The 72,089-nt window shown below is 32.6% G+C and overlaps 1 long non-coding RNA gene and 1 pseudogene across 2 annotated transcripts; one reads left to right on the top strand and one right to left on the bottom strand.

The window, feature by feature from the left end:
• Window positions 1–54,566: 54,566 nt before the first annotated feature.
• Window positions 54,567–56,442, bottom strand: LOC145052082 (uncharacterized). The gene is made up of 3 exons (XR_013683967.1): window positions 56,156–56,442; window positions 55,554–55,618; window positions 54,567–55,003 (listed from the first exon to the last, which is right to left on the bottom strand). It is a non-coding gene; the product is annotated as an uncharacterized LOC145052082 (long non-coding RNA).
• Window positions 56,443–57,410: 968 nt separating this feature from the next.
• LOC145055463 (chaperone protein dnaJ 20, chloroplastic pseudogene) lies at window positions 57,411–58,371 on the top strand (annotated as a pseudogene). Its single transcript, XR_013685190.1, has one exon. The product of XR_013685190.1 is annotated as a chaperone protein dnaJ 20, chloroplastic pseudogene (transcript).
• Window positions 58,372–72,089: the final 13,718 nt, after the last annotated feature.

Here is a 72,089-nt window from a genome sequence, read left to right as displayed (position 1 = left end):
CACTCGAAGAGTGTAGGTGATTTACATGTTTTGATCATATCATGATGTTTCTGAAAGGGTACTCTCTCTATTCTTTAATTTCTATTCTTACCTCATCTAATTTATTTTAAAATGAAGTTTTAATTAAATTATATTACATTAACAACGTCACTACTTCATCGATAAATGTTTTCTACAAAGTTGTTATAAATGATGCATTTTTAAATCTTTTATTATTGAGTCTTAATCCCCAATATGTCTAGTTAATAAGAAATGTACAAATCTAGTTCATAGATGTTACATAGGACCATAGCGAGGAGGGTTCGAATTCTTGATTCTTCGAACCATAAAAAATTTAGATAAATGACATAACTCCAATAGATAATCGAAATGATCATCCAAATCCAATGAAATACGGCTTTTAATGAGCACATAACATTTAATGGAGACAACTTGATAAAGCAAAAACAATAGTAGTTGAGATTAATTTGAAAAAAAAACACATTTTATGTCTAAACTGGAAAAAAAATACAAAATGTAGGGTCTTTTATGAAAAAATTAGTTAGTTTACCTGTTGGTGACCTGTTAGGGTCCGAAATAACCAGTTTTCAGTAAACTTTGGGTCTTTTTCGAAAAAACTAAAAGTTTTAGGTTTAAAAAGAAAAAAAAATCAAAATATAAGGTTTTTTTATGGAAAAAACCCTTTAGAGTATTCAAAATAGGGGTTTAATAAAAGTTGAACAAACGATACTAGGATTAAATAGAAGTTTAATAGAGTGTGAGTGATTACATGGAGAAATGAGAGTTGAATGACAGAATTGTATGATCATTGAGTGATTCAATAAATTAAATTTTTTTTTCAATTAAATTTCAAACGAAATATAGAAATCCATTAAACTTTGTAGAGTTTAACGGAGTGTTGATGTTAAAGAATATAATTGAATAGAAAGTGAAATGTTGATGTAACAATAATGTGGTAATTCATTGAACGAATAGAGTTCAATGGATTGTGGATGTCACAATGAGAAGAGACCACAAAGAAGCGATAAAAGAGAAGAAGTTTAAGAGCAAAATTAAGTCGAAGATAATCACTTACGCCGTGTTCCCGAGTTTTTATTAAATTCAATAAAGGAAAGGGAAGAAAAATTTTGACAGAAAGAAAGGGAGGGGAAGGAAAATATTCGTTATTCCGTGTTTCCGAGTTCGAAGGAAATAAAAGGGAATTTTAAGTTTTTATGTTCCTGAATCAGGAGAAAAAATAAAATAAAACTTTAAAATTTCTTTCCCCTCACTTTCTTTCCAAATCCACCCAATTTGGGAGGAAATTTTGGAAGGAAAATATGGCTCCAAAATCTTTTTCCTTTCATCACATTCCTTCCATTAATGAAACTCGGAAACACAATTTTCCTTCGACGCCCCACACTTTATCTCCGTATCTTTTCATTTTCCTCCTTAAATAGAACTCGGGAACAAGACGTTAAGTCAAAGAAAAGATTAGGATTAAATCACATAAGAAGATAAATCATAAAAATATAAGCAAAAGTTATTATATGTTGTTGTCATCTCTTCATCATAATTAAACTATATCATTAAAAAAATACTCATTACTTTACTTTGTTATATCACTTTTATTTTTTCGTTTATTTAATAAACAAATATATATTTTATTTAATTGAAAGGAAGACAGAGATAGAAGGATATTGGACATCTAATTGTCTTGTTTTTTTTCCCGGAACCGATGGAATAAACTGAAACTAAATTTCAACCCTTATGACTTACAATTTTGATTAATTGGCTTCTCGCTTAAAATGTGTCGTCGGCTCTGTAGTTGGGGGAGGAACAAACCGTTTTTGTTATTTTAGAAAAACCTTCTCATATCATTTTTGTGTTGTGCGGCACAACATACACACAACACTCGCAACAGTTTGTTTTTTTGGAAGATTTCAGACTACAGAACTTCTGTGTGGGTTCTGCGCGGCGCAACACGTGACTTTCTCTTCAAACCTCTTTAGCTTTCATTTTTTTTCCAATTGATTTTTTTTAGAAATTTTGTATTAATTGATTTTTTTTTTAAACTTTGATTTATAGATTTGATACAATTTCTTTTTTATTGTTTTCACAATGTTTTATAACTTGATTTTTTTTAAAAAAAAACTTGATTTTTTTTACCATTTCTTTTAATAATATTTTCAGTTTCGGTTGCATCTTTTTTAATATGTGTGACTCTTTTATGAATTTTCTAGATATTGTTTGTAATATTATCTTAATTTTCTTTTTATAGTTTTTTTATGTTCTTTAAAGTTAGTTTTTTTAGAAAAAAAACCGATAGCCTCTTTTACATTTTTTTGAGATTTTTTTAAAAAAATTATATATATTTTTTTTACATGTTCTTTCAATGTTTTAAGAGCAGAATTATTAAAATTTCGGTGTTGAGAATTATTTCCGGTTTGTAAAATCAGTTTATTTAAATTTCAGTTTATTGCAGCAGCCTTCAGATGTTAAAAAACAAAACAAACTTCTTATTAAAGGTTGCAGCCGTTTGGTCCTCTTCTGCTGCAGAGGTGGTCCGCAGACTTCACTAATTGACTTCCCGCTTAAAATGTGTCATCGACTTTGTAGTTGGGGAAGAACAAATCGTTTTCATTGCTAGCAGGAATATACTTGACCCTCCCCTCATGATCAATGAAATGATATACTAGCTTAAAAAATGAAAAAAAGATGTGTTACTATTCAAAGTGGGCTTTAATAAAGCTTTTGATTCATTAAATTGGTATTTTCTTGTCTATGTAATGGAGCAACTTGGCTTTCCTACCCGTTAGAGTCAATGGATTCTAGGTTGTCTACAATCTTCACATACCTTTGTATTGTTTAACAGTTCACTTACAAATAAATTCTCGATGGGTAAGGGGTTAAGGAAAGGTGATCCAATGTCATCTTTTCTCTTTGTACTCGCTATGGAAGCCCTCAATGTCGTCATGTCTAAAGCATGTACTCTAGGGATCTTCAATGACATCCATGCTCCAAATGCAGGACCACTCCTAAGTCCTATCTCACATGTTTGCTGACAACATGTTGTTTGACGGTGATGGTCACAAATAACCTCCTAAACCTTGCTAGAATATTAATTTTTTTCAATTAGGTTCGGGACTTATGGTTAATTTCTCAAAAAAAAATCTTTGGGTTGGGTATGGATGCTCCTGAAGTTGAAAATTTTGCTCAGATTTGAAGTTGTCAAGCAACTACTCTACCTTTCACATATCTTGGCATGTCCGTTAAGGCAAACAATATTGATATGGGTGTCTAATGTCATAACTATATTGGTATAACTTTGAGAATAATAAAAAGTCCTTTTTTGGGTTGCCATCAAGAGCTAAATTGATTTATTACATGTTAATAAATTAATTAGAAACTAAATAGAATTGATTAATAGTTAATTATAGTTAATCTATAATTAATTGGAATTAATTAGAATTAATCAGGATGAGAATAAATGTGCAATGACTAAATGTCAATTGTTTAAAATTTGAACAAGATGAGCATTCTAGAACACCTAAAGAGGGTAAAGATTTTGGGGTTTCTAGGAGGCTCCTATAATCATTCCATGTAATAGATAAGGAAAAGATTTGAATTTTGATTAAATCTAATTATTTAATTGATTCGCAATTGATTTGCTTGCAAGTTACATCAACTATAAATAGACCCTTAGGCCTTCATTAGTTTCGTTCCTAACCTTCCCATACTTAGAGAATCCGATTTCTATAGTATCATCTCTCCTAAATATTCTAGGGTTTTAGTCTTTTAGGTGTGAGCCATTATAAACATTCTACTTTGGGTGCTTGTCTTCGAAGTGGTTGCAAGGAGTTTGAGATCTTCAAGTGGAACAAGTATATACGATTATACTTAAGAGGTTCGTAATTGTATCCCTTTTTATTGATCAAATTTTTAGTTTTAAAAGTATGTTGTTATAATAGTAAAACTTAGATCCTAGGGTGCATGTACACTTAAGATTCTTTTTGAATGGTTTCGTTGCCTTAAGCTAGTATATAGTTGCATAGAAAACCCAACAGTAGTATTAGAGACTTAGGTTTTTATTATATGCACAATATTTAAAACTGTAAAATTTTCTCAAAAGATACCTGCTGTCGTAAGATCCGACACGCTTTAGCCTTGGCACGACGCACCCTGCCGAGTTAGTTAAAGATAACTTGTAACACTCCAGAAATCATAAAAAAAATTAAAATTTTAAAATCAACCATAACCATCATTGTTTACAAAAAAGTCATTTTTTCAAAAGTAAAGTCATAGTAGAGTGTCCTAAAAATCCATATCATGAAAATAGGAAGATGTGCACGATCAGGCCTTCGCTTTTCCACGATCCTCAGAAGTACCTGAAACAAAACTAAAATGGTAAGACAAAGCTTAGTGAGCTCCACCAAAGCACCAACACACTACATAACAAAATAAGCATACAAATATGAGCCTTTAGCCTAACTGGACCGCCTTGTAGGGCCTACAGCCTATCTGGACCGCTCTGCGAGCCTTCGGCTTGACTGGACCGCCTCGTAGGGCCTACTGCCTATCCCAACCTCCCCGGGTGTCTTGCCTTTAGAATAAAGCATGACCGCCTCAACCCAACCTCAGTATGTCGACATATGTAACAAACAAACATAAACACAAAACCATCAAATACAGATAACCATACAGATCTACTACTCAATCACATACTAGGATAACGCTATCCTATAACCAGGATAAGTAATCTAGTAGGCCTACATTGGTGCTTTCAACCCACGAGTACAATGAGGAAAACTCACCTCTCAGTCTAAGAAGATAACTGACAGAACATAGCTCTAAATAACAACTCAACTGGTCACCTAAACACCAAATAATGACCGATCTCAAATACCACTCAACTTACCTAAAATACCCTTAGGTTAGACTTGATCGAAGGCCAAAGTCAACAAACTAGTCGAGTCAACCCAACCGAGTAGGTTGAGCGTACTCATCTGTACATGTGACATACCTCGCTTGACCCAGAAGTCGGGACTTTGACTGAGTATGTGCACCGTACCATTTGGTAAGCCCAACATATGCACCTGGTCAGCCCCATCTCTTATTATAGCTTAATACTGATTTGTTTTATACATAAGAACATCCTATGTGCTCATACAAACCCTAATGTTTGGATCTAGGTTTCTCTATTGTACATGCAATTTATCCAAGACTATAAACCCTAGATCTAGCATATGATAATTAATATAACATATATTTAGGGTTTAGATCATACCTTGATTGTTATGTAGCAATAACAATCTCATATCCTCCTTGTAATGACTTTAGAAAGCTTAGAGTCACAAATGTCACTCCTCTAATGGTTCACAAACACCAAGAGCAAGAGGATGAAGAAGAGAAGAGAAGGAGGCTGCCTAAAACGTGTGGAAACCCTAGAAGGAAGCTTGTCCACGTTTTTGGGGCATAATGGCTCTTTAAATAGTGAGGCTATTAGGATTATCTAACAAGGAAACCCTAATTTGGATGCTTAAGCCCTAAGCAACCCATGGACTCCTTTACTTAAAGTCCTTGGACGATTTCTAATGGGTTTCCCCATAGAATTCGTCCAACCTTATAATATAAGGCAATCCATAGCCCAATTGCAATTATCTTATAATTACAATTCCAATCCCTTAAGTTTAATTAATCTCTTTTAGTCACAAACTTAATTCTTATTAATTCTTGACTAATATTAATTAAACAATATGATTTCTCCTTTAATATATTATTCCCATAATATATTAATAAATCATATTTAATCCTTTCTCTCCATAATTCATCCTATCAAGTTGCTTTGGTGAAGGCAACCCAAAAGGACCATGCACCATCGGGTCAAGTACATACCAAAATAGTTATGGACTTAGACACTAATCCAACAAATACATCAAGTCCTTACTTCCAAAGTTAGATCCAAGCCCCAAATGTCACCTTTGACCATAAAGTTTCCAAATTTATGGTCTTGCATGGCCAATAAGCGCTCAACACTAAAAACCTTAACTACTTAACCCATTAAGACCTTGTAACTTATGCATGGAAGGGAATAAATGATCAAGAGCAAATTTTTATGCTTCTAAACACCTCAAAAAGTCTGAAAGGACAACTTAAATGGATTGGAGTAGCTCATACTCAAAATACCCAACCAATAGGACCAAAAGGACACAAACTTCATGGCTAACGTAGATCTATTCATAGCTTCATCAAGTTCAAAGCTTTTTTTTACCTCCAAGTGATGCCAAATGGCGAAGAGATTTTGGATCCAAAGAGTCCTACTCCTCCAAGATGCTCTTCTCTTATTAATTTCCCCTTCAAGGTAAACAAAACACACACACACAGCTCAAGAGTGCTCAAAAGTGGATTAGGGTTTGTTTGGGGATGAAGGTGAGTTGGAGGCTGATGAAAAAAGATAGGTTGGGGACTTAAGGATGTTTAAATATGGTCCAAACCCTAAAAACTAGGGTTTAGGAATCATACACATGCGCCCTGCGTATGCTAGGTACACCCAATATACGTGAGCTCGGGCCAATTATAAGAAAAATGCCACTATGGGCCATTTTGCAACATTTCTCAAACACAAGGGCTAAATACAATAAATCTTCATACTTAGGGCTTTAATTTAGAAATACATCATCATTGGGATGTTACATAATTAGATTTGATCATATAATTTTAATAGTTTAACATTCACCCCTCATTAATTATAAAAATTTATAATAGAACCCCCATATATATATATATATATATATATATATATATATATATATATATATATATATATATATATATATATATATATATAATACCTTACTATATGTAAAATAAAATTACAACATGTGCTTTGACATGTTTAATTAATGATCGTTAGTCGAATTAAGACTAGGTCTCCTTCATGAAGCCATGATATTAAATAGGTATAAAATAACGACATTTAAAATGACCGTTGAATGAGTGTCTTTTTCACTCACAGTTTCTTTGTGTGGTGGATTATCGTTAGCCGAAAGGGTTCAATATGACAATTTTCATTAAAATATAACAAATATAAGTACTAAAAACAAAATTTTGGTTCTTAGGTATTTTTAAAAAATGCGAATAGTTGCTAATCCATGATTAACACACATTATTCGTTACGAGCCTATTTATGGAGCGTGTGTGGATAATTGGTACATAAATTTGAGATGTAAAAGGAAAATGATGTGGGCTTGTGGTTGTGGCTTATTGATGGAGCATGTGTGGTTAACCATCACATCAATTTGAGAGCCATGAAGTAATCAAGGGTCACATGTTCTTGCATCGTTGGTTCACCATCAAATTTGTAAGACCACAATATCTCTAACACAAATAGAGGATGTGCAAATTTGAGATTAACATGTAATTAAATAGTTTTAATGAATCTTTAAAGATCTAGGGTTTCATAGTGATTGGAATTGGTAAAATGCATTACCTACCTAAATAACTTTGTTTTGTGTTTATGGAAAGGTATGTCATTCAACACATGGAGCTTGAAGTCTTGAACCCTTAAGAGCTTAGTGCCCCATGTGTTGCACCTCAAATGGTTCACACAACACCAAAAACCCTTGGAATAACTTGAGAAGAAGAATACTTAAGTTCATTCTTATGAACTCGGATTTGATCTCTTGTGTACTATACACTAGTGCCCATTTCATGAACTAGAGACCTCTTTATATAGTGTGAAGGATTAGGGTTACATTCATGTAAACCCTAATACCCATGAACTTTCATTTCCATAGGATCCATGGGTTAAAAACTCCATGGACTATCCATAAAAGCTTAGCCCAACCTATATATATATATATATATATATATATATATATATATATATATATATATAAGAGTCCATATTTAATTAGTTCATTTTTTATCACTAGATTAATTCTAGATTAATTCTTGATCAATCCTAATTAAATAATATGGTTTCATATTAATATATTAGAACTTATAATATATTAATATAAATCATAAGTATCCTTTTTCTCATTTTGTCAATCCAATTGTTCCGATGCCATGTAACCCAAATGGACCATGCCAAATCGGGTCAAGTACATACCAATTATAGTTATGGACTTAGACACTAATCCAATAGTATCCCACTTGGATTAAGTCTAAAACTATTATTGCGTATGACTCCAAAACCCGACTAGCAATCATAACTCTTAAAGTCGTTGTCGAACTCTGACCTAGTCAATGACTTGTTCATTAGATAAGGGATCATATATTCCTCCATTCTAGATATCATATGGACTGAGACATGGATTATAGTCATTCTCTTTGTCCATTTGTTGTTTCCCGATTTCCAATTTATGACGACTGACTAATTGAACAAATCGAATCAGTCCAAGCTTGGCCAAGCACTTAGGGGTGTCATCCCTAAATCATCGAGGGGCCCACATATATCGCTTTTATCCCTCCAAGGGTAAAATGAATGGATAATCTTCGACTCATATGCTTGTTCTACTATTTGTTGAATCATACACAAAGGCACGTTTTATACCATCAAGTTACCAATGCGTTTTCGTACAATTAATGTATAACCAACTCATAGTCAACAAATCATATCTCTAGGTTTGAATAATATAAGATATTATCGTCTCATGATTCACTCGTGATAAAATCCATGAAGTGATTCAAATGAGTGTAGGTTGAAACCAATACTCAAATCTCATTCCAGGAGCACTCATGAACATTGCAGCCACTTTGTCCCAGACAAACTACAGACCCTTCATGATAGTCTTGCCTCAATACCTACTTCCAAAGTATGATCGACTGTGGATAGTTTGAATAACCTAGTTATTCGGGAAGTTAAAACATGCAAAGTGAAACACAAGAATAATCGAATCCAATATGGTCTCAGAACTTATGAATATAAATAAAACACCTTTTACTTATTACCATATTGATTACACATTGTTCATTGCATAATGTTTCAAATAATCAACTTAATACTTGAATTAACACAATAGTCGTGCCATGCTCCAAGCATGCACACTATGTTTGTCCAAACAATAGTTATGTCATACACCAAGTATGCACACTATGTTTGTCTATGATCCTTACTTTGTGGAATATATCAATTGAACATAATTCCAATGACTCTCATTTCACAATCCCAAAACCTTACCGTAAATGTAAGAATTCCAAATTCCTGCCATTTACCAAAATCTGTTAGATTCTAAACTTATATGCACTGATCCTCTTGTAATGATTATGCAAAAAGTCACAAAAACTTGTCAACAGACATTACAGAGTATTCCAATGGAGATCCATTCCATGGAAACGAAGTCTCATATTCAAAGTACATTCCTTTAAACATCTTTATTACATTAAGTTTTCTAATCTTTCACAAATTGAATAACTTCCACCTATGGAGACATTTCCACATTCCCATTTTGACTATCACTTCTGAACAAGAGTTGTCTCCTTTTAGAATATGTTAATATGGTCCTTTACAAAAATCTACACCATACTTCCAACTGTCCATGAGCAACCAATATTTGGTAAACCTCAGATTTTCCTCAACAATTGATTAATCAATTTTAGTCATATCCAATTCCAAACCTTTTCCCCTCTTAATTCCCTAGGCATTTGGAAAATTTAGAAAGGATAAATATTATAGCACATGTAATCGATCCTATACCCAAAGCATATGGGACACGATTCATGATGTCTCACATAAAGACATGAAGAGGGATGCGTAATCATAATCGAATTTGAGAACGCAATATATATAGAATTTCCTCATGTTGAACCATTCCAACACAAAATTCATATATATATCCTTGACTAAAGATGATTAAAATCTCAATTTAAACTTTTAGAAATTGAAATGAAGTATAATTTCCTCTCCCTTAATAATAGCAAAACAACTTTTCCCAATTGAAACTTTTGTTTTCTATAATTAACATTGCTAACTTGTAACACATATCATAATTATCATGCTCCCACTAACACGATAATTATTAGCATAACACTTATGCTCCCACTAGATTTGACATGTACTCAGAAATCTGTTGGACTTCTAGAAATCAATAGTTTATTGACTTTTTTACCAAAGTTCAGATTTCTGATACGAGATGCTTTGGTAAAACTTTATCAAAATCATACACCTTTCTTTAGATAGCTCACATGTGTGTCTAAACAATTTTCAGAACTATGAAAAGGGATGTCGTAATCATAGTCTCCATTGTTTAGACGTTTGCCATTTCTCACAAGTCCATGTTAGTGTGCTGGTTAACCACACACGTTCCACTAACGACTTTGAGAATGCAAATATCATAATTGCTATCTACTTAAAACATACTTTGAAAGCGTTTCCTCACCATCATTTTCATGAATCGGAGAGTAACCTTATGACACTTAGATTTTATGGTTTATGTGTTCCTATCCATGTGAATTTGTCATAACCATAATCACAAGACAAGGTTAGTGACAAATCTAAACTCATATGGATTGAACTTGTGCAATCTTAACTTCTTGCCACTTGGCAGCACAAGGGCCTACCATTGCTTCCAAGTAGTTATGCAAACAACTGAGAACTCATAGAACTCACATGCATAGTCAACTTTAACTGGAATCGGCACAGAAACAAGAATATGTCAACACAATAGGTTACAAACCTCAAGTCGTCTGTTAGTGATAAACAACATGTTTTATTATGGATTAGTTCTTGAAACTCAAGATCTTTAAGACTCCCACTGACCTCTTGACATATAAGATTCTCTTGTCAAGAACCATTCCATTACAAAGCAAATATTCAAGAGTTAGTGTGGATTCTTATAAAGACAAACACTTCACATAATTGGCCTTAGTTGGTCTCTGTTTTATCCAAAACATCACAACTTACCAATTTCAAATGTACAAGAGTAGAACACATTTTACTCTTACATTTGACAAGTGTTATAAACATTCTTTAAGATATGTCACTCAAGTTACAATCTTGGAGTTTGACTCTAAAAATTGTTTTTGGAACGAAGTATGACTCATCTTCTTGATTTAAGCATTTCAACAATTCAAGATTCCTCTTCTTAGCCATAGGAATGCACTAAGATGTCCTTAGAGGACTAATAGTGATATGGTTTCTTAATCATTAAGTTGATCTCAAAACATGATACTAAAGTACTCTCCCATCTTTTCAGATTTGAAAAACTTTTATTTTTCTACCTAATTTGATTCTTCTCATTCGTTCTGCCATACATCAAAACTTTTCCAATGTTTTAGAATTATACTTAAACTTGTAAGTATAACCATATTTACTAAAATTTAGTAAATCATGACGAATAGTCTTATCGATCTTTGTGGTGGACCTGACCAGCACACAACCAAGTGTACCCGGTCCCTTTGTCCTTCACTTGACTCACATATACATGTGAACACAGAATTAGTCTTAATTTTCCAAAGATGAAAATTCTCATTAATCATACAATACAACTTGCATGATTCCAAGTTTCAGTCCAATTGAAACTTGGGTGATGAGAATCTTTCCTTATTTGGTAAATTTGTCTGCACAAATGAAAGAATAAATTTCATATTTCCATTATTGCTAGAAAGATACAAACATCAATTTTCCATAAATGCCATTGCAAGGAGATATAAAATAAAGCAAAACAAAATTTTATTTATTTATTAAAATACAGAAACAAAAACTTTTTCGTTACAATGCAACTTTAAATGAAAACTATGCTATTACATACTTCCTAGCAATATATCATAACTCCTAAGTAGTAGCTCAAGAATCCGATCTTCGAACCATGTGATTGAAATCAATATTCGCGATCTGATTCAGCATACTCTTCATTTAAGTTTCCTTCCTTTTGCTTGATCCTGCCATACATCAAATTGTAACCTAATCACATCATGTATTAAGAATCAACAATTATAAACTTAATAAAGTTAGATAGTGGACTTACCTGAAGCAGAGTCAAACTTTTTGATTCTTCCTTCTCTCATATCCTTTAGGTAGTTAGGGCAGCTTCGCTTCCAATGTCCCTTCTCTTAACAGTAAAGACATACAGCTTCTATGGGAATGGTACATGGGACTGTCACAGACTTAGCCTTTCTCTTTACCATTTGGTCAACCGGGTTGACCATGGCCAATTCCTTTCCAGTGGGAAGAGAGAGCTTTTTTGGACTTCCAATGTTTCCATTGTCAATGCCCATGGAAGTTTGAGAAATAGACCTTCCACCCAAATTTGCTTGACCATTGCGCCAAATCATTTTTGATTCAACCGCAACAAGAAAATAAGAAAGATCTATTAGGGTCATGTCGTGATCTGTCACATAGTAGTCTTTAATGAACTCACTATATGACTCAGGAAGTTACTTCAACTTATTTAAACTATATAAATAAAAAGGTGTTTTTAAGCTACCTAAATTTTTTTATACTTTTATTTCCAAAATACATGTTTATATATATATATATATATATATATATATATATATATATATATATATATATATATATATAAAAGATCCAACAGGCTTAGGACCAGTGTATCCACCTTATCTCATGTTCCTTGTCTGGTTGTAGACTAGGGTTTGAACCATTTGTCCGACTGCCTGATCGATCTCATATATATATATATATATATATATATATATATATATATATATATATATATATATATATATATATATTGGACATGAAACTTATTTAAATAAAGCTTTAACCCCTTTTGTAAACATGTCGAGCAAAATGTATCTTTCTCAAATTATTTCATTATGTTAATATAAACTGTTAAATTACTAAGATTTTCATTGCATACAGAATACATGTAAACTATAATAGGTATAGTTTAGGGAGCACTAATACTATTTTACTAAGTCGTGGATATCATACTAAAAGGATTATTTAAATTATAATTATTGTACACTACTAGTAGAATGTAATTAATACATTTTCAAGTACAAAAGAACATTAGTATTCTCTTTGTGTCTAGTTATACAGGGTTGTGAGGTACTACTTGGTTGTACCCATCCGGGTACAGGCTTCTAAGTCTTATAATTTATAACCAGAGCGTGAGTTTGAGTATAGATCTATACGGGACTGACAATCCTACACCTTGTTGTTAGCTACAGTGGGACCTGCAGGTCTACGGGTGACAAACGTCATATCTTTTTTGACGCCTACATAACGTCGTGTTTTTACTGGCCCAATTAAGTATGGTTATATGAAACTCATAATTGTATCAACTAAGGCGTTTAGATTACGGGATTTCGTAACTTCAAGTAGTTTTACTAAACAATAGAACTACACCACACAACTTTTCTAGTAACATGAACATACAGTTTAGAAGGGACCTATAATGCTAACTTGATGATTCCTTGTTTATACATCTAGATTATATATCAATAGGATCCGATAGGCATTAGACTGTGTGCTTTCTGCTTCATTTTCTGTTCCTTGTTTGGTTGTGGGCTTAGAGCAAATTCACACAGTCTACTATCTATTCGATCTTGGTTTTATATATATATATATATATATATATATATATATATATATATATATATATATATATATATATATATATATAACACGTATACACTAAGAAATCATAGGGGGAAACAGGTATGGGTCAGGTCATAACATGCAAGTACATCATACTATTTTCTAGTACAAAAACATACTTTCGGATAGAACGTTTAACTAAGTACATACATATACAATGGATTTCATCCAACACAACAATATTACATTACTTTCAAAGTACAATGTAGATGTCACTCAAAAAGGACCAACACTGTTAACTCTGTAATTACCTAGTGTATACGCCAGGGTTACATACAATGTAGATCCGACAAACAGTGGAATGTGTGGATTCCGCCTCATTTCTTGTTCCTTGTTTGGTTGTGGGCTTATGGCAGAACCACACAATCGACTGTCTGTTCGATCTGTATTGTATATAACTTGTATCTACTAGGTGATTGTAGAAGGAATTTAAAGGTCACATTTTTCTTACATTACATTACTCTAGAAAATATTGGATTTTTTGGAGGAACATACTATGGTTTTCAAGGAACAAAGAACATGCTTTCTAAAACAAAATACTTATGAAATCACCAACTTAAATGTTGATACACTTTAAAAATCACTTGTATTCTCAGGAAACTAGTAGACAGGTACACGCACATGGATTCAGAACATGGAACATAGTAGCTTCATGTCTTTGTTTCCCTATTTACATTTGGAGTCAATCATATGTGATTTGAATACAATTTAAACACTTTAATATTAATGCAATGGATTTTGTTGCTTGTTTTACTATTCTACATTTGTTGTGATAGTGAGCATGATGTTGTCTGCCCTCGGACGTTTCTGTCGTTCTGGTGCTTTATAGACATGCATGTCCAATGTATGTCTTGAAGCCATAATGAGTCAAAATGAGAGTTTTTCCATGGAAATATAATGCATGGCTCAAAACCCAACTAGAATCCAGATCCAAACCAATATTAATTTCGAATGTCCCATAGATTCATAAAGTTGCAAACTTTATGAGATCCTATCACTCCAACCCACAAAAAATGAAGATTAAGGGAAAAACATAAGATCTATCAACCTATCTTGATAATAATCAAGTTTTGCACACTTACAAAGGTCTGGAAAAGTGCCAAGACGAAGGATGAGGACTAGCTTGCTAAATCCTAGCTCACATCTTCTTCTTTCTTCCTTCAAAGGCTTCAAAGATTACCAAAATGGCTCAAAATATGAGCAGAAAGGATTTAGTGTTTCTCAAATATCAAGGAGGTTGATGGAGGTTGAGGGTAAGAAAACCCTAGCCTCCTTATTCCTTTAAATAAGGAGCAAAACCCAAAAAATAAGCTATGTCACTTGCCAGCTGCTACGCCATGGCCTATACTACCACGTCGTGGTGGCTTAAATGAAATACGCGGACTGATCTTTGACTTGCCATGTCATGTTGCCTCTCCACCACGTCACGAAAAACCTTAAAATGCGAAAACTAAAAAAATATAAAGTACCTTGGGATCCGATTGTTACAACTCTCCTCTATTAGAATCAGACTCGGTCCTTAAAGTCCATCTCTGCAAATAACTCAGGGTAATGCTCTCTCATCTCATCTTCCAGCTCCTACAACCACTTAGAACCCCTCCTGTGCTGCCACCCTACCTTCACCAGGTTCACCACTTTTTCGGGCAGAGACTTTGTATTTATGTCGAGAATCGCAATCGGCCTCTCTACATAATTCAGGCGCTCATCGACCTCAATGCCATCCAAGGGAATCACTACAAAATCATCAGCTAAACACTTCTGTAGCTGAGAGACATGGAAATTGGTGTGTATCTGACTAAGCTCATTAGGCAACTCCAATCGGTATGTAACCTTGCCCACCCGGGAGATAATCCTAAAAGAACCGATAAACTGGGGACCTAGATTCCTGTAACGCCCGTAGATCCGGGCTAGTCAAATTAGAGGCAATAGGGGTCGAAAACGACTTTTCGACAAAAGATTATTTAGAATAAATGATCTTAATCAAGTTGTAGAGTATGTCACAAGGTTTTCGTACATATAAAGAACGCCGAAATCCAAGTTATAACGAAGAAGTTATGACCCGTTGAAGTTTCGCGACGAAACCGGCACGATACCGGGAAGCGTAAATAGTGAATTTACGATAGAGCGAGATTTAGCCTTAGCGATCTAAACAAAAGTCGTAGAATATGTTAAACTAAGAACATCGATAAAAAGAACGCCCAAATCTGACTTCGTATGAAGAAGTTATGATATTTCGAAGTTTCGGACTAGCAGTGTACAGCCCGAAATTCGAATATTAAGTCGAGCGATTTTTTTAGCCAACATGACCTAAACAAGAATCAAAGATCTCGTTGAGAGTAGCATAACGAGAAAAAGATGGGCGAAAACGGATGTCGGATGAAGAAGTTATGAGGATTTAACGGACCAATCGTGTCCCGGTCCGTTAATAATATAAAATTTAAAATCGAGCCAAAATTAGCCGACGGAGTCTAAACGAAAGTTGTAGAGTACGTTCCCGCCTTCGCGTGGATATAAAGAACGTCGAAAACGAAGGTCGTACGCGAAAGTTATGAATTTTTGAAGTAGTAACTCGAATTTGCGAAGCTGGTGTAATAGGTGATGACGTGGCTCGATCAGGGCCGTAGCTTGCGGATCACGGCCTGGTCTTCGGATTCAGACACGTAGCCCTCGCATACGCCCCGCATACGTAGCTCGGAACGCCCAACGTTCTCCTCTCTTGTGCGGTCCGAAGAACGCCCACGTCGCCCCACCCGAAGCGAGACACCTGCCCCTACGCGCAGCGTACCACCGAGGGTACGCCCAGCGTTCCAAGGAGGCTCGCGCCTATAATAACCCTGCGAGGCCATCCGTTTTCTCACACCAAAAATAACTTCTCTCTCTAGTTTCTTTCTCTCTCTAGAGTTCCAAACCCCCCCTAAACCCTAGAAAACCCCTTAGCACCCTAGGGAAGCCTCGAGGCTCCCGGAGTCCCGAGAAAAAGGAGTTTTTCGGTTTCGAAACGCTGCTCCAATTAAGTTCCGGTTTTCGATAAAATTCGTTGTAAGTGTGCTACGCTTACGCAATTTTTTATATAGCTTTCAAATAATTATAGGAATGTTATTAGGTCCTTAAAATAATTATTTGGGCTATTATTATGAGTTATATCGAGTATTATTAACGCTTAATAATACTCGGACTAATTAATTTGTCGCGGTTATCGTTAAACTAAACCCTAGTGGTATCGATACTAGGTTTTATCGAAGGAATATCGTTTTGAGAGTATCGAAGCGCTATCCGAGTGCTGAGTCACCACCTAATCAGGTGAGTGCATAGTTACTTTCAGCTTACACATAGATATGAAGTATTTTATATAAATTACGTGCTGTGTGTGTATATTATCTGTATACTAGCTATCTATGCTGGATGAACGTTTTATACATGTTTTCAATGATTTAAACTGTATATGTATTTTATATCTACAAAATGTGTTGGGTAAAACATGGGTAGATGTAATAGTTGCTGTGTGACAAAATAAAATAATGAGAGGCCTCGTTATAGCTGTTCTTGATGATCTAGTCATCTAGCGGAGTATAGATGACGACCACGGACTATTCTAGACAGTCCAGTGGAACACTAGCAGGCTCGCAACCTGTAGGTGTTTATTCGAACTGTGTGTTTAACCGAACTGTGTGTTTATTCGAACTGTGTGATCTGTGTGCTCACCAGGTATACTCCATCCCAATGATAGTCCTTTGACTAGGTCCCTTTTGTTAGATGTTTTAGGGACGTAATGTGAGGATAACGGGAATGGGTAATTGGGTTGATTGTTTAATGTTTAAAAATAATAATTATATTATTGTGGGTTGAAAACCCTATGTGCTCACCAGGTTTCCCAACCTGACCCACTCAGTTTATTTATATCACAGGTGTTGATATGAAGTGACATTACATTGAGAGATTTAAAGAGATGTAGATCACTAGTGTAAATAATTGTAAGTTCTGTTTCTGTATTAACGATGACATCCCAAACGTTTTAAAATGAAATAAATACGTTTCTTCGAAAATATTTTAACAACGTATTCACCATGTTTTTCTGGGAACAAATTCCGCAACATTTTTATAAAATGAAGTACTCTGATTTTTATAAAGCATAAACAAAATCGGTCTTTTCTGGCCGTGATTTTGGAGATGTCACTATTCCCCCGCTTCCGAAATTGGATGACACCCTTCTATGGTGACACCTTCAACAATACCAAATCCCTCACCTGGAACTTGAGGTCTGAATGACGTCGATCGACATAACTCTTCTATCAACTTTGCGCGACTCCCAACCTATCACATACTTGCTATATCAACTCGGTGGTCTTGAGCACCACTTGTACTCCCCATGACCCAATGTCTAACCTCACACCAACAAACCGGGGTCCTACACCTCCTCCTGTACAATATTTTAAAAGGTGGCCAATTAATACTATCATGATAATTGTTGTTGTAGGAGAACTCGACTAATGGAAGATTAGTATCCCAACTCCCACTAAATCAAGTACACATTCCCTGAGCATATCTTCGACCGTCTGAATTGTATGCTCACTCTGTCCATCTTTATGGGGGTGGTATGTTGCAGTAAAATGCAACTAAGTACCCAACTCCCCATGAAACTTTTTCCAAAACTTGGAGGTAAAACGAACGTCTCGATCCAAAACCACCGAAACAAGCACTCCGTACCGAACCACCACCTCCCAAATATAAATGTCGACCAACTTCTAAGATGATAGATTCTCAGCAATTGGAATGAAATGTGCACTCTTGGTCAATCTATCAAGTTGACACTAGGGATTAAAGGGGGCTAGGGTGCGAAAAAGTATCCAAAATTTTTGGTAGAGGAATGAGTGCACAAATGGCTGAAAAAGAATCAATATATAATATTTATGAAAAGCGTGCCAGAAACAGGCGTGTCATGCCTGGTGATATGGCCAATTTTCAAGTTGACATGTGTCCTTCTTCCGCTGGTGCTAGGTAGCTGGCTTATAGAAGCTGCGTGCGTCGGGTGTGCAATTTTTCAAAAAATCATAATTTCTTCATACGGGCTCTGATTTTTACGTTCTTTATATATGCATGTAGCTATAGACGATATCTACAACTTTCATTTAGGCTCTGTCAGCTAATTCTCATTTTTTTAGAAGGCTTAGACTGCTAATCTTTGTTTAAAAATCATATCTTCTTTATACGACATCCATTCTCGACTGTCTTTATATTGATGGAATTGTATTGACGAGATATTCAACTCTCGTTTAGATTGTTTTTGCCTAACAATCGACCAATCTAAATTTCTATTTCTATGTCGCACGCTGATGTGTTGAAACTTTGAAAAATCACAACTTCCTCATACGAAGTCAAATTTGGACATTCTCTATATGCACACTCTTGGTTTTATGATTTATATGACTTGTGTTTAGATTGTTTAGGCTAATAAGCAACCTATATTAAATTCACTTTTTATGATATGCAGAGTCGTGTCGGTTTAATCGCGAAACTTCGAAGAAGCATAACTTCTTTATGCAAAATCGGATTTAAAGGTTCTATATATCTATGGAAATTGTATTGATATTTTCTACATGTTTATGATGACTATTTTGGCACAAAACTAATATATTTTTACTTCTTATTTCATAATAATTTCTTAATATCACAATCTACGAAAATAGTAAAAATAGGTGTTACATCATTGCTAAAATTGATGTTTAAGACTGAAGATCAAAGATTCCTAACTAGTAGTCAGGGTTGAGTTTGTTAACAAAATAATCAAATTGATTAGTGGTATATGGTTCGGTTCTTGGTAGTTTACAAATTATTTGGTTTTTGGATTTTTTATTCTAGTCTAATTCGAGTCGGTTCGAGTTTTTGTCTAGTTTGGGTCGATTCTAGTTCCAAACACCTTATTAGATAATATAATTCTTAGTAGAATCAAACTAAATCAGTACCGAAATAGGACCTGAATCGGTTAGTGGTAGACTGTCCGGTTTTCAGTTCTTAGTTTATGGACTATTTAGTTTTCGATTATTGGTTCCGGTCCAGTTTGGGACTGGTTTACATGCCTACTGGTGACTATGCGGCTGGAATTTTTGGAAAACCTTAGGAGACCCCTAAAAAGTTGGCTGGTGATAGGGGCTAGCTGGTAGCCACTCATGGTTGCCCCGTGAAAACCAGGTAAAATCCTGGTTTCAGTGCCTTGCTCTCTAGTTTATATGTTATCGACCTAATAGTTATCTCTAAGATAGTTATTATTTGACTAAAAGGACATTTGACCGGATCGATTTGACCCAGTCCAAGACTTACTAAAAATAAAAGCTCTTTACTACAAAGTGCATCATTTTTGGAACCTCATATCCACATCATGACTAGGAACACATATGTTGGTTTGGTCCATCATTTGACATGCTAAAGCATTTGATGTGTAAGGATGCAACTTACATGTCCATTGCATATTCTTCCTCTCACCCACATGGGATAAGGAAACTCGTCACCTTGTTACTTCCTTATAAATTCTATCGCTAAATTCGTCTTAATGTTGTGTCCATAAATAGTCAAAGGCTAGCCTTACAAAAATATGTTGGGGTTAATGATTATGGTGTTATCGGATGAAAGTTAATATAAGTTGGAGAGAAAGTCATAATTTTTTCATCTCTAATAAATGAGTACATAATAACCATGTTGCATGTATATGCGCCCTATTTTTCCCGCTATGTTGTCGAAGTTAATTTCCTACCTCTTAAATTTGATATACATTGCTTCCTTAAAATCAACAACAAATCATCAATTAATGTAACACCCACAAACCCGAGCTAGAAGTTTAAGGTGTAATAATAATTATTATAAATTTTATTGAACAATGAAAATTGTTGAACAGAGTACTTGTTCTTAATTCACGTTACAAGCTAATAAATATTTATCGTGTACACGTTATATGAACAAATATTAAGATTATATAATATTTGTGGAAAACCTTAATATCAAATTTATCTTTAAGAGATAAAATAAAGTGTAAAAATAGAATATTATTTAGGATAAATAATATAAACAAAAGTCATAGGGACCGTAACCATGAGCACATGGCTATAAAGAACGCCCAAATCTGAATTCATATGAGAAAATTATGATTTATCTAAGTTTCACGTTCAACTCGATACGACAATGTGCATCGTAAAAAGTGAACTGGAGATAGGTTGATTTCTAGCCAAAGTAATGTAAAGGAAATGCGAAGTCCTTGTGAATACAAGATTATGCATAAAAAGAACGCCTAAATCTAACTTCATGTGAGGAAGTTATAATTTTTCGTAACGACACAGTACAATAGTATGTGTCATAGAGTATGAAATAAAGATCGGTTGCTCAATAGACAAAACTATCTAAACGAAAGTTGATGTATATAAAATTATGAATCCACTGATAAAAAGAATTTCAAAAACGGAGCTTGTATGTGAAAGATATGAGCGAAATTTGGTCCCTACTCTTCAAGCACGACAAAATCAATATAGATTTGTAAAATTAAAACAGAATAAGAATTAGCTAATAGAGTCTAAATGAAAGTTATAGTACTCGTCGATACAAAGTCAGGGATACAAACAACGTAAAAAACAGAGATTGTATACAAAGATATGAGCGAAACTTGATCCCTAATCTTTAGGCACGCCCTATGTCCAGAAGTCTATAAATAGTGAGCCAAGCCTCCCTCCTTCCTTGCTCATTCGTGATTCAGGTTTCTCTCTCTAAAATCCTAGATTTTGACCCTCGAAGTATTCACGAAGAAGTGTTGCAGTGATGGAAAGCCGACATAAAGAAGTGTTTGGTCTTAAAATTATGTCCATGACTTTCCAAGTTTTTTGCTAAAAAACCTGTAAGTTGAGCTATGCTTAGCATGCTTTAAGTATAACTTATATTTTTGTATGAAAATTTTTATTATGATCTTATAAATAAGATTTATCCGTAATACTAGTTGTTATCCTGACCAATCTACTTACAAGAGTGATGTCTAGGCTAGATTTGTGAGGTGTTTAAAGTGGATTTTCCAAGCATTATATCTCTATATATCAAACAGTGTTACATCTGATACGATCTTACCTGGGTGTTCCTTATCATCTATACGTCAATTTTCTTTTGGGATAATTGGTAAATCCGATAAAATTATAACGATTAATATTTATAAATACGAACGAACACTAAGTCTTAGTAATATTCGTGTTTAGGTTGTTTTAAAAGGGAATCTGAAGTGTCAATCAAAGAGCTGACTTTTCTACGAGTCTTCCACCTATATCAGGTGAGTGCATAGTTACTTTAACGAATATGATTTTAAAACAAAGTATTTATTAAAAAGTAATAATTATCTGTTGAAAGTTTATTTGTGAATTAATTGCTTATCATCTAGAATATTTGTTAAATGTATATTTGATAACATATACTGTATGAACCAGATATGGTTATTTATGTGTTAAAATGTTTATATGACATTATTACATGATAATCTTAAAAATAAGTATTAATACTTAAAAAATTAAAGTGCATTAAAATACCTGATACTTTGTGGCAAATATATACACTAAATTACGATAGTGTCGTCTAAACAGAGTTAGTATTAAAAGTTGAATTCAAGAATTGTAATATTGTCTAAGTTTAATACTAAGACATATAAAGAATATTTAGATCCTATTAAAAGAATCATCACATACTATATTGCGATAATATGGTATAAACATGAAAAATGGTTTTGGAAATTGATTATATGTGTTATAGTCTTACCTAGTAATGAAATAAGATTTATAAAGGATGCTTAGTTCGAGTTAAATCGAAATAGTGTTTAGTTATAGCATGTAATGTAAAAATATTACATAGGTAGGAAATTGTGGATTACAGACATTATAATCTTGTCTAGTTATACACTAGGACTTAAAGGGGATGCTTAGTTCAATTAAGTTTGGATATTGGGTAACATCATATTAAGGGTCTATGTGAAAGGAACGGAGAGTAAAACTCTGTTATGTGACATTATCAAGTGTCATTGTATGGATTATGTACCATAGTACGATATAGTATTCCTTTGGACAACCATATATGGTGGGTCTGATCAGACAACTCAAATCATATGTCTGGTCATCTCCCGGAGTAAGATGACAACACTTCATCATTCTAGATGGTCTTGTAAATTACGTTGATAGTGTGGACTTATAAACCATAGATGTTGATGAAATGCGATATTCATCAAATACTCTGATGGATTAAATTGCCTTTATGAATTACACCGGCCAAGGAAGCCCCTAGTTGTGTAGTCAAACCATTGCTCTAAACGATTCACCAGGCGAGTTGATTCTTCCTGATAATCGTGGACTAAGATTTGTGAGAATCGGTTGGGATGGGTATGTATGGGTGTTACGGTTTATAGATATCTAAATTATGGCATATACTTATATTGTTTGGCAACAGTTAGTTTTGCAGGCTTAATAATTATAAATTATTATCATAAATAATATTGTGGGATTGAAAACCTTAGGTGTCTCGCCAGGTTTCCCAACCCGACCCACTCAAATTATATGCATCACAATTAACAGGGCTAAAGCTGTTGGAACTTGATTATGATGTCGAGTGATTAAGAGACAAAATGCAATAGTGTTTAAGACCATTAGGTCTTTACGTTGTACCATACATTGTGTATTGATTTTGACATCCTTATGATTATGTATTTTGAAACAACATCCTTAATCAAGATATTTTAATAAAACAAGATAGTTTCTGCAAAATGTTTTATTGTATTGGGATGTTCCGCAAACAAAGATATTGTGATTTATAAAGCGTAAAGAAAAATGTTTTTAGTTCTGAAATATAGGGGATGTCACAATTAATCTTCAAGCAAATGGAAAGAATTCAAGAAACAAATCGTCACAATGACATGATTTATATAGCAAGACTGTACAACGTGAATCAAGGGATTCAAATTTTGCATCTTCCATATTTCTACCCTGCCTCTCCTCATAACCCTAACTATGACTCCATTTCTCACACTTTCTATTTCTTTATTTTTCGCTCTATGTTTCCATCGATTTACACCGTTGCATCTGTATTTTACATTTTTCTCTTTTTATTTTGTAGGTTCGTCTCCTTGCTTTGTGGTCAACGTTCATCGATTTTTATCTCCTGACTATTGTATATGCTTAGATTTGTAAGGTTATTTCAATTAATAATTATTTGTCATCTGATTGTACTATGTTTCTATTAATCCAAGTTCTTCTGATTGTACTGTATATTATGTTAAGTTTGTGGTATTGATAACTTGACAAAAGCCCTAAAGGATTTAGTGAAATACAAATACAAGCCCTAAAGCATACACTTCACACTTTGTTGGAGTACAAAACAAAACAAATTCATACCCTCAATCAAGTTTTCGTTTCTAATTTCTTGGAAGAGGTTGGTTTTCTAATATTCGATTACAAAACTCCTTTTAAATATCGCTTCTTTGATTACGCCTGACTAATTTTCATTTCTTGATGGGGCTCGAGGAAAATTCGACTAATTTTGCCTAGGTTTTATTTCCAGTTTTTATCAAGTTTATTGTAGTTTTATCAGAGAAATGATTCTGGATGTTGAAGATGTTGAACTTCATGACTTAAAAATATCGTTTACAATACCGTATGTGTATATGGATTTTGGTGATAAAAATTAAAAAGGGTAATGATTATGTTTATTGGTTTCATTAATTCTGGGTAATGACTTTCAGAAATGTTTATGTGTCAAAAGATTTCTCAATTGATCATCATATTAATGTAGTGTTATTGAATTTTTGAAGTGTGTTACTATTTATTGCGTTGTAAATTGACCTATCATTATTGAGACAATGTCATATTATATGCCTGTAGATTTTTTTTGTTACTAAAATCTGTCATTTATCTTAGAGTAGAGTGAAACTGCAAAGAGTTTATTCAAGAAAGAACATGATCTTGGTAAGCGTTCCTTTTGCTGTATCAATATTTCAGATCTATTCGTTTTAAATTTATTGATAAATCTTGGTGCTAAAAAAGGAAAGCAGAGGCTACTAGAATCAGAGAGAAATATCCTGATAGGATTCATGTAAGTATTGAATCTTCCTCTTAGATATATCATGTGAATATAGACGACTCATATTTGTATTGGTATCAATAGATTTATCTTTAATTAGATTTGATTGTCATATAAATTACTATTGAATAATTGAAAAGTTGTAACTGTTATCTAATTTGTTTGAGTTAAATATGCTATCTCATTGTAGGTGTGGACTTGCAATGATGACATGTCCTTTCGTTTGTAATGAAAGTTGAAAAGATGAAAAAGGGTAAGATGGATTTTTTTTTGAAGTAGAGAAAGAGGTGACATTCATGTTTGTGAATTTCCTCTCCCATTCCCATATGACTCTTCAGCCTCTCATGTCGACCCTCCACCTTTACTCTTACTCGCTGTTTCCTTCAGTCAGTCACATGGAGTCTTCTCCTAATGTTAAACTCTTTGTAATCTAACGTACTTTCTTTGTACATCTTCTAATTCGATTGTTTTTTTGTACCATGTTCATCTTGAGTATATATTGTTGTTAACTCCATTCGTTCAAGTACACATGAATTACATGTATCTTTCTGCACCTTTTGTTTGTCTACTTTGTTCCTTCATTGGTATCATGACTATTATCTCTCCCTATCATGTGTATCTCTTTTGATTTGAGTTTGTTGGTTTTTTTGTACGATTTTGGTAAATATAGGTTGTGAATAGTTGAATATGTTAACCTATTTATCAGATACTCGATTCGAGTTTCTTAGTTGTTTGCTAGGATCTTCAAATTCCTATATATATGTGTTATTGTTTAGATGGTGATTCTACTTTATTTACTAGCGCCATACCAAGAAAATATTTATAACTTCTCTTCTGTCGATGTCTCTTTCTTTAATCTTATACTCCCGACTAGACTTTGAACAAAAAAGTGCTTATTTGTTTTTTAATCACAAGTCATTTTGGTCTTAGATGGCATTTCAAACAATGCGAAGAGGCTATTCAATATATTCATTGGGGTTATAATCAAACATGAGTCTGAGAATATGAAGTGTTTGCATATAACGGTTTTCCTCGTAACTGCAAATGGCTTATGTTTTCATCGAATGCATAAAGAAGTACAAAGGAATGATTGATTTTGTAGTTAGTTTTATATTATTGTTGCAGTTACATCATTTTTCTGCTTTTCGATACTCACAAAACTTCTCTTTTTAAATTATTAATTTTTTTGCAAATATTTGAATAGTCATACACGATTTCGAATAACTTTCCACGGTTTCTTTTATTATCCGTGGTTTCCACGGGTTTAAACCTTTTTATTTTATAAAATATCTATGTGTTTAAGACATGTGATATATTAACCAATCTTGGTTGTTTTTAATTATTCATAGACCAAATCATCATAATAACTTTCTTCTACTCAAATTAAAACGAATGAAACTATTGAATTAAATTTACAAATGGAATGAAAATCGATAGAAAAAATTTATGGTCCAAATCATCATAATGACTCCCTCTTAGTAGTAGATAATGTAAAGTCTATGGTATTTTTTTCGCTGAAATCTTTGTCTGTAATTGCTCAAACTTTCATATGTTTGTTTTTTTCTTGCCTCATCAAGATACTTGCTAATTTGCCGTTTAAAAAAAATGTATTTGTGAACCGCTGGTACGGAGATGCGAAAATACAAGAAACCTCCCATGTTGAAGGCTATAACATCTATTAAAATGCACTAAAATCAAATCTAACATTGCTCGTTTTATGAATATGAGAAGAAAGACAATGACTTACAATTATTTTATTGGACATAAATTCTTGCCTATTGTCACTCTTCGTCCTTGATTGGTCAGGCACGTTATTATTATACCTTATTACAAAAGATAATCTAAAATAATATATTCTGCAAATTACATTTAACTATCCATCAAACATTGACACAGTTTTATATTTTACAATTTGCAAGAACGATTAAATTCTATATTGCTATAGAATTTTTTTTTTCTTAGTTTAGAAGACTTCAACATATTTCGCCATTAGAAAATATACGGTTACTTTATAATAAGTTTATCAAGGAAGTCAATTCACCCTTTCCTCCCTTTGATATATGCACATACTAAAATATTCATTTTCACCCTAGCTGTCCATCTTTGAATGATGTGTTGTCCATGGTGATTGGCTTATAATTTACCACCACTTGTTAATTACTTTTTTATGCTTAATAATGTCAAACTTTAGACAAAATGTTATCAAATAAAATATTAAAAGGCATTTGAGAAAAAACCTAGATATTTTAAAAAAAGTATATATATTCAACATTTGTGTTAAGTCTCTAAAGTAGGCTATAGCATAATATTCTTTGTTCGTGTTGTATTTAATCGACATAAAATTTATATATAAAACACAAGATAAATTATACTTGAATAAAAGGATATCAACGAAACTAACTTTTATGAATGAGATCATTAACAAAAATGATTATATTTGTCTCACACTTAATAAATAACCATATTGTCCGAACATCATGTTTTAGACTAGTTATATCTATTTCAAAATGAGAGTACATAGAATAAACAATACAATATATCACAATGTAAATTAGTTCTCAACAATTCAACCAATAATATTAAGCATAAAAGATTTCAAGTTACAGCAAACAATTGGGATGTTTATACCCCTAAACACGTTATATGGGGAGTTCAAACCCGTAGACACCAATCATGAGGAGTTCATACCCCTTTCACTTCCATATAGGGAGTTCATACCCGCTTTGGATCCAATGTCTAGACAATTGTCGAACTATAGAGCATGTTCTGTTAGGAAGTTTATACAACTAGGTAACAATAATGGGGAGTTCATATCCGTAGCACCATTTAATCTATTCACACAACAATTAATCAACAAATATTCATGGTATTCATGTATAAGCAATGAACAAGACATGTATGTACTCACCTTAATTAGTCAAGGACAAAATTGCAAAAATGGTCATTGTGGTATGCAAAGTTTTGGGGTTTTAGCCCGAATCCTAAGTTTTTTGGATTTATGGTTTTTTTGAAGTGGTTTGTATGTGGAATTGGTCTCCGGATTTAACTTCCGTTAAGTTGTTGCTGTTAACCTCTTCATGTGCCTCTTACATGAGGATATATTTGTCTTTTCACTTCTAAGTGACCATTTTTGCACCTAGAAAAACTATATACTCATTTAAAAAAAATTAATACCTATTTATTTATTTTAATAATTAAAAAATAAAATAGTTCTCTCTCTCTCTCTCTCTCTCTCTCTCTCTCTCTCTCTCTCTCTCTCTCTCTCTCTCTCTCTCTCTCTCTCTCTCGGACGCCATTAACCCAATTTCCCTAAAAAAAAAATTCTAAATCCTTTAGGCCTCCATGAAAATATGAGTTTAATCCTTTAAGCCTCCAAGAAACACACCTTTAACAGATTTGGAAAACACACCGGCGTTAATGCTCAGTTATGTTCTTCAACCTATCATACCCAAAACTGAAACCTATCCCAATTACCTTCAAACCCATTTCCAACCAGATAACCCCTTAATGTCATCTGAATAATGGTATCGCTGACCACCTGGCCGCCGCTCTAATTACTCATCTTGGCTTGTTAGGTTACATATACTGTTGCTTCTGAAGTTGTTTTCGTCGTCATTGTTTTTCCGGTGGGTGCTATAACTTTGATTCCCTCACAAGTAACTCTAATCGGTTCCTTTTTAGTCTTGAAGTTTCCAATCTTCTCCTTCACTTTAGTATCGAGTAAACTCTTTTTGTTCTTCAGATCTTTTTCTTCTTCCCCATCGTGAAAGCCAGAATCAATTCGTCACCGACACTTTAGGGTAATGGTGAAATTGAACTTTAGGGTTACGATTGGTAATGGTGAAATTGAACTTTGAGGTGATTTTATCTGACAAAAGTGAGGTTCAATTGATAGAATTAAGAAGGGAGGCTGCCTGAGATGCAACACCAGTGAAGTGATTGTTTGAAATTTCTAGTCTTTGTAGATGGGTTGACTCAAATATAAGCTCGAGGGTGGACTGCCAAAAAGTCCAATTACTGGAGGAGGAGGAGCTCATCATCTGAGGAGGAGATCGGAGACCCATATCTCGATCTGATTTCTTCTTCTTTAATGTGCTCATCAGATAACCCTTCTTCAACATAGGGGTGTGCATCAAACCGCACAAACCGCATAAACCACCCACACCGCACCGCATAATGCGGTTTAGAACTAGTGTGGTGCGGTTTGTGGTTTGAAATTTTGTTAAACCGCACCATGCGGTGCGGTTTGTAGTTTCCAATTATAACACTGCGGTTCAAACCGCACTGCATATATATATATATATATATATATATATATATATATATATATATATATATATATATATATATATATAATACAAACACATAAAAATTACACAGAAGATACGAATTTGGTTTTATTACTAATGAATTTTGATATAACCAATTTCAATTTTTGTAAACAAATTTATGATAGATTATTTATCTGTTTGTCTAATGTAACAATGACTAGTATTGTTAAAACATTGCAAAACCAACTTATCTTGATTCTATAACTAATATATTTATGTATAAATTTTATGTATATAATATTAAAAATACATATCCTTTTTCAAACCGCACAAACCGCCCGCACCAAACCGCACCACATAACGCGGTATAGAACTTTCGCGGTGCGGTTTGCAGTTTTCAAAAATTTCAAACCGCACATGCAGTGCGGTTTGCGGTTTCGACTCGAAACCGCACCAAACCGCACTGTGAACATCCCTACAGTTCAACATATCTAATTTTGTGTATGTGTTCTTGAGTGTGTGTTTGAAGAATAAACCTAAAAAATATGGAGTGTTTGTGTATGTGCTCATGAATCAAAGCGATCGAGTTGTGATTTGAGGGAAGAAATGATGAATTGTTGTGAGGCAATTTTGTGATTGAGCTTGAAGCACCTCTATTCAATGTATCAGATACCAGAAAGCTTCTAAGCTAGAGCTTGAGATTTATTTTGCTGGAGCTCTTTCTCGGCCTACCAATGATCTCGATCAAATATTTTCAGCATAGAGGAATGATACCTGCAAAAGAGAGAGGCGTTGGTTTCTGGTTTCCTGCATTTGATAAAGTCTCTCTTCGAATGTAGATGAAAGTGTCATTGTCGAGTGACATAATCACAAGAGAAGAAATTCATAAGTTTTGTTCTGGATATATATATATATATATATATATATATATATATATATATATATATATATATATATATATGTGTATATATATATATATATATATATATATATATATAATGTCAACTCTATAAGAGAGAGAGAGAGAGGGAGAGGGAGAGAGACCTCTTTTATTTTTTAATAATTAAAATAAATAAATAGAAATTAATTGTTTTTTTAAAATGAGGATATTTTTTTCAGGTGCAAAAATGGTCCCTTAGAAGTGAAAAGACAAATATACCCTCATGTGGGAGACACATGAGGAGGTTAACAACAACAACTTAACGGAAGTTAAATCCGGGGACCAATTCTACATACAAACCACTTCAAAAGGACTATGAATCCAAAAACTCGAGGTTTGGACTAAAACCCCAAAAAATTGCATACCACAGGGACCATTTTTGCAATTTTGTCTTAGTTAAGTAAGATTAGCTACCCTTATCCACACTTCTTGCCTTGAATCCTTGAATTTATTTTGTCACCACTTGAATTCCTATATAATTTGTAAGTGTTGTATACTCCAATTATTCTCAATTTGCCAATCAATTAAAAATAACGTTAAGGAGTTCTCAAATTAATATTAATATGTTTTGTGTTATTTTGAATGATTCCACGATTAAATATCCACTAAATTTCATAATCATGTGCAAAAAATTTTAACATTCTCAATTACTCTTGCAAACATCTCCAAATCAATCATGATACGATGCATATATACCTTTGTTCTTCATGGTGCAATTTATTAATTCGTTATTACTTATACCTTATTTTGACTTACGATAAAAATAGTCAAACCAGTTAAATTATCACTAATTACACGTTATTTAATATTGTGGATAATAATAGTTATTCATAATTAAGCATAAGCACATTTTTTACAAATTATGATTCATACCCTTTTCTCACATATTTTCATTTGATGTAAGAAATTTCCAAGAATAAAAGGTGTTACCTTGTTTGTGATGTATGAAGCTTGAAAACCCCTTTACCATCCCTTGGGATTACTTAGATTCCACCAACACACTATATTTACACAAAGAATACATACAATTCTGTTCTTGGTATTATTGAGAGAGATTTAAAGGTAATATGCTTCCAAATGACTGAATTCACCATGTTTTGGTGGTCTAAGTTGTTAGAATTAGTGGAAAACATGTGCTAGTGCCTAAGGAACCCTTTAAGCTAGCTGACATTAAATTGTGGACAAATTGCCATCTTTACGCGCCTCATGTGGCCCACGTAAGATTAGATGCATATGTCATGCTACCAGTATGGCTCCTGATTTTGGATTCTAATGTTCTCACGCAGATAAGCCCACTTGGTGGAGTAGTCCGCATGGTAATTACCATTAACAATTAGATATTTTTGACTTGATCTCATTTCCTTATAGTTTTTCTCTCATTTTGCAACAATCATAACTTCATTACACGACATTGAATCTTTCTAAATGTTATATTCTTGGAAAGGTAATAAAGTGTACCAAAACTCATATTTAGACTTTTTTGGGGTGAATATATAAATATCCCGAGTTATTAAGTCATAGACATAGGTCTATACTCATTTTCATCAATTTATGAAATCAAATAGCCATTTTCGAATGGCTATAACTATCTCATTTTAACTCCAATTTCCTTCTATAATTTTTATATATTTCCATGGACACAAGGTTTATAACTTTCATTTTTATTACTCCCTGCTGGCAAAATTTTACCACGGAAAACCAACCAACATGTTACCAACCGAACCAATAAACTTGGTAGCCAATCTATTTGGTAGCCAACATGTTTGGTTGGTAGTACCGTACCAATTGATCAATGTTGGTACGGTAATGGTACAAAAATTTGAATACCATGGTAATACCGTACCAACCAATTTATTATATATATATATATATATATATATATATATATATATATATATATATATATATATATATATAGGGCCGGCCCAACAACCTGGGCAAGATGGGCTAAGGCCCAGGACAGCAAATATTAGAGGGCATCAGTTTAGTACAGCAAGTAGTTGTATATGTATTAGTTTGGCCCAAAATCTTTAGCCTATTACACTGATTTTATGACAAGATGCAAGATGACACCAGAGGCAAAGACAAGCGCAATACGTGGGCGCGAAAATTATTGAATCCACCAAATAGAGTTGTAATCGGCATTTTTGATTGGTTGATTGCCAATCGACGCCTAGAACACGAGCAATGTAGAATATCAAAGAGTCCACTGCCATCTCTAAATAGACCTAATCCCAATTTCTAAATTTGATTTCTATTTTATGATTTCTCCTATTCTCCTATTTATGGTTCCCGATTTTGCGAAATAGAGCTGTAATCGGCATTTTTGATTGGTTGATTCCAATCGACGCCTAGAACACGAGCAATGTAGAATATCGAAGAGTCCACTGCCATCTCTAAATAGACCTAATCCCAATTTCTAAATTTGATTTCTATTTTATGATTTCTCCTATTCTCCTATTTATGGTTCCCGATTTTGCGATTCTTGTGAGTTGAAGAAAAACTGAGATTATCAATTTTCTAATTGCTGTTTCAAATTTTGATTTCTCATCTTCTCCTATTTTTTTATGAGTTCTAGACTTGGAGTTCAAAGCCTTCAATTAAGAAGGCATTTCATTATTTTCCGTCCGAAATATGCATCTTTGATTTCATATTTATTTGTTTTGATTTCATTAGTTTCACCAGTTTGCTTCAGAAGGTCTGATTTTTTAATTTTTTTTATGGTTTCTTAGGAGTAAGAGTTAGAATATGTGTTGGGTTTTTAAGATAAGATGTCATCGAATTACTTGGGTATAAAAAGCAAAAGTAAGTAATTTACTATGATGATTTAGTGATATTCATTGGATATTTGGATTTATTAATTTGTTGAAAAAATAATGTATTATTGCTTGTTTTGCAAGATGTCATCGAATTAGTTGGGTATAAAAAGCTAAAAACCTTTTTTGATTTGTTGATCTAATTCTAAGATGTCATGCTCTTGTTTTGTCTCTCAATAGGAAGTAGAAGTTGAACCAGGAAGCACTCAAGTGTACGCTTGAGGACCTCTAATTGTACTTGGAAATGGGAGATCGGAAATTATGTCTAAGCATAGCCTTTGAATCCCTCTCCTCTTAATAATTGATATTTGCTAATTAGGGTCAATTTGTTTTTGTTTATTGGATTAATTTGCTCTTGTTTTCTTGTTGTAGGAAGTATTTGAATTAGTTGTAATCTTCCTTTTCAGTTATTTGCTATTTGCAAGTGCTTTAGTAAATAGTAATTGTTTATTGCTCTTTGGTATTTGCTGTCAATTAGTATTTTTGCAAATAAAGTTTGATGGTCGTGGCTCGCAGACATGGTTTTCTTGCTTTTTACTTAAATGTTTCTTTTGCAAATGAATTTTGATAATACTTATCCTGTTTGAGTTTTTGTAATTGCTAATATGATTAGATAATTTATATGCTAATACAAGAATGTGTATTAGAATATATAAATATTTTTACAACAAAATGTCTTTTGCCATATGCTATTTGGTGTCACTTTTTCTTCAAAATATTGTTTTGCTAATACCATGGTCTCTATAGTTGTTAATAGAATTATATAATCTTTTATCTATTAGAGTTTTTAAATGTTATTTGCAATTTAGGTGTTTGTTATTTGTTGACAATGGTTTTTTAAAACTTGTTTACTATTAATTGTTTCATTTTTTGATTGCCATTTGAATAAGAGTATTTTTTTGTTTTTTTTTTTTTTTTTTGCTGATGTGTATAATTTTGTGTTGCATGACTTTAATACAAATATAGGGGCATTATTTTGTTTTTTCGCCCGAGGCATAGAAAACCAATGGACCGGCCCAGTATATATATATATATATATATATATATATATATATATATATATATATATATATATATATATATAGTAGGTTTAAACCCGTGAAATCTACAGTTAAAAAAGAAAAACAATATTGATTGATCCAAATTGTAATTGTAATGACTAATAAAAGATTAGTCAAAAATTTATTTATTTACGAAAATAGAAGTATTATTTGTAAGTTTATAATGAATATTTAAAATTAATATATGCAATGTTATAATATCATATCTATGTTTTGTGTGTAGACATTTGATAAAATCATGAGTTTGTACAATCCTTCCTAATAAATGAAAATAATTTTGCCACATGTCACTTTCTTATTAACTTGAACACATGTCATTTTTTGGTATTTTTGATTAAATGTTTTTTCCATTTGTCATTTTCTTATTTTATTTTTATTTTTTCTTAATTAACACATCATATTTACATCTCAATTAATAATTACCTTAATTGAAAATAACCAATAAATTACAATATTAATACTCATATAGTATTTAATATGTTTCCTTTTAAATTGAAAATTGAAAATTTAAATTTCAAATTTAAATAAAATTTTGTTTAAACTTTTATATTTAATTTTTGGTTTATCAAACCCGTATAATATACGGGTCTCACACCTAGTACAATATAAATTTATATCGAGTGAAAAAAAAAAAAAAAAAGACAATTAATATATACAATAGTGTAAACGGTTAAATATGTATTTACACAACAATATTTCAGCATTTTACCTAACATCCAACACTGTATCAATTTTTAGGCAAATTTATAGAACAATTATCAAATGCTTTACATTGAAGAGTTTTTTTTTAAAAAAAACAATCACCACGTGCAAATCATGATCATCAAATAATTCCGTACATGGGCAATGTTAGGGGTGGCAATTGTGGACACGACACGACAAAAATACACGACACGAAACGAAATTGGGACGAAACTGAAATTCGAATTCGTGTTCGTGTCAAGTGTAAAAAACACGCTGTCGTGTCGTGTCGTGTTCGTGTTCAAAATTCGACACGATATTGACACGATTTAACATTTATTTGTCGTGTTTTTCGTGTTTGCCGTGTTATGTATGATTAAATATTAATTAAATACACTAATTGTTATATTATGTTATTTTTTTCGTGTCGTGTCGTGTTTATCGTTTTTTAATTGGTTCGTTTTCGTGTTAGTTAGAAAAAACAAAACATTGTGTCGTGTTGTGTTCGTGTTACATAAAACTTTGTCGTGTCGTGTCGTGTCAGATAAAAACACGACATGATGACCCGATTTGCCACCCCTAGGCAATGTTGTTCCACTCCACGTGCAAATGATGATATTTTCCATCACTAACTAATATGATTAAAATCAACGATTTTAGGAAATTCCCACAACTAAAAACAACTATTCACATACTTGGAAGGTTTATTAGTAAAAAAAACCAAATAAATAAATAAATAAATAAAAATAAACAACAACAACAACAATGCTAAACATAGGTATGATCATCAAAAAATGATTTTGTCATCAATAACACAACCTTAATTCTTAGCTCATGAAACCCAACACAAAAAGTAAGAAGAAAATGAGAGAGTTGACTCACTTAAATAAGCAGATGAATATGTTTACTTAAAACCTAAAACAAAGGGTTAAATTGAGGAAATAGTAACATACTTTTTTTTATTATTATATTATCCCACTTTCGTTTCCTCCTATTACATCATAGTACTTCGAAAAAATCGATCCAAATATAACAATCTCATCCAAATACAAGGCAACTGGGTGGATTTTTCAAATTACAATGTTCTAATATGAGAAAAAAATGAAAGTACCGTGCCATAAATGGGTAAAAGTTTCAAAATATAAAGACGGTGAAAGTACAATAATAAACAATGAAAATGGAAGTATATTGCTATCTTGCATTAAGCCCCAAAACAAAGGTTAAATACAAGAAATAACATTGTAGATTATAAAATCCACCCAATTATAGCAAACATTATGCAAATAAAAACTTCCAAAGTAATTTCAACTGTTATAAACTTATAATTACGATGTTTCATATAACAATGTCCTAAAAAGAAGATATTGAAAATACAGTAATGCAATAGAAAAAAAACGAAAGGAAAATAGGATGCCATAATATACAAAAATGGAGTACATTACTATTTCTTGAGTTTACCCCTAAAACTAATAAAAACTGCCCAACATCTGTATTTTGAATTTGCTCCTTTTATGTACAACATACTCATTTTATCATAATGCTCAAGAAGCTAAAACATTAAAAAGAAACTATGTCACATGTAATGCCCACAAAAAAATAAGAACTTTTAAATTATGTTATATAATCAGTAAATGAATACTTACATTGCTAGATAAAGATGCCAGCTGCCATAATTCCCATGACAACCCAGTTACCACTACCATGATCTCTCCCTTATGTCAAATCAAAACTTGTTGCTAACATAACTCATGTAGCCTTTCCATTACCTGCAAATTGAGCATGAGGTTCAACAAAGAAGAATGGCAAGGCACTCAAACCAATAGCAGCAACCATGAATAATGTAAACAAAAAGAAAGAGGTAATCAACAAACCTTTACTTGAAGCACCAACCTATCCATATCTTCATTATAAAAAAATATACTACACGGGTCTATAAAGTAAAACAAATTTGAAAAATTCAAATTATAATAAAAAAAGAAAACCAAATGAAGTCTAGGTTAAAAATTGGAAATCAAAAACATAAAATAAATAAATAAGCCAGAAACATGATAAAACCCTTTTAATCCCATTTTACTTCCCTTCCCCACAACATGGTTATTTTTATCTTAGGGACTTTCACTTTATAAAATTTAATATAGTAGACTATACCACTTAAAAGTGATTTGTATTTAAGGACATTGCTATAAATTGGTGGAAATTCCAAGTATAACGATATAATGGTAAGAAATGAAAGTAATATGTCATAATACACAAACTAATGAAACTTCACAAGTGATACATTATGCTAGTCCCATGGACTTTAAAAGAGACACCGACATCTAGAAAAGTTTTGTACTTGGAACACAAAGATTTAGTTTGATATTCTTTAAAGTAGGATGTTGAAATAGAAAGTTTCTATTGAATCATTGAGAATCAAAGTAAAACTCAGAAATTATCGAGAAATTTAATGAAGGCAATTTTATAATCAAACAATGGGAGGGGAATGAGTAACTTATTTACTTATCCTCATAAATTTTGGTCAACCTGCACCGGTGACAAAAGATTTGATGTAACTTTAACCAGGCCACTCTTGAAAGGTATTTCTCTTGCATACATATTCTCATTAAGATTAAATCAAGTACATGAAATAAAGAGGATATTAGGTTATTCTTTTCACCATCACCCCTGGAACGGCAAAGCTTCTCCTGTCAGGATCAAAACTATTTCTTTAAAGAATAAGATGCGAAGTTATTGAAAATTATACACTAAAAGTTCCAAAAATGAAACGCAAGTTTGTCATGGTAAATAAAATCAAATTCCCAAATTAAGAATTGAAAAATAAATAACTTTATATTTTCTATTTCCGTACAATGAAAAATTAAACCTAGATCATGAAAAACCCAAACAATAATCATTTAATTCATGAACAATATGAATGGTCAGAATGAAAAGTAGAACATTCATTACAACTCTTAAGCACAACATTAGTGTCTAATTCCTCGTGAAAACAAATGTAATGAGAAGCTCATAAGATATTTACTTACATTGATGCACACGAAGTACCAGGAATAGCAATTATCCGGCTAACAACGGCCAATTAATATATAGAAAAACCAGTTTGAGAATATCACATCACCGGGAAAACCTTTGTGTTGATAGAAAATAAATACAGATAACAAAACGGTTAGGTTAAAATCATTGGGTAAAGATCGGCACATTATAAATAGCAAGATTGAGAATCTCGCTGATTTGGGATATGATTATAATTTCACAAGAATCAGGCATGATTTCATGGGATACACTTGATAAATAATTTTGGAAATGATTACCTTCAACAATCTCTGAAATTTCTGGAATTTTCGAGCTGATTTATCGTGAGAATGGAGGCGGACAGGGTATTAAGAAATAGAAGGGGCATTTTCGGAACTTCACATTGAAACCTTGAGCGGGAAAAAGAAGCTGGGAGGGGCGGAGGGATTGCCACGTGGACCATTTTGCATTGTTTTATTAGGATAGAAGATATATATATATATATATATATATATATATATATATATATATATATATATAATGAACACGTATATCAATTATAGTTAGTACGGTACACGGTTTAGAGAAAAATGAATTGGTATCGTATCAATCCCCCCCCCCTATCATTATGTATATATATTAACCTCCAAAGTTGGTGCAAAAGTCCATTAGCTTAAAATGAATTTTCTTATAACTTTGTAAATTCATAACTTGCTCATTCTTTTACCTATTAAGTTGATTCCTTTTACACTTTTTAGTCTTATATGTCCTCTTTCTACTTAAACTTTGCTTATCCCTTAACACCCTCATTTAATTAGAATACCATAGCTTCAATTCTAAAATTGAATTTTCCATCATTTATGTAAAATATTTAAAATTTAAGTTTCTTCCAATAATTTTATTACATATGCAATTATTATACTGATTATCAATTCAAACTCAATATAACGTATAAGGTGGCCATAAAAACTAAAATTATATATAATTCCCATAAAATACCAAAATGCCTTTCTATTCACACTTTGTACATTTCAATCTTTTTAATTTGCTATCAAAATGTATAGCTAACCTAATTCAGCTTAATTAAATGATACATATGTTTAGTTTTGAGATAGATGAAGAAGGTTTGGGTTGAGAATGGTGGCAATTCATCCAAAACCCTCACCATTTTGACCTCCACATATAAGGAATGACGGTGCTACTGGTACCGCAGGTACCACCCCCATCATTCGCCACCGGCCTCCACCATTTTTCCTACTGTGTGCACCATAACACCATTATACAAATGGTGTTAAAATACATGTGAGATGACCAAATTACCCTTTTATTTATTTATTTTTTATTTTTTTCCTTTACAAGTTATATATATATATATATATATATATATATATATATATATATATATATATATATATATATCAGTGTTGCAGAAATCAGCCTCGGCGGCCGATTAATCGCTTTGAAGCCTTGAATCGATTACGATTAGGGTGTTTGGTCCTGAAATTGGTCAAACTCGGGCTTGGTGGTCCTCGGTGGTCATAGGCGGGTAAAACTTAAAAAATTCAAAATTTTTAATTTTCAAATATTACACCAAAAAATTTAAATTTTCAAGTTTTCGAAATTTCAAATTTAAAAATATTATACCAAAATTTTCAAAAATTCAAAAATCTTAAATTTTAAATTTTCAAATATTTAACTTTTTAGGATATATTAATTATTTAAATAATTTTATTAATGATCTAGGGTCCCCAATTTTAATCATCTCTCTATTTTTGGATATTGGTTTTTCACGGTCCAAAGGTGATAGCCTTCAAATCAAAGTCACCTTCTTATCCCACCATTCTCTTATTTCATCATGGAGGTATATCAATGTTTTCATTTTGGTCTCTAATTTATATAGTTCGTGCGGGATACTGCCGATTTGGTATCTGTGATTTGCTCTATTTTAATCAGTCTATTGATGGTAAGTTAATTCATGCCTTTAATATGTTGGGTTAAACGAGTTATATATAAGAGAATCCACAACGGTGAGTTTAATGGAAGCGTATTTAAGAATTTGAGATTTGTTGATGTTTGGTATAGGAAGTTGTTGCATAAAGATTTTTTATGGAGTTACATGCATATCATAAGGGTGTATGTTTGTATTTTCTAAGGCATCCATGTTTATAATTTTTTTGACATCCATATAGATAATTAAATGGGTCATACTTCTTTAATAATTGAATTTTCACTTTTCTTAACCATGCTAGAGTGTGTTTTTTTGGGGGTTTGGGTTCTTTTCATGCTATTTTCATTTAATGAACATGTACTATCGTCCCAAGCTAAAAGGACTAGTATTGGTGGATGTTTACATATATACAATCAATGAATGTTTCCTGAGATTAATAGTGAATTAATGAGTTTTATGAAATCAAGTTCGAAGACATATGTTGGTTAACTTTGATAAAAAAAAATGTTTTAAGGCACAAGATTTCAAAGATTACATCGATGACGTCAAAATGGTTTTCTGGTTTCTACATGACTTGGGCAACTTATATTTTAGTTGTATAATCATAACTCAAGATGTTGTCAAGACATTTGCAAAGGCTTGACTAGGAAGATATTAATTGTACTTGTACTAAATTTCAAGATTACAAGGCCTCACATAGTTGAGGTGTTAAGATAACTGGGGATCTAGTTTATAGTACATGAGGCCTAAATTTTGTTTGGTGGTGTTACGAGGCATAAGGTATTGCTCTAATATATATGTGATTCATAAGGTTTATCATGTTGCCCCTTTAAGTATCCCCAAACTTGCTTGTTATATATGATGGAGCTCTAATAATTCGATGTTATTAATAGTTAATTAGGAGAGCTAGTTTTTTAAGCATAGAGATTTCGTGTATATTAGCTTGGTTGCTTGTTGTTGTTTCCATCTTTTGTTGATGCATTTTCAATTCGTTCTTTGTATTGTTCATCACTATTTGTTTACTCCACTTTCATGTATGTACATCGTTAACTTTTTTTAGCATTTAAAAATTGTTTGTTGTTAAAAAATAATAGTTGCTTCTTGACGATGGTTTTTTCAATTAAATATAAGATAAATAGACAAAAATAGGAGAGACCGTAAGGGTGTGGTTGAGGGTGGTGGCATTAAGTGGAGATGGTGTTCATATAATATTATATGATTTTAACACAAATTTTAGAAATGATTCATATGACTTAAATCTACCCTAATAAATTAATAAATAAAAATGATTTTGTCATATATAATTCTCTTATTCAATTAGTCACATGTCATTTTGTCATAATTTAGAGATATATTTATTTTCTACTTGTTATTTATTTTATTTTCCATTTTCAATATATTATTAATTTAGTTTCCATAAATTAAACATACCATAATGATATTAATTTCAAATTTTAAATTTTAAATTTTAAATTTCAGTTTCAAATAAATTTATAGTTACCAATGGGCCAATGGCCTAGCGGTATGGAGTGACTTTCTCATATGAGAGGTCAGGGGTTCAAGTCTCTATGGAGACATAGGTGGTTATTTAGGAATAGATTAGTTAGTTTGCCGTTTTAAAAAAAAATAAATTTACAGTTTAAACCTTTGCGTTTAACATTTTGTTATAATTAATCTGTTTGATACACGGGTCTGATAACTAAATACATAATTTTAATTTATTTATTTTTTGCATGTTTTTTTCTCATAATTTTTATTTATTTTAAATTTCAAATTCAAATAATCTTCTCATTTAATCGTTCCTATTTAACATTTTGATTTAATCGACCCGTATAATATAAGGTCTAACAACTAGTTAGGATATATTTGTCAATGCAAAAAAATCCTTTTTTAATAGAGATCCATAAGGACCGTTTATGCAAGGAATGTCAAAATTAGGGGCCATCTTTGCAAGAAATCTCTCGTAAGGACCAAAACCCGCTCAATTTTGCCAAGCATAGGGACCATTTATGTAATTTTGTATAGATCTTATTTTTTTTTATAGTCATTCTATCATTTTCAAATAGATAAGATTCGTGGATATTAGATACCACCAAAATTCGTCAATTATCAGTATTTTAATTACAACTGAATCTAATTATACGTTAGCAAATATTATAATTAGGTTTTCTAATATCATTTAAACATAGAAGTTAGAACGCCTTCCTGGCGGCTAAAGTAACACCTGTCGAGAGGTTTAATATAACCATTTTTACTTAATCCAATTTTCAATAATATTATATGATCATATATAGTTTGTATCAATGTCAGTCGGTATACTTACTTTCAGTTTGAATGATTTTTCCCTTTTGGCTTATTCTATCTCCCAAAGATCGAAAGCAACCCATAGTTTTTCTTTATCTTCCGTTGAAGCCAAATATCGCACCTTATGTCGTTACTGTTAATTAAAATATCGCACCTTATCGATACACTTATTCTTGTTTGGTGTAACAGTCAAGCCACCAAGTACAGGTTAAAAACCCAGTGTTATATGAACGTACATAACATATTCATCTCAATCGTACTTTTTTTGTGTAAATTTTACAAGACCTTTTTTCACTTCAACATATTTCAATGCATAGTTAGTTGGTCGATTTCTTCACCAAGAGCCTCTTTGGCCAACAACACCACTCTATATTGCACAAGCTAGGAGTTTACGTAAGGTTATAAAAGATATCAAAAAATATCGTAGTTGTATACATTTCCTCTGTTTGTTTACGTAAGACAACAAAAGACATAAAAAAGAAATCCTCTTCATTTTGGTTTCTTGAATGATAAAAGGAAATTGCCACTAATAGACTTTTTTTGGGGGGAAATTTAAAAAAATCGATACAAAAAATCAAATTTCTAGATATAGACATGTATTCCACGGATGTGGGCTCTGAGGCTCTGCGAAATCAACTTAATCTCCGAGGAACCGACGTATCAAATCATGTCTTATTTCTTGCTGGATGAATGGATGGCGAGGAAGACGAATCTAATTCAATCTCCTAAAGGTGAGATAGAAGATATATATCTATCCTAAATGAACTGCAAATTTATATATGTGGCAAAAAAAATTCTCAAGATCCATTCTGCGGAGCTACCTCCGAGGAATGGATCTTGAGATTTTTTTTTTCACATCGATTCTTCGGGTCTTATACTCATTCCCCAACTAATTATTTTCAAAAAAATATTATGATGATATGAAATTTTCTTAACAATGGTTGTAATGAATGTGAGGCGAAAAAAATGATCTTTTAATCGGAGATCTTTGTATAAAAGAACTATGGGAGGTGGAAAATTTTTTATGAAGATTCATTCCTCGGAGCTACCTCCGAGGAATGGATCTTCAGTTTTTTTTTTTAATCAGAGACCTTTACATAAAAGAAATTTTTTTTTCCACCTCTCATAGTTATTTTATGTAAAGGTCTCTGATTAAAAAAAAAACTGAAGATCCATTCTTCGGAGCTACCTCCGTGGAATGAGTTCATTCCTCGAAGGTAGCTCCGCAGAATGGATGTTGAGATTTTTTTTTGCCACGTTGATTCCTCGGAAATTAAGTTGATTCCGCGAAGCCCTCAAAGCTCACCCGGCGGAATCCATATCTATACCTAGAAATTTTATTTTTTGTGTCTATTTTTTTTTTTGAAATTCCCACAAAAAAACTGTCTATAGTGGTAATTTCCTGATTGAAATAAAAATGTTTGTGCGTCTTTGTATATTGAAAATTGTCCATAATTTATATTTAGTATGCCTATTAAACTCTCGTAATTATATGATATCTACTTAATAGACTATTAATTTCTAATATATTTTATTTATCATTAAAATTACTAACAAATAGAAGTTAGTCAATCATGTAGAGTGTATTATCCCAACCATTTTCATCTCTGAACCACTCAATAAATGGTTAATATTTGTTTAAATGTTGTATTGTGATTTGAGTATAAGAAAACAACTGTTAATTAAAATGCATAAATGAGAATCACACACGTAAATCAAGAAAAAGGTTATGAAAAACATTTGGTAAAAAAAAAACACAACTCACTAAGGACTATGATGCGACTTTATTTTGCCAAGGAACCAAAATGGTAAATCGACAAATAGTCTAAGGATATGTATGACAATATGATCGTATTGAAAAGGACTTTTCAAGACGAAATTGGGGTAGGCGTGGGCGTTCCATCCGTTCGTCTAGGGGTCAATCCATACAAATTACAAAATGCCTCATACAACCCTTCAAACCAGAAGAAAGTCAATGTATAAAACTATGAAAGGCGAATCTAATGTAAATTAATTGGATTTTGGTTTATGATTGATGTAGTTTTAAATCGTGCCATAAACAATACATAGATTTGGATTTTTCTAAATTTAAAATGATAAGTTGAATTCAAAGAAGTTTTGCAAGCTGTTTTGCTCTTCCAAATATTGAAAGACTTTAAAAGCTAGCCAAGTTGATACAATGGTCCCACAGTTATTAAAAAGTAATTACTTTCTAATATTTTAGTATTAAGGTTAATTGGTTAAATAATTTGTTAAATTAATTTATTGCTATATTATATAGATATATTTCTATATTACAAATCATTAATCTATGTTTTGTTGATATTTTTTAAGTAATTTGTATATTATAGCGTATATTGCTAGAAACAATAATATTGACAAATATAGATATACAATTTAGTAGAAAAATAATTACGTAAATACAAATTATTTTGACATAATAGGGTAATTGATAAAATACATGTAAAAAAATTACATTATTTTTCCTTTAAAAACATGTAAAATATTTTAATATATTTTCTTTGTTGTTTTGTCATGGTTGATAGATTCAATTCAGTTAAGTTGATCGGCAATTTTAGCAAGGGAAAATGACTTATAAGGGTAATCATCTTTGTCATTTTATTTATATTTAGGTAACTCCTTTATTTGTATACATATTTGACCATTTAACTTGTTATATACTTATATGTGTTCACATATTGCCAATGGTAACATGTGAACAAATTAACAAATTAAATGGTTAAATGTGTACTAAAAAAAGTTGTCTAAATATGAACAAAACGAAAAGTTAATTACTCTAATAAGTCATTTTCCCCACTTTTAATAGCGATTTTATTTTTCATATTTTTTTGTATTATTTTTTTCAAACATTATTTTTAAAATATCCATAATTTCCTAAATATTAATTAAATATTTATCAATTTTAAACTTTACTTTTTAAATAATAAATATGTTTTTGTTTTGTAAGATATTTTATATACCCTCTTATATTTTTTCTTTTGTTTTGAAGCATAATACAATATTTTTAAAGTAAATAACATCTAACAATAAAATTAAATAAATTAAATATGTAACAATAAGTATGGATGATCTTTTAAAAAAATAAAAAGAAAATATTACTTACCAAATAAAAAACCGAAAAATATATATAATATAAATATCTAAAATTATTCAAACTTTTTAATACTTTTTAATTAGAAGTTTATAAACATTTAATTTTTTTAATACAACGTTTTAAACTAGTATTTATCGAAGTATTTTAAAATGTTATAAAAAGTATTAAATTGTCATATAAAATCTTTGAAACACTTTAAAAATATTGTAAATAAAATTTAGAAATAAATGTATGAAAGTTATAAAAAAAAATTGTATAAAAATGTAAGAAAACAAGTAAAAAATTGTAAGAAAATTTTAAAACATTTATAAAATATTTGGTTTAAAAACACTTGTATTAAAATTCTATGAAAGTATAAAAAAAGTTGAAAAAAATTATAAGCAAAGTTTAAAACATTGTATTAGTTAATTTAATTTTTCATCCTCTTGTATACTCTCGACTGAGGTACTTTGACACAAAATTTTGTTTACAGGTATCCTAAAAAGGTTTTTATTGTCTCAATGTTGACTCGTGTTTGTGTATATATGTCACACCCCCAAATCGGAACGACGGAAACGTTCATGAGTGGAGGAGATCATGCTCAGTATCACAACGCATGCATCATAGTAATCAAAGTAACAAACAAGCATAACATTAATATCAGAGTGTTTACATTGTATTTGATTCACAAAAGATTGACTCCAAAAGTAAATAACAAAACAAAGACATGAAACTACTGTGCTCCATCTTCTAAATCCCTGAGCATGTATCTGTCAACTAGTTTCTTGAGAATACAAGTTATTTTGAAAGAGTAGATCAGCATATAAGCTGGTGAGTTCATAAGCATTTTTTTTTATAAAAAGTACACTCTATGTTCTATTAGAAAAGTTCGTCTGTTCCTCCAGAAAATTCTATATTTTCTGATGTGATGAAAGATAAGTGAAAATGTTACACCCCCAAACCGGAAAGGCGGAAACGTTCGGGGGTCGAGGACGTCATGTATAGTATCACAACAATTGCATCATAGGAATCAAAGTAAACACAACCATTACATTGAATATATATATATATATATATATAAAGTATTTACATCTGTTTGCTTCATATTTTTATACATCAAACGTAGCAAAAGAAAGACGAGACTCTATACGCACCGTCTTCTCAAAAGTCTGCCGACGTACCTGTCTACTGATTTCCTGAGAATACAAACGATTTTCGAAAGAGTATCAGCATAACACTGGTGAGTTCATAAGCATGTTTTAGTAATGAAAACCTGTTGATGAATCTGTGAATAAGTTCGTACGTTCCAAGAAAATCCAATATTTTCTTTAGTATACACATGATAATACTAGTTCCTTCTATGATCACTTAGTTCATACAGGGCAAGTATAAACAAATATCGAACAGACAGTTGATTATGTGGATCTGCCCTAAGCCCACAACCAAACAAGGAACAAGAAATAAGGCAGAAACCACACATTCCACAGTCTATTGATTACTCTTCATACATAGCCCTGATGTATAAACTAAGGAATTATAGAATTAACCGAGATTATTTGTTACTGTTCCTATTGTAGTATATGAAACATATTAGTTGGTATGCTTGGTTACTACCAGATGTATTGTATGATGAATTTTGTATGAAAACCTTCGTATCGAATGCTTTATATGAAAAACCCTGGCTACCACCAGTATGTATAGAAATTTTATTATTTAAAATAAAACCGAGTATTGTATCCCCGGAATCCTTCAATGTAATGAATAGTAGTTTTGTTAATAAAAACAAAACTATGAAGACTGAAATTTCGTAAACACCGGTTAGTTTATACTATTGTGAGTCGTATAACCATGCTTGATATGACCTAGTGACCATTTAAACGTTCTTCAAGTGTCGGTTAAATGACATTTGGCACCTCAGGCATGCCTACCTAACTATAACTAGCAGTTCAGGTGTGGGATTGTCAGTCCTGAATAGATCTATTCACAAATTTCACGTTCTCCCTCCAGGAGACTCTAGTTATACTATGATAGGATTTTGTTCTGTACTCCCACAGGGTACAATTGAAGTAGTGTCTCATAACCTTGTATTAACTAGTTTACGTGTAGTGTAGTGTTCTCTTGTACTTGAATCTATATGCATGTCTTATAGAGCAAAATAATTACCAATCTGTCACACCCCCAAACCTGAACGGCGGAAACGTTCGGGGGTGGAGGACGTCATGTATAGTATCACAACAATTGTATCATAGGAATCAAAGTAAACACAACCATTACATTGAATATATATATATATATATATATATATATATATATATATATATATATATATATATAAAGTATTTACATCTGTTTGCTTCATATTTTTATACATCAAACGTAGCAAAAGAAAGACGAGACTCTATACGCACCGTCTTCTCAAAAGTCTGCCGACGTACCTGTCTACTGATTTCCTGAGAATACAAACGATTTTCGAAAGAGTATCAGCATAACACTGGTGAGTTCATAAGCATGTTTTATTAATGAAAACATGTTGATGAATCTGTGAATAAGTTTGTATGTTCCAAGAAAATCCAATATTCTCTTTAGTAAAAACATGATAATACTAGTTCCTTCTATGATCACTTAGTTCATATAGGCCAAGTATAAACCAATATTGAATAGACAGTTGATTATGTGGATCTGCCCTAAGCCCACAACCAAACAAGGAACAGGAAATAAGGCGGAAACCACACATTCCACAGTTTATCGGTTACTCTTCATACATAGCCCTGATGTATAAACTAAGGAATTATAGAATTAACCGAGATTGTTTGTTACTGTTCCTATTGTAGTATATGAAACATATTAGTTGGTATGCTTGGTTACTACCAGATGTATTGTATGATGATTTTGTATGAAAACCTTCGTATCGAATGCTCTGTATGAAAAACCCTGGCTACCACCAGTATGTATAGAAATTTTATTATTTAAAATAAAACCGAGTATTGTATCCCCGGAATCCTTCAATGTAATGAATAGTAGTTCTATTAATTAAAATAAAACTATGAATACTAAAATTTCGTTAACACCGGTTAGTTTATACTATTGTGAGTCGTATAACCATGTTTGATATGACCTAGTAACCTTTAGGACGTTCTTCAAGTGTCGGTTAAATGACATTTGTCACCTTAGGCATGCCTGCCTAACTGTAGCTAGCAGTTCGGGTGTGGGATTGTCAGTCCCAAATAGATCTATTCACAAATCTCACGTTCTCCCTCCAGGAGACTCTGGTTATACTATGATAGGATTTTGTTCTGTACTCCCACGGGGTACAATTGAAGTAGTGTCTCATAACCTTGTATTAACTAGTTTACGTGTAGTGTAGTGTTCTCTTGTACTTGAATCTGTATGCATGTCTTATAGAGCAAAATAATTATACTTAAATAATTATTTAGTATTGTACTCTTGTAAGCGGAAAGTAGTGTTGTATACCATAAACTATACTTACTTTAGTTTATGTGTTATTATGGTATAAGGTTCTTGTATTTGTAAAACCATGTATTGAATCCCAAACTATACCTATCATAGTTTTGTATGTATAACATGTAGTGTACTGAAAACCTTACAGTCATCGTTGTATATTGAGAACCGCCCTCATGCTCAACATGTTACATAAGGAATAAAATATATAAATATTTTATAAAACATGGAGATCTTTTGGTTGTATCAATTGCATAAGTTTTAAACCTATTGAAATTCCTTTGTAAAAGTTCACAAAAATCATTTATGTTTGGCTTGTATTCCCCCCCCCCCCCACCCCCGGCTGAAAACATTTAAAAAAATGGTAAAAGCTTAGGGGTATGAACTCATAGTTGGTTGCTTGAAATGTCGAACAACGGAACTGGAAATGACCCTTGAATTGTTGTACGCGGGATTAACAGGATCCTAATATCAATTAAATATGTATATGTACTTTATTAGCGAAACCATTAATTATAGTGATAGAAAAACACTTGTTTTCGGTTTAGGAATGTTACCTGGACTTGATTGAATCGAGGAAAGCGGGTTTTCAGACTAGTGCACCACTTAGGGAGTGTTTAGGACCGTGAATGGGGTTTACGGCCGTAAAGGGAGTTTACGGCCGTGAACTATTTACAGCTGTGAACTGCCTCTCGAAGGGTTTACGACCCTTGAAGGTTTGATGTGTGTACGGCCGTGAACTGGTTTACAGTCAATGAAGATTTGTATATTTGAAGGGTGTATGGTCGTACACTCAAGAACACGGGTGCTGAATTCGATGAAAAATGTGTTCTAGGTGCTCCAAATCAACTCCCAAGGACGATTCTTGATGATTTTTGGAAGAATAAGAGTGTTTTTGGTGTTACGGTCAAGAGTTTAGAGAGAGAAGAAGAGAGTTTTCGGCCAGAAAAGTGTAAATGACGGGCAGGGGCTTTTATTTATAGGAGGTTTGCATGGTCGGTGGTGGGGGCCACCTAGCACTAGCCGTGAACAAGTGTACGACCGTAAACAGGTGTATGGTCGTAAACCTCACTTATGCCGAAAACTATTGATTTTTCAACGGAGACTCAAGTTTTCGTGTGATTTTGGCTTCGACTCATATAAATATATATAAAACTAGTTGATTTTCTAAACCAAGAAGGTTGATAGAAACTCAATGAAATTTAAATTTTTATTAACGGAGATCGGTTAAAGGTAACGAAGAAAGGTTTGGGTTGTCACCGAAAATGACTCTTACAATTCCTTCTATGAGTACTCAATGGATACAAGTTATATAGAATTCAGAGTAAACAGACAATCGATTGTGTGAATCTGCCTTAAGCCCACAACCAAACAAGGAACATGAAATGAAGTGGAAGTCACACATCCCATTGTTTATTAGATTTTCATTGTATATAACCCTAACGTATTCACTAGGTGCTTACAGAGTTAACTGTAATAGCTCTTTTATATTTGAGGAAAACATTCCTTAAGAACATCATATATTTCCTTTAGTAAAAATGGTAACCACAATAGTTCCTTCTATAATCACTAAGTTTGTACAAGCTATATATAATCTAATATCGAACGGACAGTTAAATGTGTGAATCTGCCCTAAGCCCACAACCAAAAAAGGAACAAGAAGTAAGGCGGAAGTCACATATTCCACTGCCTATCAGATATTAATTATATAAAACCCTGATGCATAAACCAAGGAATTATAGAATTAACCATTTAAGGTCCTATATGTTAAATCAGTTTAATAAAACGAATTAAACCTTTTATAGATAAGTTTCTAGTTTCACTAACTCTATTGTGAAACATTGATTTCAGTAATAAATGTTATTGTTTTCAGAAAGATCCATCGAACACTGTTTACCTTAAAAGAATGATGTTTACCAATGAAAATCCTATATTTCCTATAAAACCGACTGGATGTCTATGTTGTTCTAAGTTTGAAAAGCACAAGTATACTCCATATACTTACTACAATGATGTTTAGTTTTGTTGATATGTTAAACTAAATAAAGACCTGGTTGTTTTGGATACCTGATACGACAATACTACCCTCCTATGATTACCTAATACATACGAGCTGCATATAATCGAGATTGAACAAATAGTTGAATGGGTGAATCTGCCCTAAGCCCACAACCAAACAAGGAACAGGAAGTAAGGCGGAAAGCACACATTCCACTGTCTATCGGACTTCAGTTGTATCTAACCCAAAAGTATACATTGGGTAATCACATAGTTAGTGTCCTTTGAGATTGTTCATGAAAAGTATATTACTACATAAATATATTGTTATTATCTATTGTGAGTTTTACAACCATACTAATTGGACCGATTAAACACGACGTATTATAGACATCGAAAAGAATATGACGTTTGTCACCCGCAGACCTGGTCCGACTGTAGCTAACAACGAGGCGCAGGATTGTCAATCCCGTATAGATCTATACACAAACTCATGCTCTCCCTCCAGGAGACTCTGGTCGTAAGGGGAGACTTCCACTGGTACTTAGGTGAGTACTCGAAGACATGTCTCACAAGCTAGATTAGCGACTTTACAAATAATAATGCGGAAAACCCTTTTTATTATTAACAGATAAGTTTATAAAAAGATCTTTATGTTCCTTAAGCTAAACTTATTAAAGTTTATAAGCTCATTTCTATGTTATGTTCAGAGTTTCATGTTCTAAATACAGTTCATTGGTACAAAGACATAATAAACAATTTATATTTTAAAACAAAACTTTTCTTGTGTTATACTTGTATTCCCTCCCCCCCTTTAAAAACATTTAAAAAGTTGGAAAAGATATGAGGGTATGAACTCACCTTATGTGGTGATTCAATAAAAGGTTCGATATAGGATGATAAGTTCCACGAATGAAGTCCCGAGGCACAAACGAGTCCTAAATGACATATAATGATACATATAGGCATGGAATTAGTGAATCTAACTACAAAGGCGATTGGGAAACAACCTAGGATGCAAGAATAACTCACCAAAGGAGTGCTAGAAGCAAGTTAGAAGGTTGAAATGGAGTTCACGGCTGGGCTTGAGGTGTTCACGGCCCAAGAACACATGAGTGTTCATGACTCGCTTGAAGGTTCGCGAACCACTTGATGAAGAACACTCGAAGATCTTGGTGTTTTGGCAAGTGTTTGAAGATCCTAGTAAGCTTCTAAGGAGTAGCAAAGGAAAAGGGGTGTTTAAGAGTGAGAGAGGGTGTTCTTGAAATATGATACTTGTGAGAGAATGGGAAGGATTCACGTCCAGAAGATGAATAATGAAAGAAACTGAAGTGAACTCATCTATATATACGCGGGAGTGTTTGCGGCCGAGGAGTTCACGGCCGTGAACCGAGGGTTCACGGTCCGAAGATGTTCACGGCTTCGTAGGTTCACGGCTCGGTGGTTCACGGTTACGAAGTTGTTTGCGGCCATGCGAAGGTTCTTGATTTCTAAGGCTTTTCTCTTGCAAACTATAACACACTTAATTAGCTAGGCTTCAAAACTCATAGACCAATAATCCATCTAATTTAAGATAATGGAAGAAATAAGTTTGACCACGGTTGACTTTTAAGAATAAAAATTTTCAGGTTGTGACAATATATATATATATATATATATATATATATATATATATATATATATATATATATATATATATATAGGGGTGAGATCGGTTGAGAACTCATAGTTTCCCAAAAACTTAAGAACTAAAGGTGGAAGCGTTAGATCAAAATTAACTCATTAATGACATTATCGACATCTTACCAATCTCAATTAATATTTAATTTTTTATGTTATTGGAAATATTCATAAAATGTATAAAAATTAACATAAAAAATAAAATTATTGGATTTTTTTAAATAATAATTTTTGATTTGTAAAAAAATTGCAGATTTTTTATTTTTTTAGAAAACATTAATATTTAAAAAAAATTGAAAAAAATATTTATTTGAAAAATACTGCAATTTGTTTAAGCACGGTAAATTTTTAAAAATCGGTAATATTTATTAAAAAAAAAAAGAAAACTAGAATATTTGAAAAAAACTATAATTTTTTAACCTAAAAAATCAGTGTTTTAAATGCATATATTTTTCAAGTGCATATATGCATATTTCTTATACCATAATATCTGTATGTAAATAATAAATAAATAAACCATTTTTATTTTACTAATCTATTAACATAAATATACATGTATTTTATTTGATACAAAATAAAATATAAAAAACAAAAAATATTACAAAATTTTAAAACTTTTTCATGTCTTCATGTCAAGATTTTTATATATTTCTTCAATGTATCATTTTTCACCTCTTCAACATTTTCCATATATTCTTCTATATCTACAAGAAAATTAAGAAAAAATTGCAATGGGAGCGATTGTAATGAACTAATGATCATGTAGTGGTTGCTTTGGAATTATAGGAATGATATTATTTTTAGTGATCAAAAGATGAAAATGAGTATATTGATTGATAGTTTGATCAAGTACCCCTATAATAATTGGTTTGTTTTAGAAATAAGAAGTTTTGTATTAGTCGGATTGCGTGTTTTTCAAACTGGATTCTTTCCATTCGTTTGTAATTATGTGTTAGCTTTTTGCTAATTTTTTCTTATAAAATATTTAGTTGTTCAAATTTTCTTGAATAACTATTAATTATTAATAGCTATGCAATTTGTTAAAAATATATAAATTAGTTGTTGATATATCAATAAATATTATTTTTTAAAAACTTTGATATTGCATTAATATACAACTATTTATAAAAACAAATTTTGCATAATTGAAAACTTCCGTGCGGTTATAATTTGCATGCATTTAAGTTCTTATATCTTCCAATTAACCTACTTTTTTTAATGTCTTTTTATACTTCTTTCTGCTATTAAGGCTATGTTTGGCGCACTAGCTCAAAAGCTAGTTGTTGGCTGAAAAGCTAGCTGATAGCTGAAAAGCTAGCTGTTAAATAAAAAGTTAACTGATAGCTGGAAAGCTAGCTGATAAAAAATAATGTTTGGTAAAACTAGCTGAAAAGCTAGCTAAAAGATATAAAATTATATAAAAGGACATTTAAAAATTGTTTTCCTATAATTAATTAAGGGGTATATTTAGAAAATTTTTAAAAAGTTCATAGAAAGCTAGTCTAAGTAGCTTTTTAAAAAGCTAGCTTAAAAGCTACTTTTTGGATTGTCAAATATGACAACATAAAAAACCTCGAAAAATAAGCTAATTGTGGCGCGCCAAACATAGCCTAAAGCAACCTTCGTACCCTATGACATGAGTGTCGAACATCTTACATCCTTTTTCCGTATTCATATGTTGTTGTTATAGCAATTTATATAATAAAACAATAAGTGTCTAAATTTCAAAATGACACAAATATCAAAAACTAATAAACATTAATGTAACATATTATTTAATTGTTTTTATTAATTAAACTAGTTGTAAGGCCCATGTATGATATGATTAATTTAAAAAAAATAAATATAAATGTCAAAATATTTGAGAACTTTGAATTCATAAAGAATAAAAAAAAAATAATGAATTATTATAATAAAAATATTTTTTTATCTTTTAAATTTTAGCAAATAATTTAAATAAATAAAAGAAACTAATAAACTTTAATTTTGGGAATTTTAAAATTAAAAGGTAATTTCATTAATAAAATTGATATCATTTTATTACTACATTTATTGTGATTATTATACTAAAATATTATATGAAATTTAATAAAATAGGAAAACTCATAAAATGACATATGAAAAAAAAAATTTCTAAAAAACCATAAAATGATATTTGGCAAATTTAATGATAATGTGACAAGTGAAAAAAAAACTTTTATTTATTAGAGATGATTATTAATATCAAATAATGTTATTTTTTTAAATATATGATGTAGACTTAAAACTTAATATATATATATATATATATATATATATATATATATATATATATATATATATATATATATATATATATATTGTGTGGATATAGGGATGAATGTGGACCAATAACTATTTATTTTAAAAAAGTGATTTATTTATATTATTAAATTAAAAAAAGAATATTTATCATTTAATTACAAGAAGGGTAATATTGTACATTCACATTACATTCCAATTAGGAAACACAAGTTTAATTAATGAAATATTCGGAATTTTAAGGGATATTTGATTTTTTTAATTTTGAATTCTGATTTTTTAAATTAATTCAATTTTAATTCTAACGTAAATTTATTTTATCCGATTTTATTCTATCAGAATAACATTCTAACAGATATTTTGTGAGAATACTAGTTGATCAATAATATCTCCTTCGTAATAGATTTATATGTTTTAATACACTTATAAAAATTCTAACTGAAAAATATCATTCTTCTAAGAATGAGACTTGAAATATTGTCAAAATTATTTCATCAAAAAAAATCTTAAAAACATTCTTCGATAATTCTTTAAGAAGGAATTAGAATATATTTTTTTAGAATGTCATTCTATGAGAATGTCTTCCATGAAATCCAATTCTAATGCTTTTTGTTTCTGGACTCGTGAAGTGGTAAGTGAGAGTAACACCAACAACTATCATCTTTTGTTGCTTATCTCCCTTGTTTATCTTATCTTTCTTGTTCATCAAGTGTAGCAAAACATCCTTCATCTTTACCTTTATTTTTCATTCGTATGAAACACCGGAAATTCAAGCTTCAATATGTTTATTACCCATTTCTTGAACTTGAGTTATATCTTTTCTTCTACAACAAAAACCTACATGAAAGAATATTGTTGATAATGCATATAAGTGAAATTTGCAGATAAACCATGTGATTAGTTAACTCTTATATATGAAAGAGTCGGGTACTTCTGATAGAATATACTTATCTCATTTTAAATATGTATATACACTTTAGTTCTTTCAGAGTGTTTTTATATGGGAAATAATAATTCTGATAGAATGCTTTAGTAGTTAATTCAATTATAGTGATTCCGGAGGAGGAGTTTTATAGGTAAAAGCTAATTTCGAGCTTTTATGAGAGAGATATGGCACTTCAAAGATGACAAAAAATTCGGTCCGATCTAATATTTTTCCTTTTGTTTTGGTACCGGGTACCAAAATACCGAATTCCTTCATAAAACGCATGTTAATCTTATCGATAAAATGCTTATTTTATAGAATAGGTCATGTTTGTGATAGCATTAATAAAAAAAGAATACACAGGTAAAATTCAATGTGAACATATCTACATAATTTCAAACAAAATACCATGAACATATAGGAAATCCACTTAATTTTATCAATATTGAAATTGTTACTAACCTCATAGGGTGGTTGCGTAGAGATCATTAGCACATCAAGTTCCATTAAATAATTAAAACAAAAGCCTATATATATGAAACAAAACTTAATTGTAATAAAAAATCAAAACACTAGGAGATAGTTATCTATTCTTTTGCTAATACATACTGAATATACCAAGAGAAATTCTGTATTTTTAATGGTGTGCACTAAGTCTTATTCTTAGGTTTCATAAGGTTTGACTTCACCAAATAAATTAACGTCCAAGAAACAACAATTAAAAGTTGTATTTAGACTGTATTTAGAACCATTTACACTGTTTTAGACTATTTTTTTAAACTACACTAGTAAACACCGATGCTAATGACAATTTTTTTTTAATTCAAAGTATGGCATAAATCATATATATTTATGGATTGTTTTTCCTGCATCTAAACTTCAGTAGTCAAATGAATTTGAAAAAAATTGTTTATCTCAGTTCATATTGTGCTCTGAAACATGTTTATGTAGATTGTTAAGATTTACCACATTGAAACAAAAAAAAAAGTTTAATGTTCTAGCAAAAAAAAAAAAAAAACTAAATTATGTTGTAAGATATAAATAAATTTCATCAAATTACTTACCAACGATGCCTTTGGCAACGAATCCATTGATTAAATCTCTTAACTTCTTGAGGAGGTTAAACAAAGGGGTCTTCACTTATAGTGAGATCCGACACTTTCATGCAATTAGGTGTTACTAGTATTATGTGTAGGAAGCAATGGCGAGGAGGAGTAAGAAGTGACAGCGGAGACGAGGAAGAAGACGATCGGCTGTAGAGAGGGAGAAGAAAGGATACATGTGGTGGTGGCATAGGGTTTTAAATAAATAAACAAATTTACCTAAACTAACGGGATTAATGATTTCATTATTTAATTACCAAAAATAATTAATAGTTAAGATTACAATTTTACCCATATCAAGTTTTTCGAAATAGTTGGTTTATATTAAACATTTGTGTGCATGTAGGATTGATTATGGACCAATCATTTTAGTTATTTTAATAAAATAATTAATACATATTACATGTTGAAAATATAATTATATCTTCAACATGTAATATGCATTAATTATTTTCTTAAAATAACTAAAATGATTAGTCCAGAATCAATCTTACATGCACACAATAGATAGTAGAAACATTTCAACATATATATATATATATATATATATATATATATATATATATATATATATATATATATATATATATATATATATGAGTAGGTTCATGCGAAAACATAAATACTTTGTGAAAATGCAAAAATAAATTTTATCTTATAAAAATCAAACACATGTATTTTAGAAATTAAATTTATTAACAATAATTAAAGATAATAATTTTACATGGGAAAGTGTTATAGTGATACATATTTAAATTGGTTTTAAAAACTGTTTTTTTTTTTTAAAGTTAACTATGATAGTGAGTTTATAACAAAAGTTATTTAATGAGTTTTATAACCAAAGTTATTTACTAAATAAAATTTAATAAAAACGATATATATATATATATATATATATATATATATATATATATATATATATATATATATATATATATATATATATATATATATATATAAAGGTTAAAGATTAAAGGTCCCATAATAATAAGATTACTTTACTAAGAAAACACATAAAGTACAACCATTTTCACAATTATTGTAGTGTTTGCAAGCAAACAAATAATAATTAGTTATTTTACTATATTTAAAAAGTATTTTGATGTATTTGTCTATTAGATACAGTGATGCATTGATCCTGATTATAAAATCAGACTAACATTTTATGCACTTTTTTTTATAGTCGAGTACGTTTTTACCTTTCTCTTCCACTATAAATTCACACACAAACTCTACTTTTTCCACGATTCAACAAACAAAAATTCAAAAGAGCATGATCAACTCTAAACCCCTTTCTTCACGAACCCAAACTCACTTTCATTGCCCCTCAAATTCATACAAAACTTCATTCATCACATCTTCATCACATATTTCCTTCAGTTTCAGAAATACCCATCTCAAAAACCCCGTAATATCAATCAGGATTACCCGTAACTCACCACCCAAATCCGCCGCCACCAACCAGTTGTACACACCGTCGCCGGAGGAAACCTTGTATGACTTGCTGGGCATACCAGAGAGCGGGACACTCTCCGAAATCAAACGAGCGTACAAGCAAATGGCGTTGAAGTACCACCCCGACGTATCGCCGCCGGATCGGGCCGACGAGAATACGATGAGGTTTATTAAGGTCCAGGAAGCGTACGAGACGTTATCCGACCCGGATGCTCGAGCTCTGTATGATAATACCATGGCGAAGGGATTGCCCTCGGCTTTCTCCGGGAAGAAAGGGTCCCGGTTTGAGGTGAGATCGGAGGAGAAAACACGGTGGAAACAGTCGTGGCAAGAGCAGGTGGTGGAGCTGAAACGGAGGAGGACGGTGGATCAGGGAGGGAGGAAGTCGTGGGCATCCCGGATCCGAAAGCAACGGAGTGAAACATGGGCCCATGGGGCGGACCCGGGTCAATAAGGGTCTATTTGGCTATCGGAAAACTAAATATTAAGGATCATTGAAAATTCTCAAAGAAGTTATGTTCAATAGAAATTATGTAAAATGTGATAAAGATGATAGGGATTGTTACTATAACAATAATACAGTTTTGACATAAATTATGTGGGATGATAATGATAATTGTTATATTATTATAACAATTTGGATTTTGTTTGTCGAGCATTGCAGCGACTTCAATCCGTTTTGTAGTTTGAATTTTGAGGATTATATTGATAAAAGTTAGATATCGTTGTATTTGTTGGTTAATAAATATAAAATGTATGTATATAAACTATCAAATGAAAACATATTATATATGAACAAATTTATATGTAGGAAACGTACCTAAAAATAAACAAGGAAACTTAAAAAAAAAATTAGAATTTATATGTACATAAAAATAAATAAGTAATTTTTTTTAAGTTAACGAATGGAAGCTTGAATAATAAAAAACTGTATTATATATGATTCGATTCATAAGTAAGAAACGTAAATAAAAACAAGCAAAAAAACATTAAAAAAATTTACGTCGAAACGCGGACAAACTCGAATTTATACCGAAACGTAGGTGTTCATGGATGGTTAACCGAACCGAAATTACATTTCGGAAGTTTAACCTGAACTAATATCATAAACCTAAACCTAAAAAACTGGTTAACCGGATTTTAGTTAACCTCTTTTTCTGACTTGGTGATCTGGTTAACCAATTACTTGTTTACAAATTAGTAAACATGTTTAAAAACTTTACATTCTATTTTCGTTAGTTTTTTTTATGCTGAATATGAATGATAAACTGAAAGTTTTTTTTTTCTTTTAAATGGAATATGAATCTCATTAAAAATAAAGAGTTGTCATAAATATTACTACCTCCGTCCCATATTTATTGTCCATTTTTGACTTTTGAAATATTTATTCTTCAACTTTGACCTTAAATATTTTTGTCCTTGATATATAAAACTTAATGCAAAATTTATGAATGGATTGTATTTTAAATGTTTTTTCATTGCTTTAAGTTTCAACGAGTAATACATAACACAAATAACAATATTTAAGGTCAAAGTTGATGAATAAAGATTTCAAAAGTCAAAAGTAGACAATTATTATGGGACGGAGGGAGTATATAATAAACCATTCGACCATTAACCAAAAAAATTGGATGAATATACACTAGTTAATAAATATGTTAGTTGTTAACTGAAATAGACTGCTAATTAAAAATAATAATTATTAAATAACATCACCAATTTCTAATGAATAGTAATATGATAATAAATTTGGATGCTAAACCTACGTGGCCTTGTAAAAAAAAATAAAATAATTTTTTTTTATAGGTTAACCACATGTGGCAAAAATCATTTGTGGCAAAAATCATGAACTGTAATCAAACCGAAAGACAAAATTTTTTACCGGTTTGGTTAACCAAGCCGAAAAATGTCGAACATAATGCTTAGGTTAACCTGATAATCGGTACAGTTCATCGGTTTTTAGGTTCGGTTTTTCGGTTTCATATATTTTAAACATCCTATTGAAATGTACATAAAAAAATGACGAAGGAAAGTTCTAAATTTACGACGAAATGTTGACCACCTCGAATTAATAACGACACATACATAAAAATTATTATTTTTTATATTAACGAACGATATTAAGAAAATTAGATTATGTATATTACATGGAGATAAAAAGAAAAGTTTATAAAATATAGGGGATCAAAATGATATTTAAAAAAATAAAAGAAAAGAAATATCATTTTATAAAATATTTCAAAAAATAAAAATATAGAAAATATAATTTTAAACAGGTACCAATTATATGAAAACTTCCACCAGGTATTTGATATATAGTACAATAATATAATAAAAGAAAATATAAGATAATAAATCACCTTCACTTGTCATCTTTAATTTGAATTGTAGAAACTGAAAAATATAAAACGTGTCCGTGAAGAAGAGGCAATAGAAATGAACATCGTTGACATCAAGTTGTTGGAGGTGTCGAATGAAAGCGATATTTGTTGGTTTATATTCAATGTTTTGATAAAATCGATAATATTAGATAAAAATCTACCACATGCAATTTATAAAATACATGCACTTCAAAATAGTCCTGTCGAAAATACCCGATATCCGAATTACTCGCCCGATTTTTTCGGGTATTGGGTAAATCGGATATCGGGTAAATTTTTTCGGGTAATCGGGTAACTCGATTTTTTTTTTCAGGTCAGGTAAAAGGTACGTTTGTTGGGTTTCGGGTATACCCGAACTACCCGAATTATTTTAATTTTTTTTCGTAGAGCTTGTACTCTGTAGGAGGTATTTGATCACACTTAAACTAACTATCATTATTGTAAAACATGAATCTCTTTTATTATGACAATATGACATTAACAATATTAAAAGTAATTTTTTATATATCATCATGTCCTTTAAAACTTAACTGTTTTTCAGATTATAGTTTTTATTGCAACTAACAAACTCATTATCTGGACGAAACTTCAAAACATGGCAAAACTTATGGCTACAATTATCTTAAACATTTTATATAAACAAGACTAATAAAGCGCGACGTATGTATTTCATTAAATTTATTTTCAGATGAAATTAAAAATATATATATATATATTTCGGGTAATACCCGAATTACCCAAACCTGACCCGATTCCTGAATTACCCGAATTTAATTTGGGTTGGGTAACGGGTATTTTTTTTAACATGAAAAACCCGAATTATCCGACCCGAATCACCCGAAACCCGAAAAAATTACCCGATCAACACCCCTACTTCAAAATATATAAGAACATTCGGTATGGTTGACAAGTGAAAGATGGTAGGTACACATCCATTTGAAGTTTCGGAAAAAAATAAAAAGATAAAGCCTTTGATGTTAATTTTTTTTACTATAACTAAACTAAAGTTTGGCTACTTTAAAATTATAAAAGCTCGAACTCGAGTTCAATTTGATTCGAGTCTTATAAATAAAAATCAAGTTTGGATTGTGAATAATCCAATAAACTCAAGTTCGACTTGTTTTACACAAGCCTAAACAAACTAAAGCTCGAGTGAAGCTTAAAGTTCATTTTTTGACAAACAAGCCTAAAAATACAAAACTTACTTCATTAATTATAAAACTTTAAAATAATGTCTTTTTATTGTTTTAGTGGGTTTCTATTTGTGAAAATACAAACAAATAAAAAAATTATTTAATTTAAAGAATAGTTTTTCTTAAACATTAAAATATCATATTTTTTCAACTTAATTTTTTAATATCATATGTCTTTTAAAAACCATCAAAATATCATCTATTACCTAAATCCTTTTTTTTTTTACAACGTTTTTAATAGTTTATAATCATTTTTATATCAAAAAATTATTATAATAATTAAAAAATTTTAATCATATTATCCATACATCTATAATAATGAAACGTCTACTTCCAAATTGTTGGAATGACGCTCTCTTGATAAACAAAACGCTTCATCTTCAGCCTTTTCCATGGTGTAATACTCCTTTTTCATTTTATAGTAAAATTTAATAAAAATGTTTATTTATAAAATTCAAAGTAGAAATATATTACTTTTTAACCAAAATAATCATCACGAAAGTTGTAGTAGTCATGATGATAATTCTATAGGTATAAAGAATGCCCAAATTTGACCTCATATGAGGAAGTTATGATTTTTCAAAGTTTCAGTGCGACACAGTACAACAATGTGCAACACAGAAATTGAAATTAAAATTGGTTGATTGTTAGCCAAAATGTAACGTTCGCGTTTCTCGTTATGCATTAATAAGACGATGTAATAGTTATGGTAAACAATCTTATCTTTTTGAAATAAATAAAGAGAAGAGAAAACTTCATAAATGGTCCTTGTGGTTTCACGAAATCTGAAGTTTTGTCCCAAAGTTCTAAAATTTTCACGGATGGTCCCTATAGTTTCAAAACTTTTAACAAATAGTCATCCACACAAATAAAAAGACTTTTATACCCTTTTAGTTTCTCTTACATTTTCTTTTAACTAATTTTACATTTAAAAGAAAAAATATTAAAAACAAATAAATAAAAATACTTACTCTACCCACTCCATTCTACCCTACTCTGCCATTGGTTTTCCCTTTCCTTTTCTTGTTATTGTCCCCCATTATCACCACTACCACTTTCCACCATCATTTCTATCATCAACTCCCACCTGCCGGAGCACCACATACCCACCGACATCAGCATCACATAATACCGACATTACCACCTTTCGAACCCTTACTTGCCACCAACCAAGACAATCAGACCACCACTGGTTCACCAAGACCCACCTTTAACACCCCCACCATTTTCCTCACATGTCTTCCACTTCCCTCCATCATCGTCCACTACCACTATTCACTATCAGTTTCAAGAAAAAAAAAAAGACAAACTCCATCATCCATTTTCGTACGGTGTACAATTGTGAAACATGATGATCTTGAAACCCAAATCCAATCACAAATAAGAAAATCACATAAGATATTGAAACCGTTCCAAGTAGTAATTATCTCCACGACCATCACGATCATCCTCACAATCGGAGGATGGTTTTGAATCAACAAGAGGAACTAAAATAAAATAAAATAAAACATTTCAGATGCTATATTGATTAAAACCAACACTGATTTCATGAGGAACTAAATAATTTCATGAAAATAGTACTGGTTTCATGAAAATAAAACCTGTTTTAGTAAAATAGCAACGATTTCAAGAAAATAGAACCGCAGTGGTGCTCCTGTGGTGAATTGGTGGTTCAGGGGTGACATACTTGTGGTTTGGCACAACTCAGGGAAGAACAAATATCGGCGATCGTCTGGTGCATCAACGGAGCAATGACGTCGGTCATCAGATGGTTAGAACAGTAAGAAGCCATGAGAATTTAGCCACCTTTGAAATCGTTTACAAGCTTAGAAAATTGGGTGAACATAAGTCTTCTTGATTGAAGCATTGGCGAGACAGGTGTTGTCCATCGAATATGGAAGAACTGTTGAGCAAAATAGTGTCACACCCCCAAACTGGAATGGCAAAAACGTTCGGGGGTGGATGACGTCATGTATAGTATCACAACCATTGCATTACAGTAATCAAAGTAAACACAACCATTACATTAATTAAGTAAAAATATTTAGATTAGTTTGATTCATGTTTATAGACACCAAAAAGTATGACAAATGCAAAAGACGAGACTCTATACGCCCCGTCTTCTCAAAACTCCAGGAAGTACCAGTCTATTGATTTCCTGAGAGTACAAGCAGTTTTGAAAGAGTATCAGCATAAAGCTAGTGAGTTCATAAGTATGTTTTGAGAGGATAAATCGGTTAAGAAATCAATGAATGTATTCGTATGCTTCCAAGAAAATCCATTATTTTCTAACATATGTATTTTGTTACTGAATCTCATTGAATGTATTGTGCATTGTTTGATTTAATAAGAACCTCTTTTTACAAGAACACTCTTATTATCACAAGTATGTATAGTAGGTTCAGAAAGCTTTGAAAACTGTAATATGTATAGTAGTTCTATTACTTTATAATAAAACTAATTAAAGTTATTACCGTTCATACATTAATCGTATTTTCTTAGTACCAAATTTATGAGTTGTTATAACCATACTTGACCATTGAATTGCATGAACGCTGTTCTTCAGGCGTCAGAATCGAAATGACTTTGTCATCCAGGCCTGCCGGCCTAACTGTATGTGACAACCCGAAATTTCCGTTTGTTTTAACGCCGTAATTAAGCACGTCAAAAATTAGCCGAATTTATCCCAAAATATTTTTGACCGGATTTAAGCCCGTTGGAATATTTTAAATAATATTAGTCAAACGAACCAAAAAAAAAATAAGGAAGTATAAATTTAGAGTTGTCGTGTTTAGCGTAAGTCGCTGAACTCCAAAATTTTGGAATTTACGGACGAAAACTCGGAGTTTTTGACCGCGAACCCCCGGGAGTATAAATATGACACTTAGTCATTTTCTCTCATTTTCCAACTTCCAACCTCAAGAACACCCAAGGATCGATTCTCTCAACTATCATAAATCTATCCCGTCAAATCCGCCAAAAACGATCATCCAAGCTCCTAGAACGTAAGTGCTCTTACCCTAGCTTCTTATGTGCTTAATAGAAACTTGTTTACACTTGAAATCATCCAAGAACACCAAGAACAAGGTGTTTACGGTCCAAGAACATTATTGGACCGTAAACCCTTAAATGGGTGCCAAAGTGTGCCTTGGTTCGTCCTAAGCCTTGACAACTAGCATAGATCCCTTCCTAGATGAGTTTAGCACTCAAAAATCATCATTTCCCCATGTTCATATGAGTTTACGGTTTGGGGAGTTCATCCCAAAACCGTAAACACCTCCAAAAGGTGTTTAGATGCCCCTAATGCCTTCTAATGTTTGTGTAATGGAATAGAACCCTACATGCATGAACTAGGAACCCCAAAAATGTTAAAACAAGGGACAAAGATGACTTTACGGTTTAGGAAGGTCTCCCAAAACCGTAAACACCTTCTAAGGGTGTTTAAGTGCCCTTAACACCTTCCCGAAGCTTGTATATGGGACTAGAACCTTGCATGCATAGCCTAGAACCACCAAAGCACAAGCAAAATGGACAAACATGAGTTTAAGACCGTAAACTCATGTGTTTACGGCCGTAAACTCCCAAGGGAGTGGTCCAAGGACCGTAAACTCCATAAAGTGTCCATTTTGAGCCCCAATCACTTCCATAGCCCTTGAACTCACCTGACGTGGGTGATTCTGATGAACGGATGATATAGGATGCTAAGTGTCAAGTGAGGACTTGACCACACACGCGAATCCTATTTAACATGTAATGATACATTTAAGTATCTAATTAGTCATTTAATAACTAATTAAGCAAGTAAGGATGTCCTAATACATGAAAACAATTTGCTACAAGTGTTAGGAGTACCAAGGGTTGCATATAAGGAGAGTATGGACTCACATTGGAGTTTTCTCCTCAAATGGTAATACCTAAGGGTGTTTACGGTTTTGGAACCATGTCCCCCATGAGTTTACGGCCCCCTGAATTAACCTTTTAACTGATTTTAACTGCTTTTATAGGGGGAATACAAGTTGAACTATACAGTTATTAGATAAATCACATGTGATTAATAACTGTATAGCAAAATAGATTTTTGCATGTTAAACTGTTTTATCCAGCTTAAGATTTCCAAATCATGTTTTCAAATCTTTTTAAAGTATGAATATCCCTTTTTAAATCATTAAAGGTTATCCAAAGTTTTTCAAAGTTTATTTACTAAAGAGACATCCAGTCGTAATTCCTTATCAAAGGTTTTCTTCATTTAAACTGTTTTATAGAAATCATTTTCAAAGCTGTTTATGAAAGGTTTTTCAAAGGATTCCAAAGATTTTCAAAACTTGTTTTACAAAATGACATTAAGTCGTAAATTTCTTATGTGTAAAGGTTTTCCAAAGGTTTCATCAAAGTTTCTTCTATGCTTTTATTTTGTTGAATGCATGCCTATATTTGTATAGTTATATAAATAATGTTTAAAGGACTTAGGAAGGCTAGTTCGCCCTATTTCCTTTTCCTCGTTGGGATGTGGTCTGGTGGGTATCGGTTATACGTCCGAAGGTCGTTTAAACATTAATTATATATCATGTATACTTGTATAGACATAAAGGTTTCCATCGACCAGTACATTTCCGTTGGGTAGCAAGGGCATCCTCCCATTCATCATTCTTATACCTGAAACATTAGTCACTATTATAGGAATAGTTAGGAGGTTCTATTTACTCTTTCTAGTACGGAGAATTCCAAAGGAGTCAGTTCATTCGCGAGTCTATATCATTATTCCAATACTTATAATAGAATTCGAAATACGAGATACATCTTCAGGACAGGGATTCCACCGTTGTCAAGTTGGTAACCAGAGTCTCCTGGAGGGAGAGCAGGCATTGTGTGTATAGATCTATACGGGACTGACACTCCCACACCCTGACTGCTAGCTACAGTCCCCGGCCGACCAAGCCAAGGGGTGACAAATGTCACATTCATTCCAACGCTTGCAGGGCGTCAAGTATTCGATTGTCAATCGGTATGGTTACGAGTATCTCTATGTTTACCTTATAATTCATGGCCTTAAGGTAACAAGAATTAACACGGTATTTTTAAACTAACCCACTTAGGATTACCGGATGTTTTAGACTTTGCTAGCTGTGTCGTTCATTCAATATTGTATGGAGTCTGTATTTCTATGTTTTAGACTTTGCTAGCTATGTCGTTCATTCGATACTGTCTGGAGTCTGTATTTCTTTGTTTTAGACTTTGCTAGCTGTGTCGTTCAGTCGATACTGTGACATCCCCAAAATCACGGCCAAAAAAGACCAGTTTGTTTATGCTTTGTTTAAAAATCAGAGTTACATTTTAAATGAAAGTGTTGCGGAATTTGTCCCAAAACAAAAATATAATAAAGATTTATCAAAAGCATTTCCATAGAAATGTATTTCATTAAAAGACTTGGGATGTCATGTTCGTACAGATCAAAAGCATAAACAGTACAATATAAGCCTTACTACATTATTTCATATCTACAGGCCTATATCCGTAATCCCTCGTCCAAAACATCACACCTATGCTCATGCACCACTACCTGTAATACAAGAAACTGAGTGGGTCAGGCTTGGGAGCCTGGTGAGCACATAGGGTTTTCAACCCACAATAAATAAGTTTATTAATTTCATCAATCAACAATAACTCGATTACCCGTTCCCGTTATCCTCACTTTACGTCCCTAAACACCTATCATAAGGGACCTAGCCTAAGGATCATCATCGGGACGGACACTACTGCTAAGGGGATTCCTCGGCAATAAATGTCCTAAAGGCAACCATGTGGGGGATGGAGTACACCGGTGAACACATCGTTCACAAACACCTACAGGTTGCGAGCCTGCTAGTGTTCCACTGGACTGTCTAGAAGAGTCTGTGGTCGTCATCCATACTCCGCTAGATGACAGAAACAACAACATCAACATCGAGGCCTCTCATCATTTTATCACACATCACCTATTACATCTACCCATGTTTTACCCCAACATTTTCGTAGATATAAAATACATATACAGTTTAAATCATTGAAAACATGTATAACAATGTTCACCCAGCATAGATAGCAAGTATTCAGATAATATGCACACATAGCACGTAATTTATATAAAATACTTCATATCTATGTGTAAGCTGAAAGTAACTATGCACTCACCTGATTAGGTGGTGACTCAGCACTCGGACAGCGCTTCGATACTCTCAAAACGATATTCCTTCGATAAAACCTAGTACCAATACCACTAGGGTTTAGTCTAACGATAACCGCGATTAATTAATATTCTAGCTATTATTATTATTATATAAGCGTTAAACGATACTTATATAACCCATAATAATAGCCCAAGTACTTATTATAAGGTCCTAATAACATTACTATATTAAAACGTAAGCTTAACCAAAGATAGGTTAGGCGTAGCTCACTTACAGCGGGTTTTCTTGAAAACCGGGCTTCGCTGGAGCAGCGTTCCCGAGCCGAAAGGCTCTTTTCTCGGGACTCCGGGAGCCTCGGGGCTTCCTTCGGGTGCTAGGGGGTTGAGGTGTGAGAAATGAGAGAACCCGACACTTCTATTTATAGGGTGAAATCCTGACGGACTCGCCGAGTCGGTTCACTGACTCGCCGAGTCAGTGCCACGTGTCATCATCTGATGGCTTTCCTTGGGGAGAAAGCCTTAGGCCTTGGCCCATATTCAGCCACGTCACCCCTTTTGCAGCAGCACTCTGCCAACTTCTAAACCCCGTAACTTTCGCATACGAGCTCCGTTTTCGACGTTCTTTTTTTCCACGCGTAGGTAAAAACAAGATCTACAACTTTCATTTAGACTCCGTCGGCTAATTCTCGACCGATCTCAAATTTAACAGTAAGAGGCGTTTAGACTGTTAAATGACCGCGAAGAATTCGTAACTCCTTCATACGAACTCCGTTTTCGTCCATCTTTTTACCGTTGAGTTCCTATTAATGAGATCTTCAACTCTCATTTAGGTCGCGTAAGCCAAAAACCGCTCGAACAAAAATTCGAGTTTCGGGTCGTGCACTGCTAAGCCGAATCTTAGAAAAATCATAACTTCCTCATACGAAGTCAAATTTGGGCGTTCTTTTTATCGACGTTCTTAGTTTAACATATTCTACAACTTTCGTTTAGATTGCTAAGGCTAAATCTCACTCTATCGTAAATTCACTATTTACGCTTCCCGGTGTCGTGCCGGTTTTGCCGTAAAACTTCGACGGGCCATAACTTCTTCGTTATAACTCGGATTTCGGCGTTGTTTATATGTACGGAAACCTTGAGACATATTCTACAACTTTATGTAGAGATATCGGGATTATCTCATACTTTAATTTTGACGCTTATTTTTATTATTTATTAATTATACACTTATAATTAAATAATAAACACATAAACACACATAATTCACATAATACTCAAATATTTCATCTTTATTTCTTCAAAAAGAGTTACAAGAGTTGACCTAGACTATTACATTGACAAAAATGCTTAGCCCTGAAACCCGGGCGTTACAATTCTCTCCCCCTTAGGATGATTCCGTCCCGGAATCATGCATCAGCAAACAGATGTGGAGAGCGACTCATCATGTCATCCTCTGTTTCCCAAGTGAGGTTCGGCCCATTCGAATGTTTCCATCGGACTAGCACTAAGTCGACCATCTTGCGTCGTAACTTCTTAGTCTTATGGTCAACAATTGCCTCAGGCTCTTCGATCAGCCTTTTATTCTCATCCATCCTTAACTCTGAGATTGGAATTATGTCGGGAACATCTCCCGTGAATTTCCTCAAATAACACACATGGAAAGTGTTATGAATACCATTGAGTTCTTCGGGCAATTCCAGCTTGTAAGCTTGGTTCCCAATCTTCTGAAGAACTTTGAACGGTCCAATAAACCTTGGACTCAACTTTCCTCGTTTCCCAAATCGTATAAGTCCCTTCCACGGTGAGACTTTAAGCAGAACGGAATCCCCAACGTCGAAGGTTATCGGTCGTCTTTTCTTGTCAGCATAGCTCTTCTGACGATCCTGAGCTGCTAACATTCTTCCCCTAATCACCTTCAACTTTTCGGCAGTCTCATGGACTATCTCGGGGCCCATAAACTGCTTCTCTCCGGCTTCAAGCCAACAAGATGGCGTACGACACTTCTGTCCATACAAGGCTTGGTAAGGTGCCATCTTGATGCTCGAGTGAAAACTGTTGTTGTAGGAGAATTCTACCAGAGGTAAGTGCTCGTCCCAATTCCCTTGGAATTCGAGGGTACATGCTCTCAGCATATCTTCCAGCGTCTGAATCGTTCTTTCGCTCTGACCATCAGTTTGCGAATGATAAGCAGTACTCAAACACAACTTTGTACCTAACTCCTCTTGTAGACTCCTCCAAAACCTTGACGTGAAACGACTATCACGATCTGATACAATCGTTAGAGGGACACCGTGAAGTCTTACAATTTCCTTCACGTAAGCATTTGCGAGCTTATCCATAGACCACTTCTCGTTGGCTGCTATGAAGTGTGCACTCTTGGTGAAACGATCCACGACTACCCAAATCATGTCGTGACCGTTCTTCGTCCTGGGCAGTTTAGTCACAAAATCCATGGTGATGTCTTCCCATTTACCCATGGGTATAGGTAAAGGTTCTAAACTCCCATACGGTTTCTGATGTTGTGCCTTAACCCTCGCACATGTTACGCACTCGGCCACATACTTCGCAACATCGAGCTTCATCGTCGGCCACCAGTAGTAGGGTTTTAGGTCCCTATACATTTTAGTGCTACCGGGATGAATCGAGTACATGGTCTTGTGTGCTTCTTCCATCAGAAGATCTCTTATTCCTCCCGTCTTAGGTACCCAAATTCGATCTTGGAATACCTTCAGTCCTCGACTGTTTGTACCGAACACTAACGTTCTTCCTTTCGGTCATTTTTCTCTAAAGCTTCTTCTTGAGCTTTCCTGATACTTTCGACAATCGTCGAAACGACTTCAATTCTTAACGCTCTTGGCCTTTTCCTTTCCAGATTGACTTTCCGACTGAGAGCATCAGCAACAATTTTGCTTTACCTGGGTGGTAAAGTATCTCACAGTCGTAGTCCTTGAGAAGTTCTAGCCAGCGTCGTTGCCTCATGTTCAACTCCTTCTGATTAAAGAGATACTGGAGACTCTTATGATCAGTGAAGAGCTTGCACTTCGTGCCGTAGAGGTAATGCCTCCATATCTTTAAGGCAAAAACTACCGCTGCCAACTCCAGATCATGAGTGGGGTAGTTCTTTTCGTGCTCTTTCAATTGTCGAGATGCGTATGCTATCACCTTTTCTCTTTGGGTCAGAACACAACCCAACCCGACTCCAGAAGCGTCACTATAAACCGCAAAATCTTCGACTCCATCGGGTAGCGAAAGTATCGGTGCTTCACATAACTTCTTCTTTAGCTTCTCGAATGCCTCATCGTGTTTCTCACTCCACATATACGTAGCTCCTTTATGATTCAAAGCTGTTAATGGAGCAGCTATCAAAGAAAAGCCTTGGATAAATCTTCGATAATATCCGGCTAATCCTAGAAAGCTTCGAATTTCCGTGGGACTCTTTGGGCGTTCCCACTTCATTACAGCCTCGATCTTTGCGGGGTCAACCATTATTCCCTCTTGGTTAACAACATGACCCAAGAATTGGACTTCCCGTATCCAAAAGTCGCATTTGGAGAACTTTGCAAAAAGCTTCTCCTTCTTCAACACTTCTAATACTTCCCGTAGATGCTTGCCATGCTCCTCTTGGCTTTTCGAGTAGATGAGAATGTCGTCGATGAACACTATCACAGATTTATCGAGGAATGGTTTACAAACCCTATTCATTAAATCCATGAATGCTGCGGGAGCATTGGTTAGTCCGAATGACATAACCAAGAACTCGTAGTGTCCATATCTTGTTCTGAATGCAGTCTTTTCAATATCCTGCTCCCTCACCTTCAGCTGATGATATCCTGACCTAAGATCGATCTTTGAGAAGTAGCTCGAACCTTGCAGTTGATCGAATAGGTCATCAATCCTCGGCAATGGGTACTTGTTCTTCACCGTTGCCTTATTAAGCTCTCGGTAGTCTATACACATTCTCATACTTCCGTCCTTCTTCTTCACGAATAACACCGGAGCTCCCCAGGGTGATGAACTAGGTCGAATAAAACCGTTGTCCAACAGCTCCTAAAGTTGCGTCATAAGCTCCTTCATCTCCGTCGGTGCTAATCGGTAAGGTGCCTTTGCAATCGGTGTTGTTCCTGGTAACAAGTCTATACGAAACTCCACTTGTCTATCAGGTGGTAATCCGGGAAGATCTTTGGGAAAGACTTCCGGATAATCACACACAACCGGTATATTCTGCACCTCTTTCTTCTCCTTCTTGGCATCGATTACGCATGCCAAGTACGATGCGCATCCTTTGGACAAACATTTCCTGGCTTTCATCGGGGAGATGATTCCAGAATTCACTCTGCGTTTGTCCCCGTACACCATAAATGATTCCTTTCCTTGTGGGTTCACCCTTACTATCTTCTTTCGGCATTGAATCTCAGCATCGTTGGCGCTAAGCCAATCCATACCCAAAACGATGTCGAAACAGTTTAACTCTATGGGTAATAGCTCTTCGTTGAATTCGTTTCCGTTTAGGTCAATGACGATGTTCCTAATACGATTACTAACAGGTACGAATTTGCCACTGGCAACTTCTACAATCAGGGCATTATCTAGTTTTTCTACAGGCAATGCTAATTTCCCACCAAATTTATGCGATACAAAGGAGTAGTTGGCTCAGGAATCAAATAGTATATTTGCAGGCAAACCATTTACAAGAAAGGTACCTGAAG

Source organism: Lactuca serriola, chromosome 5 (assembly GCF_051521515.1).
Source record: "Lactuca serriola cultivar US96UC23 chromosome 5, Lser_US96UC23_V15, whole genome shotgun sequence".
Taxonomy (NCBI): domain Eukaryota; kingdom Viridiplantae; phylum Streptophyta; class Magnoliopsida; order Asterales; family Asteraceae; genus Lactuca; species Lactuca serriola.
The sequence above is the reverse complement of the archived record's forward strand: the minus strand, read 5'-3'. Positions and strand labels throughout refer to the sequence as shown.